The sequence below is a fragment of the Astyanax mexicanus genome, chromosome 20, assembly GCF_023375975.1.
Source record: "Astyanax mexicanus isolate ESR-SI-001 chromosome 20, AstMex3_surface, whole genome shotgun sequence".
NCBI classification, from domain to species: domain Eukaryota; kingdom Metazoa; phylum Chordata; class Actinopteri; order Characiformes; family Acestrorhamphidae; genus Astyanax; species Astyanax mexicanus.
Window position 1 is genome coordinate 21,596,029 of NC_064427.1, and position 72,089 is coordinate 21,668,117.

The window sequence follows — 72,089 nt, forward strand, 5'->3', positions numbered from 1 at the left end:
TACACACATACTACAAAAAAAATCTGATCAGCTAAACTGAGTAAATTAAACTCTTTAAGAAACAATATCTCTTTAAATTTCATCCTAAAGCTGTTTATTTTGGAAAACTATTGTAAACAATTTAAACCTTGTAAATGCGCTGCTGCTCCTGGACATTTAATCAATTTAACAAATGCTTTTTTTTTTTTTACTGTTTTTCAATATTTAAAATGTTTTGCTTTAAAGATTTAATACTCATCCAAACTAAAAAGAAAAACATATGGAATTACTTAGTAAACAAAAGAAGTGTTAAAACACTAAAATATGTTTTAGATTTTACATTATTCAAAGTAGCACCTCTTGCTTAGATGAATCTCTGCTGGATTTTCTCAGTCGACTTTATGAGGTAGAGTCACCTGGAATTTAGGCTTTCAGTTAACAGCTGTGCTGAACTTCTCAAGAGTTAATTACTTGAATTACTTGTCTCTTAATAAAGTGTTTGAGAGCATCAGTTGAAAAGTAGTGAAGAGGTAGCGTTACAGGTATACAGTGATTAGCTCTATTAGTAACATTATAATCCATATTATGGCAAGAACAACTCAATTAAGTAAGGGAAAAAAAGTTCAACTTTAAAAGTATCCTCAAATGTAGTCATCACAAAGACCATGAAAAATGTTATAATGATGAAACTGGCACTCATCAGGACCACTCCAGGAAAGGATGTGCAAGAGTTCACCTTGTTTTCCAGTCAAAAGAGCTGATAATATATTAGGAAAATGGTTGTATAAACAAGGAGGTGGTCATAAAATGATTTGACTGATCATTGTTCTGATCCATGAAGTAAAACACAAACACTAGGATGGGGTTTGAATATTGATTATTTCTTACAAATACAAAAGAAAAAAACTCTGACCCTGAACAAATAAATCAAAATAGGATTCCCTATTGAATCTGACACTCTTGTAATTACAATTTAAATACATGTACTGAGGCATTACTGTCCACACCATGCCTCATACTCTTACCACAAATAGTATGTAGTATAATATTTTTTTTCTGTTTTTGTTCATAGCTACTGTCGCACGGTTCAACAAACTTCATAGAACACTGCTAAAAAAAAAAAAAAAACCTGATTTAACACTAACAAAACACCAAGCTCCGCCTCTCATTAGGGTGTAGGGATTGTCATATACACAGAGGGGGTGGACCTAGATTTTCTTATTAATAGTAATATATTCACCCTAATATGAATATAATAATAACGCTAAAAATGTATGTATTATGATATATGCTGAGGAGGTGGAGCTACAGTCTCATTAATTAGGGTGAATATGTTAATATTAATGAGACTGTAGCTCCACCTCCTCAGCATATATCATAATACATACATTTTTAGCGTTATTATTATATTCATAATAATAATATTATATTCATATGCAGCTCTGCCCACTTCAGTGTATATCACAATACATTATTAATATATAGTCACCCTAATTAAAAATGCAATCTAAACTGAGGTGGGCATTATTTTTAATTAGATTAGATTAGATTATTATTATTATTATTATTAGATTATTAATTAATTAGTATTTTTAATTAGAGTGAAAATGTTAATATTTATAACCCTTTAAATGTAAGTATTGATATACACTAAAGTGGGTGGGGCTACAGTCTTGTTAATTAGGGTGAATTCATATTAACTTTGTAAATGTAGGTACTGTGATGAAAAAACACTGAAGTAGGCGGAGCTACAGTATCTCGTTATTTAGGGTGAATATAACACTAAATGTAGGTATTGTGATATACACTAAAATAAGCAGAGCTACAGTATCTTTAATTAGGGTAAATATATTAGTATTAATAACACGTAGGTATTGTACACTAAGCATACACTGAAGTGGGTGAAGCTAAAGTCTCTTATTAAAAGTTAAAGCAGATTTTTACCAGCATAATTTGAAGCTTGCCGAACAGAGTAATAGTATTTGTTGTACAGGAATACATTAGTGGGTGGAGTCTGAAGATGATAAGTCTAAAGCACCAACAGGAACAAGGCCACGGCAGCGTCACGGTTGGTGGTCGGGGCTAACATTTGTCTTTCTTCTGCTGTTTGGCCTTCACTCCGGCGCTGTGAACCACGTTGTTGTATCCTTCTCTGTTTCTGGCGATCTCTACAGCGAAAAACTGGATTCTGGTGGCTGAAACAGAAATTACGTTTAATTTGCTCAAAGTTCAGACCAGCAGAGATTTCCACAATTAAGCAAAGTATACTGATCAATCATTATATTAATTATATTATTACATTAAAACCACATTTTTACTGTTTGCTACACTTAATGATAGAGAAAGACAATATAACGTCAAGAACTTGGTGATGATACTTTGAATGAAGGCTCTATCTATCTAGGAGGTTCTACAGGTTCTTTATGGACCCTTCAGAACATTCTCTCTACAGATGTTGCTACAGCTGGGCCTGTAGATCCTGTAGCTCTACACTCGTAGGTTGAAGCTGAAACTGAAGCTGCATGTGGGTGAACATTATCCTGCTGAAAGAAAATGCTATCAGTTGGAAGTTCTGCCATGAGAAGCAGCAACACATGTATCTGCAGGATAATCACTGAGCTGTTAGTGTTCCTTGTATCACTACTAGGAGTAACCAACTGTCACTGTATGAGATGCTCCTTAGATCACTAATCAATCACACCAGCAGTTTGTTGTGTGTCGTTTCAAAGCAAAGGTAGGATTGAAGTTCTCACCACGATACTCTATACTCAACCCTGACCATCATCTTAAATCTTAAATCTTAGAACAGAACCAGGATTCGTTGCTTAAGACGATGCAGTTCCAGTCAGTAGCAGATCAGGTTTCTTAGCATTGTGCACTGTGGAGGCATGTCTAGCAGTCAATAATCTCCCACCCAGTTGTGGTCTTAATGTTATGGAAGATGTTCTGTATAATATTCACCATAAAAAATTTTGTCAACATTTATATAAAATATACAGTTGTGTAAATGTTACAATATCATACCAAATATCGTGTTCTCCTCAGTGTAGTCCTTCTCGCAGTCCAGTCGTAATAACGTCCCGTAGTTAAAATCTTCAACGAGGTGTTCAAAATGGTTGCAGAAAGGCCTCCACTTCTGTAAAAGATGAATCATAAATTTCTAATCCTGTTCCTCAAAATGATATCCATCTAATGCCTCGTTCACACTACACTTTTTGGGCCAGTTTTTCAGTTGCCGACAGTTTTCCGATTTTCTGCTCTGAGGCAAATCGGGGATCACTCAGCGTTCACTCTGTCACGTATTGTGAACTACTGAAAGACGCTCGCCAATCCGCCACTGACTGCTCGCCAACGAAGTCACAGACGCCCGGCAAATATTCAACATGTTTAATATCTGACTCAGTCGGCAACTGGGAGTCAGGAGCAGCGGCTACATACAGCCAATGGAATCACAGAAAGAGAACCAGAGAGGTCTAAAACACACCTCCTGCTTTACCAGAGTCTGACCACTTTCTGTCCCCCCTGTTATATCAGTAAATGACTGTTAAACACTAGAGGGAGCCCGAGATTGAGTCCTCTATAAATGTGGTAAATGGAGCTAAAAGCTAAAAGGCTATTTTAAAAGGTTTATAACTGGACTTCAAAACGATAAAAAAGGTCTGTGGTGCTGAAACATTTGACATAGCTTTGTGTTGAGGAAATAAGTACATATTTCATATGTTCAATATAAACTCTGATTTTGCTCGGTTGCTTCATATGAACTCATTCATTTCGGACTTAAGTGCGTATTCTCCTGCCAGATTCTCTGGCATGGCATTGCTATTTCTAGTGTGTTTAGTTCAGGTGTGTTCTCGGGATGAAACATTATGGAGAGCAGCCAGGTGAGTCCCACGACAAGAAATCGTGTAATTTGACACTGTGTCACCGATCAGTTGTGTAGTGTGAAAGTCTCAACAACTGAAGGACCCAAAAAATATGTTTAGTGTGAACCTGGCATAACAGTACTTTGAAACAGCACGTAAAAAAATGGCCCAAATCTAATTATCGTCATCTCACAATCTGATGTTTATTTCAGTCTGTTTATGCTTCTAAACTGAAAAATAAAGAGCAGCGCTTCATGAGAAGTTTTGGTTTCATCTTCCAGCATCACCAGAGCTATAGAGCAGTTTGCGTTCACTGATTCAGGCCACTTTTACCTGCTGAGTGAATGCAATCGAAACACATTTCATAAAACAAATCAAAGAGCAGCATTAAAGAAAGGTCTAACGAACCTCTTTAGCTTCTGGGGATTTCAGCAGTTCTGGGTCCAGATTCTTAATGTCCAGGTCGGAAAAGTCTTCTCGGAACTTGGTGTAGATCATATCGTCAGATTTTGTTAGTTTGAGAAATTTCGGGTCCACAGAGGAAATAAGCTGAAACACAAAAAAAATTTAAATAAAACAAAATGTTCTATACTCCCTGGCCATTTTATCAGAAACACCCCTCTAAAAACTCCACATACTATCAACACCACAACTTTTAGTGCAAAGCAGAAATGATGCTAAGAGGGTGAAGACCAGGTAACGCCTTCTCCAATACATTCAGTCAGACGCCGCCTCTTTTCCAGCTCCAACCAATTATGGCAGCTTCCCAGCGCTCTCAGAGAAAAAGCCTGATCCCCAGCTCTAATACATCAGCTAACGGACGCTTGTACCATACAGCATCACAATAGAAGTGATAATGGGCAAGAGCTTCACCTACTGTACTCTCTCTCTCAGACTCCAGCTGCTGATGGAGAAGCAGCATGACCTACTGTATTCTCTCTCTCAGACTCCAGCTGCTGATGGAGAAGCAGCATGACCTACAGACAGTATTCTCTCACTTAGACTCCAGCTGCAGATGGAGAAGCAGCATGACCTACAGACAGTATTCTCTCACTTAGACTCCAGCTGCGGATGGAGAAGCAGCATGACCTACTGTACTCTCTCTCTCTCTCTCTCTCTCGAACTTCGGCTGCTGATGGAAAAGCAGCAAGAGCCTAGATTAAACCCGCAACCCGCAGATTATAGCGACAGCACTTTATTCAGCTGGATCATTTATACCAACCCTATAGTAGGTGTTTCTAGTAAATGTATGTACATGATCTCCTTACGTTGAAGTAAACCTCTGCGTGGTTATAAGCCTTCATAGCCCACATCACCTCCAGCTGAGCCTGAATAAACACAAATATAGAAATATCATACAGTCAGTCTTACATTGTTATTTAAGAGAGAAAAAAGTATAAAGCAAAATTAACTGATAATAGTCTGAACTTATTATGTAATTTGATCAGAGACAGACTCACATCATTGCCGTAAGCCTCTGCTGGCAGCGAGAGAGCATGTGCTGCGGCCGCAGCTCCCTCCACACCCTGAAAATCACAATATACATCATTTATTATTATTATTTTAAATATAAGCACAATAATAGATAAACACATCATTGTCTATATTATTGTGTCGTATATATTTATTTACTAAAACAAGATTTAAGCCACAATTCTACATAAAATTAGGTAAAAACTTGTTAAATAAGTAACATTTTTGAAATATGTAGCCCAATAAATATATACCACTCTAATGCAGTACATAATCAGTTTTCATAGAGTGATTTTAATTAATAATTTTAAAATAATTATTATTTATAATAGTTTTATTAGTAGTATTATTATCATAAAAATAATTAATATAATAATATATTTTCATCACAATATTTTAAACAAATTTTGAAGGACAAAAATAAGGAGACTTTTTCGTCTTTGTATAAACAATTAAAATGCTCTCTGTACTGTTCTAAACATAAACAAACCAATGCGTTTTATTTCTGAATTACTTACTTCTTTATATAGACAGTCTACAGTGAAAGTTTAATTGTCTAAGTGGACAGTAAGAAATATAACTCGTTACTCTACTCAAAAAGGTGTATTTTTGTTTTTGGTGTGTTTCTGCTTTTTAATGCATTTAAAATTCAAACATCTTAGTTTTTTTTTTACTTTTCTTCTATTATACTCTAGTGTTCATGCTTAATTACAGTTTTAAATTGGAAGAATTCTTTATAATTAGATTCAAAACTGCTGATTTGTTCAGTTTTAATACGTTAAATTAGTAAAATATTCATATTTTGTGTAAACAATCATAAAAAACACCGACTGAACTGCAGTACATAGAATAACAACACACCAGCTAGCGGTAGATGTGGTTTATAAAGTATAAACCTCTAAAACATGGAGTTTATAGAGTTTAAACAGCAGATAATGTAGAGTTTAGTGTTTAAACTGGTTGACTGTGGTTTATTTTCAGCTCTAAAGCCACGTGTTATTCTCTATTTACTGCTCTAACAGTCTAAACCCGCAGCTTTTTACTGAGTTTATTATATAAATCTGATTGTTACTGTATCAGAAACTCCGTCCTTCTGATTAATACACAGATATTTATATTAAAATTAGATAAATCTTAAATTATTTTCATACCAGAGACCGGAGCACATCCCCAGTGTCCATGCTGAAGCCTGCAGTACCCGGATGTGAATCCAGCGTGAGGTCTTAAAGGGCCAGCAGCGCTTTTTTTTAAAGGCCGCGTTCCGATTACTACCTAAGTTCACTAACTAGTGCATTAGAATAGTAGAACACTAGAACTATATAGCGGACTCAGGTTAGACGGCAGGTTATATACTGTAGACCTGACAATATGCAATATGTAATATAGATGAGAGACGTGTTTATATAGTAGCACTTTATCAAGGATACATTTAATAAAGAAAACAGTATTAAGTGAAAATTGAACGAGACCTTTTTAATTTCTTCTTATATTTGTATATTTGTGTCAATACTGATCAGATTTATTCTTTTAAAATAAACTTTACATGAGGAACCCTAATTAAAAGAATAATATCTATACATATATATATTTAAATATATAATATATCCTAAGCTTGCACATATTATTATTTCGACAGCTTTCCCCATTTTCCCTGTAATTTGTAGTAATTTAAATAAAATTGGAAAAAGCAGACTCAGCATTAAAGAAATAGCTGAACCAGAAATCAAATGTATAAAATTTCCGATATACTTCCCCAAAACTATCTTTCTATAGGGGTAGGGCGCAGTGGTAGTGGTCAAGGGGTGAAATGAGCCCCATGAGACCCTCGGCTATAGTTTGGCAATGGTGCCCTCTAGTGGCCAGAAGCGGATCTGATTCTTTAAACGCATTAATTCTGTTTTTATCAGTTAGGTGGAAATAACAGCACTGTTGGAGGATATTTGTAGCCGTGCACAGGGAGTATATTAGCAATATAAAAAACAAATAGAAAAATAGATGTGTAACCTGTAACCATAGAAGATGTCGTTTTTGAAGTATTTTTTTTATTTTAATTAATTGTAGAAGCATGTATTTTTAGTGCATAATAAAAAAAGCGCAGCACGGCAAAGCAGTGCAATGAAAATATAGATATATATGTATTTTTTCACATTGGGAATGAATCGTCTTTTTTAAGGCGTCGTGTGGTTTAGGTGACCCAGTCGTCTCTTCCTCCTCCTGCAGAAGAACCAGCAGAACCTCCTGCAGAAGCAGCAGAACCAGCGGAGCCGAGCACCATAGAACCGCGCAGGTGAGCGCGAGCCCGATATTATGTAATATTTGTTTTGCATGCGTTTATTTATCCAGGTGCAACATCTGCACCATGCACATCTGGGCTGCGCGCGCGCGTGGGCTGGTTGACGTCGTTGACTGGTTGACGCGAGGATGGCTGTTTATCAGTGCTTACCAGTGTTTGAGCAGGTCGCGCGCTCTGATATTGCTAGAAAATTATATTGTAGTTGATTTTCGGTTTGTTTTTGATGTTTTTCTTTAATGTCTCGCACTGGATCGCCTCGTGCTGTTCATATATAATAGCGAGCTGTTGTAATGCAGTGTGCATTATGGGCGCGCGCTGCACAGGCCGGTGTATAACCTTCAGCGCGCGCGTCCCGTGCATCATGCATGCTATATGCTAAAGCTGAATTAGCCTAAACAAGCCTGTTTATTTGGTTCCACGCTCTTTTGTACTGTATATGATCCCGTGACTCCCTATTTTATGTTAATTATACATATATGTATATATAAATAAAATAAAATAGAGTCACGGGGTCATATACATGCTCTTATTTATATATATATATATATATATATATATATATATATATATATATATATATATATATATACATATCTTTTAAATACATATGCTCTGGAAAAAAATAAGAGACCACTTTCAGTTTCTAAATCCTCTGTTTCTCAATTCTGTTTCTCTTCTATAGCTCTCTTTATAGCTATATGTTTGAGAAAAATGAACATTGAAACTACGGACAACATTTCTCCCAAATTCCAGATAAAAATATTGTCATTTAGAGCATTTATTTGCAGAAAATGAGAAATAGCTGAAATAACAAAGACGATGCAGAGCTCAGAAATCAATATTTGGTGGAATAACCCTGGTTTTTAGTCACAGTTTTCATGCATCTTGGTACGTTCTCAGTGGTGGTTAATGGAACCAGGTGTTGGTCACCGTGCCTGAACACAAATATAGCCATTTTATTTTTTTTATCTGCTGTTCAAACCCATCTGTGATCCTACAATCATATAATTCTGAGATTATACTCCATATAAGGTTGATGTTAATAGTAAAACCTACCACCAGGGGATTATGGTATGTGGTCAATACATCTGTCAAGATAACAGTTTTTGGATGATATATATTTCTAATGGATTATTGTGTCTTACAATATTATCTGTATGCATTGTATGTAATGAGACTGTAATATAGTATTATAATAATAATACAATCACACACATTTAACAAACAATAAAGAGCAAATTTTTAGTCGTTAGAATTGGAAAATATTAAATGATTTAAATCCTAAATTAATAGAAAAACAATTGGCATAATTGTTTAATGGTTGTACTGAGGTTACAACTGCAATAAACTGTACAATAAGCTGATAAGTAATAATTATTGCGAGAGGTCTAATTGCATCAGAACTGTTGGATAAAAAAATTGGAATAATTGGTGGAATTCCCCTGTAACATTGTTATGACTGCAGCTCCTCAGTGTAAACTGGTGTTTTGATGGGGAAACACAGCTGTGTTTTCCTGTGTAAAGCGACAGGAAGTTGCTGTAAGCGTGAGGAATGTGATGGTGCTCATGTTATTTCTTTGTTATTTGTTTGTTTATGTTTGTTTTGGATAAAAATGTGGACAAATCATGTTATGATCCGTCTAGACATTACGTCACATGCAGTGCCCACGTTTTCTTCTGCTCAGCTTTAAAAAATGAATCAATTTCATTTATTAGTACACAGCTATTTCTGCATTCCAGACTTACATTTCAGTAACATATTCAAAAACATATGGACCAATTTAGGATAGTGATAGTGAAGATAATCAGAGGATCCAGTTTGTAACAAATGTGTGAGAAAATGACTGAAATGTTTAAAAAACAATGTTCCTCAAAGAAAGACTGTAAGAGATTCGCATATTGAAATATTCCTCCCTCAACATCCTGTAATGTCATTAAACCATTCAAGGAATGGAGAGGAGTTTTAAACGTCTTATTTTTTGTTTGGAATGTTCAGGAGGTCTAAAATGTAGAATAAGATGTTTATTAATTAATGAAATTAAGTTGAGCAGATAAAGCACGGAATACCCTGGTCTCGTACTGTTGGCAATCAATTAAATATTAAAGAAAAAAGAAGGAACCCAACTTTTCTAATTTGGCACTAAGCTTATAAACCCTCTCTTTTGGAAATGAAGTGTAATACGATGGAGTGCTACAGACTAGTAGCTCTCCAGCCCAGAGGGTTGTTGAACACAATTGCAACTGATCTCAAAGCAGGTAAACAAAAAAAAAGGAAAAAGTAAATAAATAAACACAGCGCTCCTCACGCAGGATCGAACCCGTGTTGTCCTTATAAGGAGATAGGGAGCCAGAGAACGAGCAGAAAAATGAGTGCAACAGAGAGAGAGACAGGGAAAGAATATAAACAAAAGCTCGCCCGAGAAGCATTTTATTTATTTATTTTTTTAATTATCGTTCATTATAGTTCAAACAACCTCACGGGCCACATGTTGCATGCTTGGGGGCCACATCTGGCCTGCGGGCCGCCTATTGCCGACCCCTGCCCTACACCTTCTCTTGTCTTGTTGAAACATGCACATGGATGGATGCACCTATATAATATATGGTGTTTAGGGCGCCATCTGATGAATGGTTAGGCCCTTACTCACGTATTGTATGTGTGTGTGTGTGTGTGTGTGTGTGTGTGTGAGAGGCTAAAGGAGCTGCAGTGTGTTAGAGCAGTAATCAATAGGGATCTGATAATCTGGTTGGAGTGTTAGGATGTCTGCAGGCTGGTCAGACTGGGTCTTACTGGTGATCGACAGCATCAGTCTAAAACCCATGGTCAACATCAGCCTAAAGAAGGCTGTGTGTGTGTGTGTTTGTGTGTTTGAGGCTCATGGCTCATGCGTACAGGAAAGAGCAGAGTGTGATAGAAGATAAGGGAGGCGAGCTAAACCATGTGGAACCCGGGAAGGAACAGTGAATTGTGTGTGTGTGTGTGTGTGTGTGTGTGTGCATGGAATCTGATATATTTGCAGATTCAGTACATAAAGCAATTTAATTTACTGTCTAAACCCACCACTTAACATTGTACATTATAACTGAGTAGTGAAGTGATCCACATTATGAAAGAACACATAAGAAAACAATTTAGTAACTTAAAAGTGTTAAAGAGGCACTAAACCCTAAACCATATATTTTCATTAATAGCTGAAATTGTGAAACACACCAGGGCTCCGAGTGGTCCAGTGGGCTAAGCCCTGCCACTATGATCAGGAGATCACCGTTTCGAATCCTGTTTATGTAGCTTGCCAATGGCTATCGTAGCCCCGAGAGAGCACAATTGGTCTTGCTCTCTCTGGGTGGGTATATGGCTCTCTTGTGGGTGATGTCTGTCGGCACAAGGCATCTGTGAGCTGATGTATCAGAACCGAATCTCTGTGCTTTCCTCCGAATATGCTGTGATGCTACTCGGCAAAGCTGCATTAGCAGCTGTTCAAAAAGAGGCGGAGTCTGACTTCATATGTATTAGAGGAGGCATGTGCTAGTCTTCACCCTCCTGGTGTTGAGGTTTCACTAGTGATAGGGGGGGTTCTAATGAGTGGGTTGTGTAATTGGCCTTGCAATTTGGGGAGAAAAAAACAGGCTCGCCAAAACATGGAAACACCCTACAAAGACAGGAATACACACTACTGTGTGTGGGTGTGTGTTTGATGATGTTTGATGTGTGGGTGTCTCTGGCGGGAATCTGCAGTAAAGTCATTGTTCTGATGATAAAAGCCCTGAAACACTTCAAAGCCACAGAGTAGCTGTGTGTGTGTGTGTGTCTACTTTGGGGGCTCTTCCGTGGGCCATGTAGATTTTTATACAGACAAAAATAAAGGTGAACACGCAACTCTAATCAGTGTGATATACTTTATTATTTTAAAAATGTTCTTCATTGTAGATTAAAGCTAAACTCACCCAAACTATGAAGAACAACCTATGGAATTATTAAGTAAACAAAAAAGTGTAAAACAAACCAGAATATGTTTTATGTTTTACATTCTTCAAAGTAGCACCTCTTCTTTAGATAGAGACAGTTTTGCACACCTCTGCTGGATTTTCTCAGTCAGCTTTATGAGGTAGAGTCACCTGGAATTCAGGTTTTCAGTTAACAGCTGTGCTAAACTCATCAAGAGTTAATTACTTGAATTTCTTGCCTCTTAATTAAGTATTTAAGAGCATCAGTTGTGAAGTAGTGTAGAGATAGAGTTACAGGTATACAGAGAATACCTCTGTTTGAGTAATGTTCGAATCCAGATTATGAGAAGCAAGAACTTCTCAAAGAATTTCAAGAAGTTTAAAAAAGGATCCTTAAGTGCAGTCATCGCAAAGACAATCTAAAACGTTATATTATAATGATGGAACTGGCACTCATCAGGACCACCCAAGGAAAGAATAAGGAAAGAGTAAGAGTTTTCTCTGTTGCAAAGGATAAGTTCATCAGCAAAGTAGGGACCTACTGGAGAATAAATTAGTAGCAGTTATATGTTAATTATACAGTGTTATCAGTTCGGCCTTGCTGTTGCGTATTCTTCAGTAAACACACACAGAGTCCCTGGAGTTCACAGGGTGGAGCTCTGTGGTGTTACAGACGCGTACCTGTGGGCTTCACTCCAGGGTGTTTTTCTGCTTTAGCATGTGTGTATATGTGTGTGCTTGTGTGTGTGTGTGTCCTGGAGGAGGAAGGAGGGCATTGCCACAGTGATGCCTGCAGCATCCCGGGGCCTGAAGCGCTCTGAACCAATCAGAGAAGAGTGGAGTGTTTCCCGGGGCAACGCAGCAGCGCGCCTGATTGGGCGTTGGCTGATCTGGCTCTGGCTGTGCTGAGATAAGTGCATTTCAGTTTGGGTGGAGAGAGAGAGGGGGGTGGGGTCAGAGAGAGAGAGAGAGAGAGAGAGAGAGAGAGAGAGAGAGAGAGAGAGAGAGAGAGAGAAGATGGCAGGAGGTGTGGAGCTGGTGGATCTGTAGGATTTCCCTCCAGAACCGCGTGGAACCGTTTGGATCTGAGTGGAACCGGGTCTGACTGGGTTAGTTCTGGTTTATTTTATTTATTTATTCTCTCTCTGGTTTACAAATGATCTCTGTTGCTTCTTCTACAGTCATGTGATTTTATTATTCAGTGTTTAGAGTAGAAGCTGGTGAAGACCATACAGCAGTGGAGCAGTAGAGTGCATGTGTGTGCCTGATACTATAATCATGATATAATAATAATAATTATTATTATTATGAATTAGGTACTATTTGATGAGTATTTATATATTGTTTATGTTAAGAGGTTACTGATCTTTAGTCTTTTACTGTCCAGTTTTAGTTCAGTTAATAATATCATAGTTTATTATTTACTCCCTATAACTTTAATTAATTTTTATATGTGTCTACTATGAGTTATTCAGTGTGTAATAGGAAAAATTTTGAGCCCACTATGAATTGTTCAGAATCTACTTTTAGCTATCTAGTAGCTAGCATGAATTATTTAGTACCTACTACGAATTACTAAGCATACAGTATTTTTTTCAGTATCTAATATTAAATATTTGGTACCTAACAAAATGTATTCAGTATCTTCTATGAGCTATTCAGTATTCACTACTTAATATGGACTATTCAGTACCCACTATGAATTATTCAATATTCAGTATCTTGTATAAACTATTAACTCTATACTATGTATTGGTTAGTAGCCACTGTAAATTATTCAGTATCAAGTGTGAAACATTCATTATCTTATATGAATGATTCAGTATTCAGTATCTATAATGAATGATTCAGAATCCACTATGAGTTATTAAGTATTCAGTATCTAATATGAGTGGTTCAGGATTTAGTATCTAAAATGAAAGATTCAGTATCCACTATAAGCTGTCTAGTGGTCAGTAGTTAATATGTATGTTTCAGTATCTAATATGAGTTGTTCATTATTCACTATCTACTATGAGTTAATCAGTATTTAATATCTAATATGAGTTATTTTGATTCAGTATCTTATATGAGTTGTTTAGTATTCAATATCTAAGATGAGTTATTCAGTATTTAGTATCTAATATTAGTTATTCAGTATTCAGTATCTTATGAGTAATTTAGTATTCAGTATGTAATATGAATATATCTATATCTACAATGAGTTATTCAGTATCTTATATTCATTCATATGAGTTATTTAGTATATAGTATCTAATCTGAAGGATTCAGTATTCAGTATCTAATGTGAACAATTCAGTATCCACTATGTTGTTCGGTACTCTGTATCTAATATGAGTTGTTTGGTATTCAGTATGTAATATGAATGTTGCAGTATTCACTATGAGTTTTAAGTATTCAGTATCTAAAATAATAGATTCAGTTATCGAGTGGTCTATGTATGTAATATGAATGTTTCAGTATCTACTATGAGTTATCTGGTGTGAGTTTTTAGTATTCAGTACCCACAATGAGTTATTTAGTATTTATTATGTAATGAATATTTCAGTACCTACTATGAACTATTCAGTATTCAGTATAAGTTATTTAGTCTTCAGCATCTAATATGAATGTTTCAGTATCCACTATGAGTTATTCAGTATTAAGTATCTAATATGAATGAATTAGTATCCACTATGAGTTATTTAGTGTTCAGTATCTAATATGAATGAATTAGTATCCACTATGAGTTATTTAGTGTTCATTATCTAATATGAATGAATTAGTATCCACTATGAGTTATTTAGTATTCAGTATCTAATATGAATGAATTAGTATCCACTATGAGTTATTTAGTATTCAGTATCTAATATGAATGAATTAGTATCCACTATGAGTTATTTAGTATTCAGTATCTAATATGAATGAATTAGTATCCACTATGAGTTATTTAGTGTTCAGTATCTAATATGAATGAATTAGTATCCACTATGAGTTATTTAGTGTTTAGTATCTAATATGAATGAATTAGTATCCACTATGAGTTATTTAGTATTCAGTATCTAATATTAATGAATTAATATCCACTATGAGTTATTTAGTGTTCAGTATCTAATATGAATGAATTAGTATCCACTATGAGTTATTTAGTGTTTAGTATCTAATATGAATGAATTAGTATCCACTATGAGTTATTTAGTATTCAGTATCTAATATGAATGAATTAGTATCCACTATGAGTTATTTAGTGTTCAGTATCTAATATGAATGAATTAGTATCCACTATGAGTTATTTAGTGTTTAGTATCTAATATGAATGAATTAATATCCACTATAAGTTATTTAGTATTCAGTATCTAATATTAATGAATTAATATCCACTATGAGTTATTTAGTATTCAGTATCTAATATTAATGAATTAATATCCACTATGAGTTATTTAGTATTCAATATTATAGCGTGTATTTAGTATTATAGCGTGTTATTTTTTATTGTGGGCAGGGTCGTGTGCTTCTGGTTCAGTTTCTGTTCCCCAGAAAATGAGTTTGTATGTGTGTGTGTGACATCACTAAGTGGCAGGAAGCCTGCGTGTGTGTGTGTGTGTGTGCGTGTGTGTGTGTGTGTGTGCGTGTAATGATGCTTTTACTTGTGCACTCAGTGGGAATCAGACGGAAACGGCGGTTCAATGTTACTCCGACACAAACACTCATCATAAAACTATAAAACACAAAACTAAAACTGATTATTTACAGACAATAGAAACTAAAATAAAAGAGTTTAGCTTGTTTTACACAGTGTAACAAAACAATAAACTCTGTTGTTGTTTGGCAACACTTAAGGCTGTATAAGGCATATATAGGTCAATATATCATAAATATCTACAAATATCTATATATCAAATTTAGAAGAACCATGAATGCTTATAAATTTAGGCTCATATGGCTAATATTTGTTGATCTATGCATACAGAGGTAATGGTAATGCATGTGTGAGACGAGTAGAAGAGAGTTGTAGAGGTTCCTAATGTTTCTCCTGTGATAATCCATCCCATAATAGCTCCAATATTCTCACACAGGTCCTGCAGATTGTGTGGTAGGGGTATATAAGTGTTTATAGAGCGTCTATTAGAATAACATCCCACACATTTTCTATAATTCTATAATCAGAGGTAGATCTGGAGATACAGCAGCTGGACATGATATAGTATCTGCAGTGTTTTCAAGACAAGCATCTTCAGTGATGAGTCCTGCTTTTGTCTATTAAATCTGTGTGTGGAGGCACCGTGGTCAAGATCAATGCTCTAGAAGGTCTGGTATCATGGTGTCTAATTCTAATTATAGAATTCTAGAATGTGTGGGATGCTATTCTATTGGACACTCGATCAACACTTATATACCCCTACCACACAATCTGCAGGAACTGTGTGAAAATATTGAAGCTGTTATGAGATGGATTATTACAGGAGGAACATTAGGAACCTCTACAACTCTCTTCTAATATGAGTTGTTCATTATTCACTATCTCCTATGAGTTATTCAGTATTTAATATCTAATATGAGTTATTCAGTATTTAGTATCTAATATTAGTTATTCAGTATTTAATATTAGTTATTCAGTATTCAGTATCTTATGAGTAATTTAGTATTCAGTATGTAATATGAATATATCTATATCTACTATGAGTTATTCAGTATCTTATATTCATTCATATGAGTTATTTGGTATATAGTATCTAATCTGAAGGATTCAGTATTCAGTATGTAATATTAACAATTCAGTATCCACTATGAGTTGTTCAGTACTCTTAGATACTAAACCATGTCCAGCTGCTGTATCTCCAGATCTATCACACATTATAGAATTCTAGAATGTGCGGGATGCTATTCTATTGGACGCTCGATCAACACCCCTATACCCCTACCACACAATCTGCAGGAACTGTGTGAAAATATTGAAGCTGTTATGAGATGGATTATCACAGGAGGAACATTAGGAACCTCTACAACTCTCTTCTACTCGTCTCACACATGCATTACCATTACCTCTGTATGTGTAGATCAACAAATATTAGCCATATGAGCCTATGTATATCAATGCTGAGACATCTGTTGAACTAAGCATGCATTACACACTACTTCTATATGTGTAGCTCAATATGTTTATAATAATGTACTGTTCCTTCTGAATAGCAATACAATCCCACACTTCCTTCTGGGTGCAGCTAATATTTTAATGTTAAATTTATATTTAAATAAATTAAGTCATCCCAAACCTTGTATATATGAAAAATATATAAATATAAGATATCAGGACCTGCGTGGACGTGGTCTGATCAGCGCTCTGCTGACCGGCTGGGCTTTTAGTCTGGCTATTACTGAGCGGATCCATTAGCACTGACATGAAATACGAGCTCATCCACTTTAACCAGAGCAGATCCAGGCCTGAGTACACAGGACCTTCTACTGCTGCATAATATCACCTACCACAAACTCTAGTGAATGCATTTAGTGACATAGAAACATTGCCAATAGAATAGGACTCTCTGGAGCAGATAACTAAACATTAAAATATATGTGACTCCATGCCTAATGCCAGGTGTGGGCTATAGAATGGTATAAAGCCCACAGTATTGAGCTGTGGAGATCTGCGCAGGCGCAGCAGCCATAACAAGCCAAACAATCCGATTTTTCTGTGCATTATTGAGTCGAAAACTATAAACTGTTCATAAGATTTTCCATCAGATTTAATCAGTGATTTAAAATACGTTTCTTAAATGGTAATCCGATGTTTGTTTTCCAGTATTTATGATCTCTTCCTATTCAAACAGATTTAAGGCCTATATGTGGTCTTGCATGATTGGAAACAAAGGTGTGAAAAAAGTATCTCCATTCATTTCTCTGTAGGTAGAAGTATATTATTTAAAATATAAAAGCAAAAGTAATGTTAGGGGTAAAAAAAAGCCATTAAGAACAAAAGCTTCCCAAAACACACTTTTCTAAAAGCCATAATGACTATAATGTTAAAATATTAAAATGTAATGGTTGAAAATATAATTTAGGATGCACTAGGCCCCCTGTCTGTTTCAGCTGCATATGTTTCCATATATGAAAATGAATGTATATTAGTAGAATGTAAATATATTAAAGAGGCTTAGTTGGACTGGAGTTTGTCTGCCGTTCTCTTGATTCTCTGCACGGATCATCTTCATAATAGGCTACATACGTCTGCTATGTTCTAGCTGTAGTGTGTGTGTGTGTGTGTGTGTGGGGGGGGGGGGGGATGTGTGCAGGTGTGATGGATAAACCAATAGGGTGTCACAATGGTATATGTTTATACTTCTCTACATCCAATCACAATCAGATTCACTCTATCTGGATGGAGAGATTTATCTGGATAGGGGTTTTATTGAATGATGAGAAGCCGGAATGAAAACGAGCTGAAATTAAATAGGGCTTTTTTATAAAATGTAAGGAGTAGAAAATTCAGATAATTGTGTGAAAATGTGAAAATAATTACTGTAATAAACTATAGATAACCAATATTTTTATTTAAGATAACAAAGTATTTGTTCTTCATTACTTGACACCACTTATGGACCTAGAGTATAGACTTCCACAACTCTATCTAGCTACAATATTGTTGTAGTTCTGTTGCTAACTGTTTGAATATAAGCTTAAATTAGTTGTTTTAGCTAAAATAGTCTAATAGAGTTACGGGCATAGTATAGTTTTTCATTACTTGTTACTGAAGCTATTATCCTAACTAATGGGATTTAATCTAATGCTGCTTGTTGTTTAGCGTTTAGCGTTGTTTAACCTGTTAGCTACATTAGCCATGTCTATACTGATTGAATATATTCAGAAGATTAATGTATTTTACTCCTTTAACAGAAATATAAATAGAAATACCGGAAATAACAGAAACCCGAGCAGCAGTAATTCAGGACCCAGAGGAAGAGCATCCCCTTAACGAAGTTTAATTAAGATTAAGAGCTGCGGCGGCTACGCTAACTCCCACCGGTCCCTCAGAGCCGATCTGAGGGAAGGGTCAGTAAATTGAAGTGGAATTGGGACGAGGCCGGTGCAGATGGGTCCTCAGTGCTTTGTTGCTGGTAATAAATCATGTGAGCATAGCCACGCCAAGGTTAGTGAGTACGTTAGCGTTAACGCCACGTCCTTCACGCCTCAGTGAACGTGACCCGAGTCTCACGTCCACCCAGTTAACCAGCTGGGACACACCCCACTGACTCAGGATGGGATTAAAGACGTGACAGTGGGAGGAATCTGTGAAGAAAGCAGCACAGGCCGTGTTTATACTCAATACAATCAGATTTAATACCATTTTACTTTGTAAAATATTTTTTCAATTGCGTATTTTAGCATATGTTTTAGATATGCAATAATGGGATGATGATGAAATTAATCTGTTTATATTTATACATATAGTTCACATGATACACTACCAGTCAAAAGTTTGGAGTTTGGACACCCCCCTCTGTTTTATTCAATGTGTTTCTATCTTTTTATGTTTCTTTACATTGTAAATTTAATATTGAAGACTAATATTAAAGCTATACAGGAACACATGCAGAAATATTATGTAAACATAAAGTGTTAAACAAAGCAAAATATGTTTTATTCTACTGAATAAGTATCACATTTATCTTTAAAGAGACAGATCTGCACACTCTTGGTGAGATTTTAATCTCAGAGCTTCATGAGGGAGAGTCACCTGGAATAGTTTTCTCAGCGTCTTGAAGAAAGGAGTTCCTGGAGGTGCTGAACAATAGTTGCTGCTTTTTTTCACGCTGTGAAGCTCTAGCTTACCCCAATTAAATCACCTCAAATCACCATCTCAGTTCATCAGGTTTAGATCAGGCAGTGGTGTGCAGTGAGGCCCTTCTAACCCTTTAGAAAAAGGGGTGACAATAAATGCATGTAAATAATTACATAATTTTTAATCAGGAAATATATATATCATAGCTATTGTAAGTGTCAGAATTTATTTTATAAATTAACTAAAATAAAAAACAGCAACTAATTCAAAGCATTAGTCTTTTTAGTTGCTACAGGACTCTTATCTGACTGACAGCTGTTTTAACCAATGAAAGCTTTTTAACCAATGAAAGCTTTTAATGGCTTCTGCCCCCACGTGACTGCATGCCCCTTTTTCTGATTTTGAGAAGGGTGTAGTAATGAATCTATTTGAATCTATCTAAAGTCAAAGCAGGTCTAACCAATCAGATTCATGGTTTTCACAGCGGGGGCGGGGCCATGGCTGTGTAACCCCTTCTCAGCGCTGTGCTGAAGGTGTTAAGCGTTGCTTAGTCATAAACGGAGCTCATGCTGGATTAATTCAATAGTTAGCTAACTATCATGGAATTGCGGCGGCAAATGAGAGATATTGTGTCATAAAAAGGCCTTTTTAAAGGCTGTCCTTCAATGTGCAACTAAATCACAATAAAAGGCCGCCTGACTGGTGAGTTTTTGTGTGTATCTAATGTTCTGGCTGCTGTGGCGAACTGTAGAAATACAAATGAGTGATCTTTGTTGAACAGTTGTACTTGTAGGCAAATTAAGCATTTATTAATGGGTCTATTGTATACTTTTGTTTGAAGCTGTATTTGTGGGCTGTTGATTTGTATTAAGTTAATTTAAATAAGTCAGAGAATATGTAGTTTTTGTAATATTTATCTATGTGTCGGTCGGCCGGTGGCGGGGTGGGGGTGGGGGGGGGTTGGTATGGGGGGTGGTTACAGAAGGGGTACCCACTATATTCACTGCACGCCACTGAGATCAGGGGATTAATGTGGAGGACTTACACTTTTTTACTGTTTACTACATAATTCCATATGTGTTCCTTAAATGTTTTCATGTCTTTAACATTAATCTACAAGAAAATCTATTAAATAAAGATATAATAAAGAGAAAAACAACTAAATGAGAAGAGAGTGTGTCCAAACTTAACTTTTAACTTTTACTGTATGACTGTTACTGTAGATGCCAATTGTTATTGTTCTAGGTTAGCACTGTTAGCATTCTTTGCATTGCTTGAAATAACTGTTGATAACGTTGATGCGTTATATAGTATTTTAAGCATCCAGACAGCATGTAAACAGACAGTCCACAGACAGAAGTTGGACAGTACTGTGTGTAGAGCTGATTTAATAAGACACTAATAGATAAAAGTGCTTTATAATAAACTGTATAATATTACTACTGTTGATGTGCAGGGCGGCCATCTTGGATTCTGAACTCTTTGTTGGTGAGTCTCTTAGGACTTTCTAAGTAGGAAATCTGACCTGTGGTGGCATTCCAGATACAATTTCTTACTTGGACCAAAAAATAATGCGTAGGGTCATGTCCTGATTCGCCGCAGCTTGTTTTTGAGAGCATCACTACGCTGTGTGAACTTTGATTGGAGGGTGAATGACCTTCATTCTGCTCCACAGTTAGAAATCTGTAGAGAAATCCGTAGATAATTCTGAGTGTCACATGGTTTAGAAACAGAAACCACTGGATTAGCCTTTAGCGCAGCCCCCTGACACCTCCTCCGCTAAAACCGCTAGGCCCGGGTTTAGCCTGACGGCTAATTTTCTGCAGATAAAGCGTCTTTGTTTTTTTTTTCTGGTAGGAAATGAGTGCAGAAGCCTTTAGGCTTGAGTTGGTGTGCTACAGTGGTGAATGAGCTTCAGTCATGAAATATTCAGGCCGGCGGTTTCTACATCCTGACACAAAGCTGAAATAACGAGCTAAAGCTAATTAGCGCTCTAATTGTAAAAGCAGTAAAGCGCTAGACGAGTTACTGTGGGCGATCTGCTGCTCCGCCCCTCACTTATCGCCCAGCCTCTGGATACTGTCTGGGTCTCTACCATCAATTATGGAGTAGGTTTCTTGGTTGAATGGTTAGAAGATACCTTTATGTACACGAGCACAGTCTAAATCAGGACGGCTTTATTGGATGAGCACACTTACTGTACATAGACAGTACATACAGAACTGAACAGAACTGGAAAATCTAGAAAAAATAATTTTAAATGTGTCTGTAAAGGAGATTTTTCTAAAAGGATTAAATAATCTAACCAATCACGCTTATGAATAAATGCATGAAGTATGAAAATCAGGACAAACCGCCTTAAAAAGTTTTCATCCCCAAGCCACCGTGGCCTTAAAGTCACAATAATCACTGCTGAAATCATCATGTGTAATTTAGGTTATTTTTCATTGGTTAAATGTTTATCTATCTGCATAATTTGGCACATTACTGTTACATATTATACAGAAATAGGTGCAATTATTTAATTATTATTATTATTTTTTGCAATTCTGTATATATAGATATACCTTTCTTTTTTTCTTGCACATCTTTTGAGTGGAAGACACTGTAATTTCGTTCTTGTAAAAGTGACAATGAAAATATCTATCTATCTTTTATCACTTTTATAGCACCTTTCTAGACAACCAAGGATGCTTTACAATCATAATTTACACACACAAACTCCACCCACATAGGGCCTTAAACCCAAGACCCCAGTGCTCAGAGGCAAACATGCTAACCCCTAAGCCACCATGATGCCTCATGTGTGGCAGTATCAGAAGCACAATAGGGGTGGGGTGAAATATCGATACAGTGATATATCACATAGTTTTTGTTTGCAATAATTTATCGATACAAGGCGTCAAATATTGACATTTTTGTTGATATAGTTATGAATTTATGTTAGAGTAGCGTATTTCTTGCTTGTTCTAATAGTTTATTGAATTGTATAAACTATATACACTAGAATAATAAATAATAGCCTCACTTGTGTTAAAGTGCCACAAGCAAGCCAAGCTATGCAGATTGTTTTTTCATATTGCGGTTGTGTTATGGTGAATGTGTGGGAATGTGTGTGTGTGTGTATGTGTGAGTGTGTGTTTGGTTGGTGAAGGTGAATGTGAGTGAAGTAGACGGGCTGTCGGCCCGCCCCTCCCCCGCTCCTGTCTGCTGATCAGACAGGACGTCCCGCTGTAAGATGAGTCTGCATCTCATTCACCCAGCAGATAATCACAACATCAGCCCTGTCACTGCGTTACATTATATTATTTTATTTTCCCTTTTATTATATTTATCTCATTTTGTTTCATATCTACATGTATTTAAGTGTAAATACCAGCTATATACTAATTACATTCAAATTATATTTGGCATCCCAAAATATATGCAAAAATGTTTGGCAAATGAAAATATTTGGCAACCTAAAATTATTGGGAACCAAACATATTTGGCAACAGGAAATATGTGGTAACCGAAAATTAATGGAAATCAAAAAATATTTGGTGCTGGAAATTTTTGGCAACTGAAAATATTTGGCAGAAAAATCTTTGGTAGCGAAAATATTTGGCAACCGAAGATATTTGAAAGCCGAAAATATTTGGCAACTGAAAATATTTGGCAGTAAAAAACCTTTGGGAGCAAAAATATTTGCCAACTAAAATATTTGGCAACCAGAAATAGTTGCAAGCTGAAAATATTTGACAACTGAAAATATTTGGCAGAAAAGCCTTTGGTAGCGAAATATTTGCCAACTAAAATATTTGGCAACCGGAAATATTTGCAGGCCGAAAATTGGTCTTGCACTTAAAATCTCAATAAAATAGATTTAGGTTTGTGGTTATTGGTAACAAAATGGGAAAAAAGTTCAAGGGGTATGAATACATTTGCCAAAAAAATTAATTATCAAATATAAATTTGTGTTAATGAGTTTTTCTGCTAATTACGGGTTATTTTTTTAGGGTTGCACCTCAGGCCAGACTGTATTATAAGTGTGTGCTGAGTTGAAAAAGGAAGAGATGGAGCCGGGGGGGGGTTGTTGTACACTGGTGGGGGGGAGTAATTAAGGGGATTATCTCTGGGGGTGTGTCCTTGTGTTATTGATACACTCTGATATCGCTGATAACGCTTGCTGTGCTCTGCTTCGCTTGAATGGTTTGGAATATAATAATTAAATTAAGGATAATGTAATGTAATTATTTAAAAATGTGTTTTATTTTGTAACTCAGTGAGTGTTTGTGTTTTATCACAGAGCTGTACGGCCTCCAGCAGCAGAGAGGGTATTATAGAGGACAGCGGTCATGCAGAAGGTTCATTTTTCTTCTTTACAGTGTTTTGTTTTTCTATTGTTGGTAATTCTGGTCATTAAGATTAACTGCAATTGCAATAAATTGGAGATGATCATCATTATCATCATGTAGAAAGAGTCTTATATCAGTTTCTCATATCAGGAAATTTAATGTAAAGGTATTTTGTCACTAATGATTATATTCATAATTCAAAATTGAAAATGAATTAATCTGACAGTAATTGTCATGTCATATATACAGCTCCGAAAAATATAAGTATAAGTGAGTTTAGGAGTTCAGAAATAATTATTTGGTGGAATAACCCTGATTTTGGATCACAGCTTTCATGCATCTTGGTGTGCTCTCCTCCGCCAGTCTTACACACTGCTTTTGTGTGATTTGACACACTGAAAGACTGGAGGAGAGCATGTCGAGCTGCCAATCAACTAATGAACTGAATATGAATGATTATAAAGGTGTTTATGTGTTAATAAACACATTTTAACCATTTATAAATTCTTTGGTCTTACAGGTCTTCATTTAGTCATTTAGAAAGACTCAGATCTAATAATAATGTCCATTGATCTTTCTCTTTGCTCTATGGTAGGCAGGGACGGCTCCGTCCTCACGGGGTCCCAGCGCTCCCGGATCTCCAGCTACTTCTATTGTGGTAGGTTTTCTTCTGTTTCAGTAGTTTTCAATAGTACTTGCATGACTGCATTGTGTTGAGGGAAAAGTTTGGTAGAGGGGGGATTATGGTGTTCGGTTGTTTTTCAAGAGTTGGGCTCGGCCCCTTAGTTAAAAGAAAGGAACTCCTAATGCTTCAGCAAAAGATTTTAGACAATTTTGGGACGGTCCCTTACTGTTCCAACATGACTGCACTAGGACCAGTGCACAAAGCAAACTCCACAATGACATGAATGAGCAAATTTGATGTGGAAGAACTTGATTGAGAGTTCTGACCTCATCCTGGTAGAACACCTTTAAGATGGTCTTCTTGTCTTCTTGTCCAACATCAGTGTCTGACCTCACAAATTATCTTCTAGAAGAATCAGTGGTCAAAATTCCCATAAACACATTCCTAAACCTTGTGGAAAGCCTTCTCAGAAGAGATAAAGCTGTTATAGATGTATAGGGTGGGCTGAAATCATATTAAACCCTATAGATTAGGAATGGGATGTCTCATATCTCCATAACTGCAGACTTATAGTTTGGACGGTCAATGTTAAAATGCTTTTACTGGTTCAATTATGATGATGTTTTTCTCTGTCTTACAGGCCAGGATGGATAATCAGGTGATTGGTTATAAAGATTTGGCAGCTATTCCTAGAGATAAAGCCATTCTGGAGGTGGAGCGTCCTGACCTGATGGTGTACGAACCTCACTTCAACATCTCCGCTCTGGACCGAACCGGCCTTTCCCGCAGCAGAGAGGTCTGAGTCCAAGCTGTGTATAAATCCATAGCCATTATCAGATTATCCGACTGTGGTTTACATCCATCTTTCTCTCTCTCTTTTTCACAGAGGTCCATGTCTCCTCACTCCATCTCACCCCCTCCGTCCCCTGAGGTGAGTTCTTCAAACTTACATCTCATTTCACTAAGAGACCCTTAAAAAATGGAAAAATAAGAATTTAGATTTATTAACAATTTGATTTATTTTCACTTTAACCCCTTTAACAGGCCTTGACCCATATATGGGCTATAAGTGTAGATGATCCTCAAACCCCTGTCTCTGCAGTAAAATAGGTTATTTACATTCTGAAAACTTTAAGGGGTTTGGAAAGTTCTACAGGACACTTGGAGAAGCTGCCTGTTCATTCTCTACTCCACTTAATAATTGCAGATCAGTAACAGGAATCAACCCAAATCCTGCATGTTTAAAAACAGACGTAAAAACTAGACCTTCAAATCAAAGTTCAGGAAAGCACTAATTTTCTGATTTTTATTCATTATATTTTGGTTTAAAACATACAGTATTTTGAGGAGTTTGATATAAATACGCCCCCATAGTTCTCCTGATCGCCCAGGTTTTAATATCGACTACAGCTCAGTCCACAGTTCTCACTTCAAAAGAGCTTTTTACCCTTGGCTGCCAGCTGGAACAATCTCACACTGACCCATAAATCCACATAATGATACAGCCCTCCTGAGCCCTGCTGAGTAACCATTGCCTGAGACATGCTATAGTATCTGCAGTGTCTTTAAGGCAAGAAGCTCTTGAGACGCAAGCAACAGTGTGAGGACAAGCATCGTCCTGTTGGAGGAATAGAGCACCGGACCTTCTTCCATTAATCCAGTTCATAGAGTCGAATCTTTAAGCTCTATAGGAAACTGATAAGTGCTTTTTCTAAGGCTACACAGCTGCTTAGTCCTAATCCCTTTCGCTCCCTTTACTGCATTTTGCGTGTGGGAAAGCTCTTACTTTCACTATTAAACATATCTCTTTTGAGTTGAGATGTTCCCTCACTGTCCTTCCTTGGTTAAATAATGCGTTGGACAGGGCTCCGTGCAGTGGGTTAAGCTGATCAGGAGATCGCCGGTTCGAATCCTGTTCATGCAGCTTGCCACCAGCAGCCAGAGCCCTGAGAGAGCACAATTGGCCTTGCTCTCTCTGGGTGGGTACAATAGATGGCACTCAGGTTTCCCCTCATCACTCTGAATGGTGATGTGGATTAGCACACGGCATCTGTGCTACTGCTTCTTAGTAGCAGTTTTAAAAAAGGCGGTGACTGACTTCACATGTGTCTGATAGTAGTAGTTTTAACTAAAATCTAAGGTAAAAGATGTTTTCTCTGCATTATTGATGCATGATCCAATAATTTGACCCTTCTGAAATAGATGAACATCTTTTCCACGACCACAGTATGAGTCTTTCCACATGGCTGATTAAAAATAAGAAGCTACTCCCTCCATTAGTTAGGGTTAATTAACATGTTTCAGATAAAACTTAATAATCACCCATACAGTAATTATTATTCAATGGGATGCTCATATGTATTAACTTAGTTAAATCCAGGTCATGACCTTTTTTTGGCCTAGCAGTGCATGTTTTTTAAAATATACTAAATATAAAATATATTAATGTACTCTCCTTGCATATGGAAACTATTAATGGGCAGCATTGCACTCCACCAATAAGTGCCCTTGTACAAAACAACTTACTTTTAATGTCCTCGAAGAACTTAAGATACAAGTATCTAATCTCTTATAGACTTTATTTGTTATTGAGTAATGCATGTCAGAAATCACATCATCAAATGAATTAGACCTGTGGAATATTCTGCAAATGTGATTACAATGGTGATTACAGTAATGCTTTAATGCATAATGTTATGTGGTTTGCGCATGTTTAGTAGATGTGCTCATCCTTTATCTCTTCTGTTGATCAGATTTTTGCCTCCAGAGAGCAGAAGGTGTGGTCTGAACAGGGTTCACCCGGCGGATCCACCATGGGCTCTACAGTTCAGCTCCGCAAAATCAGCGCCACCAAAGGACCCCTGCAGCACTTCCACAGGCCAGGTTAGACCAACATGCAGAGTATTATGCTAGTTCTCCATCAGCAGCTGGAGTCTGAGCGAGACTTCAGTAGATCATGCTGTTTCTCCATCAGCAGCCGAAGTCTGAGAGAGAGAGTGCAGTAGATTATCCTGCTTCTCCACCAGCAACAGAAGTCCGAGAAAGTACAGTAGGTTATCCTGTTTCTCCATTAGCAGCTGAAGTCCAAGAGAGTACAGTAAGTCATGCGGCTTCTCCATCAGCAGCCAAAGTCCAAGAAAGAGAGAGAAAAGTAGGTCATGCTGTTTCTCCATCAGCAGCCGGAGTCAGAGAGAGAGAGTACAGTAGGTCATGCTGCTTCTACATCAGCAGCCAGAGTCAGAGAGAGAGAGTACAGTAGGTCATGCTGCTTCTCCATCAGAAGCCGGAGTCAGAGAGAGAGAGAGTACAGTAGGTCATGCTGCTTCTCCATCAGCAGCCAGAGTCAGAGAGAGAGAGTACAGTAGGTCATGCTGCTTCTCCATCAGCAGCCGGAGTCAGAGAGAGAGAATACAGTATGTTATGCTGTTTCTCCATCAGCAGCCAGAGTCCAAGAGAGAGAGAGTACAGTAGGTTATGCTGCTTCTCCACCAGCAACAGAAGTCCGAGAAAGTACAGTAGGTTATCCTGTTTCTCCATTAGCAGCTGAAGTCCAAGAGAGTACAGTAAGTCATGCGGCTTCTCCATCAGCAGCCAAAGTCCAAGAAAGAGAGAGAAAAGTAGGTCATGCTGTTTCTCCATCAGCAGCCGGAGTCAGAGAGAGAGAGTACAGTAGGTCATGCTGCTTCTACATCAGCAGCCAGAGTCAGAGAGAGAGAGTACAGTAGGTCATGCTGCTTCTCCATCAGCAGCCAGAGTCAGAGAGAGAGAGAGTACAGTAGGTCATGCTGCTTCTCCATCAGCAGCCGGAGTCAGAGAGAGAGAGTACAGTAGGCCATGCTGTTTCTCCATCAGCAGCCGGAGTCCGAGAGCGAGTACAGGAGAGAGTGCACCTCTACCTGTCTAATATAAACGTGAAATATAAACATCGTAAAGGTCTAGTGTTCTCACCTTGTTGTTTTTTTTGTAGATAATGGAAGCAACATCTACAACAAGCCTCCCATCTATAAGCACGGTAAGAGCTCTTATCTCCACTATCTCTGAGACACCGCAGATAACGTGGAGTTGAGATGTTCTGCTGATCCGTTCATCATTTATCTCCTTTCAGCTCCCCAGGAGGCACCTGCACCATCCCATAATAAACACAAAGAGGAGGTCATCATCATATCCTCCAAATTCCCAGCTGCCCAACCCCCTGACCCCACCCAGCCATCGAAGATCGAGACCGAATACTGGCCCTGCCCACCTTCTCTGGCTAGCGTGGGTAAGCCCAGATGTTTCCGTGTGGGTGTGTCTATAGCACAAGCACTGCCCACTTTACTCTGATAGGCTGTGTGGTGTTGTCCCATGGTCATGCGATGATACCAGTGGTGGGAGGATGAAGGCTAGCATGATCTTCCTCTGAGAAACCTGAGGAAGCTCTACCACATCTTCTTAAAGTGATGCTAATACACCAGCACTGAAGCTCAACACGCTTGCAGGAGAACATTAACAGCTAGTTCTGCTGGACAGCATCACCCACACTGAGTAATAAGGTGGAGGGAAGACCATCCTACCTACCCAGAGACTGACAAGAGAGGACAAATATACTCTCCCGGGTTTTTTTTAACAGATTACAGATGGCTGTGGCATCACAGATAATTGTACCAGCACTTAAATAGTTGCACCACTTTTGCACGAGCTAGAATTCTCACATCACTTTTTTGTGATCTGTTGTGGTACAAATAAATGGTAGGTATATGGTGGGCAAGAACATATGTATGAGCAGATACCTTACATATCATGATACAGGTGTTAAGATTCAATATTTTGCAATATATAAGCAAGATATATTCCATTTGTTTAAATCAGATTTTTTATAAAGCTGTCAATTCCCTTCTGACACCAATCTTTACATCTAAAGTAATAATTAATAAATTATACAGGGCTTTAAAACAAAATAACAAAATATCATGAAACTTAATATCGATATTTTGTTACACTCCTACTGTGTGTGTGTGTGTGTGTGTGTGTGTGTGTGTGTGTGTGTGTGTGTGTGTAGAGATTGAATGGAGGAGGAAGGCGGAGGAGGAGGGCAGGGCTGTGGAGGATGATGAGTTTGAGGACCTGACTGAAGACGCCAAGAGACTGCAGGAACAGGAGCTAAATAAGGTAAGAGGATACGCACACACACACTTACACATACACACACACACACACACACACTGTCCAGTACCATCACTGTGCGACAGGCTTTAATCTGAGGACAGTGTGTTCTTCCTCAAGCATCAGGATGATGAACACGATTTGTTATTTGTCTGGATGTTTTGCTCTGTGTGTGTGTGTGAGAGAGAATGGGTGTGTGTGTGTGTGTGTGTGGGTGAGGAGTATCTTAATGTTCTGCTCTGATCAGACCTGGTCTGTTTCCTCTGGGAATAGATAGCATGTTGTCAGACAGCAGATAAATAACGGTGGTTTAACTATTCTAATACATGCTGTTAATATTTTCATGTTCTGTTTTTTATTTAACAACACTAAGCTGAAGAATGTCTGTATGAAATAAAACATATAACCAGTAGAATAGAACAAGTATTATTATTATTATTTTTTTTTTTTAAATATCATTTTTTTTTCTGCATAATCCATTTTCTGGTGTTGTTATATATGCCTACCTGTCTTCACTATACCTGTATCATTGCTGTGAATAGCAAAACAGTAAATTCTTTAATTTAGCTGCAGTTCCTAATACAGTGGGTCATCTATTATAAAATAACTGAATTAAACTGAACTGAATTTATTGGAATTCATTTAAATTGCGTGGAATTGAATCGAATCAAATTGGATTAAATTGAACAGAGTTCATTTGAACTGAATTAAGTTGAGCATAGCTGAGCTTAGCTGAGCTGAACTGAGTTGAATTGAATTAAGTTAAATTGAATTGAGTTGAATTCACTTTATTTAACCCTAAGGGGCAATTTAAGGACAACACAACAGTACAACAGACAACAGTAGACAACAGACAAAAACAACCAAACATTAAACAGACGGATCACCACTCCTACTGTATAATCAGAAAAAATACTTAGATTGGAACATGTAAGACTGTCTGCAAATACAAGTTAAAGTAAATATAAGAAACACTGTGTTTTTAATAAATTCAGTACTATCATTATTCAGTATACAGCTCTGGAAAAACAAGCCACTTTAGTTTCTGAATCAGTTCTTCTGATTTTGCTATTTATAGGTATATATTTGAGTGAAATGAAAGAGGCTTTTAGACCTCAAATAATGCAAAGAAAACAAGTTCATATTCATAAAGTTTTAAGAGTTCAGAAATCAATATTTGGTGGAATAACCCTGTTTTTTAATCACAGTTTTTATGCATCTTGGCATGTTCTCCTCCACCAGTCTTACACACTACTTTTTGATACCTTTATGCCTTTACTCCTGGTGCAAAATTCAAGCAGTTCAGCTTGGTTTGATGGCTTTGTAGGGGAGGAGTCAACAGGCCTATGCCTTGTCCTCCTAATGCGTATTCCGTCTATCCGGTACTTTAGATGAGACTTAGGTGAGATACTAAAATAAACTAATCTGACTCCATTTTATAAATACCAACTAGGTGAAAATAAATAGTTAACAATTATCAGTAGCACACTTACTAAGAATTAGAATCTGTCTAAGCAAAACCAGGTCTGGTTAAATAGTTTAGTGATGGAAGATATAGGCATTAAAAGTACACAACACTCAAAATACTACATAACATGTGAAAACAGCCCAGCGCTGGGTTGAGATGTTCAGCGGTCCAGAACATAGTCTACGCTAGCGGTTACAGAACATAACACTCAATCTTATCTGTTTCCCTCAGTAGTTAAGTGTGTGACAAAGCGCCCAGTGAAAACTCACTATATAACTATGGAAGTCTAGAAACTTAAAGAAACTCAAAACACAGACCAATTAGGCCCTAAGGCCTACTAAAAAAAGATTCAACAAACAATTGCTACAGATTAACAGTTAACAGTTTATTGTGACCTAAATTGACAAATGAAACAATATTCTTAAACAATCCACAAGACCAAGTCAAACAAGATAGCAGTTAAGAATATTGCATAGTATAGTTGAAATAGAATATTGTGTAATATATTTAAAATAGTGGTTGCATACAGAGTAGATATGTCTCCTGGTTACAGACAAATGTTGGCTACATGCAGAGCATGGGAGGTCTCATACTACCAGACAAACTCAGAGAGTAGGTCTTTGTGCTTTCCTTAAATATCCAACCAGAACAATACACTTCATATTCACATGGGAATTAGAATTTGGCACTATTTACTGACTATCACCACCATTTGTTCATCATGGCCTTTGATCATCACGGGGCAATCCTAAACCCATCAGGAGCAGGAAGGGGAGTGTCTCTTCAGAATGGAGACATTTCTCCCAAAGTTCAGAGATGTTCTATTAAGGTTATCTTTAACATTTCTTCACTGAGACCATTGTACTTCTCACACTATTAAAACCACTATTAAGACCATTAAAATGATACCAAACATGAAGACATTCACATTTTATATTAACAAGATACATTTCAGATCCAGCATTTAAAAAGTTCTTCAACTCAGTAGACATCCTCAAGCAAGATGGTCAGTTGCCCTTTGGCCCCATCTTCAAGCAAGAGGTGTCAACTGCCATTTTGGCCAGTCTTCATGATTTGATTTGATTACTTTCAACACAATGCCCGAGGTGAGGAGCAGAGGTGTGCAAAGACAATTAGGGTACCCCATGGAATAGCCTTACAGCTTGTAATCTTTTGTCTTTCTCATGATTATATTCCAGAGTTTTTTAATTTGGTAAAATCAAAGAACCTCATCATTTTTAAGTGGTTTAAGATTTTTCCAGAGCTGTACTCAGTATATTCAGTATATTAAGTGTATTCAGTATAATCAGTATATTAAGTGTATTTAGTATATATTCCATATATTCAGTATGCTGTGTTTGTACGGTTTGTCTCTCAGATCCAGTCGAACTTGGGTAAACTGATCCTAAAGGAGGAAATAGAGAAATCTGTTCACATCCGGAGGAAAACTCGCTCCCTACCCGACAGGACACACATGCACTTAGGTGAGTGATGGCCTAATGGTGTTGTTGTTTTCTGGCAGTGTGTGTGTGTGTGTGTATGTGTGTGTGTTCCTCACTGCACTGATAAGAAGCACTGTATGTCCTCTACCAGCACATAACAGCTCTCTGAGGACCCCTCGTGGTTAAAATAGTGAGTTACAGCTGTGTTATTCTTGTTGTTGTCATCAACACATATGTGGGCGGAGTTTCCTTATACTTCACACTGATTGGTTTGTAGAGTGTTGTCAGTTCGGGGAGTAGCCTTTCCTGTCAGGTGCTGAATTCTGCCTACCTGCCAAAATGTGTCTCAATCCTTCGAATGCAGGTTTGTCCTTAAGCAGAATGAGTGTAACAGATTCCCCTCAGATTTCTTTCATTAGTGTTTATAAATAAGAGTTAATCTACAGTTACAGTAGATACAGAATCACCAGCACCGTAATCTGTTGTACCCATACTGCTGAAGCGTGACGCTCCTGCACATCACCAAGGGATTGAGACGAATTTCAGCACAACACCTCTTCTTTTTCTTCTTCTATTGTTTAATGATTGATGATAGTCTGACTCTATAAACTTCATGTAATTGACCTGAATAAAGTCCATTTCACAGAAAAGCAACTGGATCACCTGGGCAGGCATGAGGATTATTGGTAATGTAGTTCTTTCTGTCTGCAGGTTCCAGTGGAGCATCTAAATCTGCCTCGTTACCTCCCTGCAGTCGCTCAGGACTCACCCGGGTACCACAGCTTCACCACCCTCTCATCATCACAGATTATCACTGTTAACACTATAGTACTGTCTCACAGTTACTAATGAGGCTCTTTAACAAGGCTCTTCTCTTCTTTCCTGTCTGTAGCTGCAGTCAGCTGACTTCACCTCCACAGACGGCGACAAACCCAGAACAGGTACAGCCGACACAACATACAGCAGATCTGATCATTCTGCAGTTATTTACAATCTTATACCTATACCAGCTGGCCATTTTATCAGAAACACTTATGAAGCTATAACGTTTGGACACACCTCTTCCCATTTAATGTGATTTCTCTCTGTTCATGATTTTTTTTACATTGTAAATTTAATAATGAAGTCTATATTAACGCTCTGCTGATTAGAACCCTGACAACAGTCAACAGTCAGACGCTCATTGCTATCTTGGTAACAAAGGCACGCTACCTGTACACCCCCACTTATTACATACATACACACAGCAGCATAAACCCAACTTTTACATCAACAATAAACAGAATATTAAATAAAATAACATTGCTTTTGCCGTAAATGAGCTGCTGGAGCTCCTTCACAGTGTGAACGAGCAGCTCAGTTTTCTCTGTTGAGAAGCGTTGCACACATCCAGGTAGCTGCACTGTTAAAATAGCAATCCACCAAAGTTAGAGCGCACCTGACTTTTGAAGGGAATGATCAGCAAGTGACACGCTGACCGTTTAATTTTTTAATTTTGCCCAAAACACACCCATGATTAATTAGTAGAATTAGTACGTCTTTTGCATATTTCTAGTTGCACAAGTTGCTCTTTTCCTGTCGTTACGATAGCAAAGACACACAGACACACCCTAAATCAGGCTGCATGGTGCATGGCACACAGCTCACCTATAGATCACTAAAATAGGGCCCACAGAATGAGAAGGTGCGTGCAAACTTTTGCTACTTTTTTGCTACTTTAATTAATGGAATAGATGAAAGTTTAAGAATGTACTGTATATGGTGCCGTCAAATATAGTTTATCCTATTATGAGGGCATCTATAGAGCATTTTATAATGTTTTTACACCTGTAGGAGGACCATATTCAGCACTGCTTCCCACATTATCATCTTCAATTTCTATAAGAAGACGTATCCTAGAGGGCATTTTAGGCCATGGAGTCACTAGCACTGGGGCAGTCCCCCAGCCCTTCTTTAAATCCGCCAGTACATTAAATACACTCTCTGACCCCACTGTTCATTAATCACTCTGTTTATATTGTGTTTGTTTGTGTGTGTGTGTTCTCCAGGCCTGCAGGTAAGCATATTTCTGTATTAAATTCCGCATGACTGCTGTCTGTTAGCATTAGTTTGCTAATATTCAAAAAACAAATCATGTTTCCATGCTTTTTTTTATTTATTTATCTCTGCCTTGCTACTAATGTACATTTGACTTGCCCTGCCCCGGGGTTAGCCACGCCCCCTTTATTCATTCTGCTTAACTCTCATTCAGTATTGAATCCTTGCAATTAGAGGGTGACATTCGGACATCATGCACAGGAGACAAAATATTACTTATTATATAAATTACAATACAATATAATATATATATATATATATATGACGTAAATACAATACCTCCCTTAGCATCATGTTAAAAGCTACTGTGTTCATATATAACGAAAAAAGTTTAGTACAAACCTTATCATGATGTATTTTACCATGATTTCAAAATATTTCATATTGTCATATTGTGTATCAGTGCATTAGAGTATACTACAGTCAAGTACATTACACTATAGTAATGAGTACAACACAATAGTACTCAGCAGTACACTACACAACATTTTATAACATTACACAAGTTCTATAGAATGCACAATAGTACAGTACACTGCATTATAGTACACTGCATTTCAGCACAGTACAATACAGTATACAACAGTACAGTACAGTTTACTACAATACAATACACTACACTATAGGACAGTATGTAACAGTGCAGTATAGTATACAGGACACTACCCTATATTACAGTACACAGTAGAACAATGCAGCACATTAAACTACAATACAGTGCACAATAGGACAGTATACTACCCTATAGTACAATAAATACAGTGCACAACAGTACTATACAGTGCACTATGAGTACAAGTCACACAATGTACCCTATAGAGCACAATGCAGTACAGCACACTGTATGTCAGTGCACTACTATACACTACAGCCAAGCATATTAGAGTATAATACAGCACAATACACTACAATACAGTACAGAACACTAGTCTATAGGACAGTACAGTAGTTTCTCTCTCCTCGTCATGCTCTTCTTGCAAAGTGTACCGATGTGATAATGAGGCTGAGCAGTTTCATTATTGTGCTCTGCGAGATCCTTCCTCACCATGAAGGCTTTAACGCTGAAGCCTGACCGTGTGTGTGTGTGTTATTGTGTGTGTGTGATATTGTGTGTGTGTGCTCATGCTGCTCTCCTGGGTGTTGGGCTCCGTTCTGGGCTGCTGGTAGAACGGAGAACCTCAGCGAGGCCGAATGGACCGGGGGAATTCACTGCCCAGCATTCTGGAGCAGAAGGTGAGGCTGTCCGTGATTGGATGTGTCAGGTGTGCTGGGTGTGTTGGGAGTGTTTGGATGTGTGAAGTATGTTTGTATGTTTTGGGTATGGTTGGATGTGTTTGGTGGCCATTTTTGGTGTGCATTGGGTATGTTTGGCGTTTTGTGTGTTTGTTTGGGTATTTTTAAGGTTTAAAGTGTTTGGCTGTGTTTGAATAGGTTTGGTGTTTTGTGTGTCTGGGTATTTCTGGTTAGGTTTGGTGTGAGTTGGATGTTTTTAAATATGTTTGGTTGTGTTGTGGGTGTTTGGCTGTGTTTGGATATGTTTGTTGTTTTGTGTGTTTTGGTATGTTTGGTGTGTTTGGTGTTTAGTGTGTTTGGATATTTCTGAGTGTGTTTGGATGTTTTTGTTGTTTTTAGTGTTTGGTTGAGTTCTGGGTGTTTGCCTGTGTTTGTATATGTTTGTTTTTTGTGTGTTTGGATATGTTTTTTTTGTGTGTGTTTGGGTATGCTTGGTGTGTTGTGTTTTTGCATATTTTTGAATGAGTTTGGTATGTGTGGTGTGTGTTGGGTTTATCACCTCCAAAGTTTGCCTGTTTCTTCTCGCCCTTTACACTCCTGCCTCATCCTCACCCCCATCCCATAATGCTTTTATTTATGGAATGCCGTAGTGAGTAAGGCATGATGTAATGTGAGTGTCTGAAGTTGTCTGATTAAATCTAACTTATCAATCATAAACAATAATACAATGTAAAACATTATTTGTGGTAAGATAATACTGATGAGATGCTGCTTTGGTTAGACCTGTGCTTAGCTTGAAACTAGCTTAGCATTTAGAAAACTAAACTAACAACTAATCTAACATATATTACCTGCTAGCTTTGCTGCTGATGCCCCTGCTGTAATCACCAATCACTGTGACTGTAATGGATCCCTACTGTGTCTTTATTACTGTACTATTATTTTATGAATAATTATTTTATTTACTAAGTACCCCTAAAAGACAATGGATTTGGACACTTACCATCAACATGCATCAGCATTGATCACATAAACACACATTCCACCAGTTTAGAGCAAAATCTAAGTTATTTTAGGCTTTTTCTGATTTATCTGTATTGGTAAACTCCTCTTCTCCAGATGGGAAACCTACATTTACCAGATTTCTCTTTGCGAATTCCAGTAGGTATTTACCCTGATTCAACATTCTAAATTTATAGAATCTCTGATCATTAAAAATTATATTATCTGATATACAAAAAAAATACTTTGAAGACTTTTGAAAGACTTTTCATGTAAATGGTGCTGATATGATTCTTTACCTCATCTCTAAAGGGGATATATACTTATAAAAGTCAAAAGTGGTAGAAACTGCAGTAAATTCAGTAGTTGTTTAAAATAGCAAATAAATTGTGTACGCATGCTGCTTTTGTTTTTAGATTTATCCTTATGAAATGCTGATCGTGAACCACAGAGGGCGCTGTAAGCTTCCTCCCGGAGTGGACAGGACCAGACTGGAGGTAATATTAACTTTTTGTTACAGCTCAGTGGCTGAGAGATATAAATTTAAATGATATAAATGTTGTTATTAATAACACCATAAACATCAAACATAGCATGCTCTATTTTAAAGGAGTTTAACATTCTAGACCACTTTTAATACAATAATCATGTTGTATAATCAAAGATGATTGTACAGTAAAGCACCATTGTAAAGCTTGAATAGTGGGTTTATTTAGAGAAAAGAACATGGTCAAAAATGAACTTTCAGTGTTTGGCTGAAATAATTATATTAATTATTTCTTATTCAGAAATAAGGAAGTTACACTAAAATATACAAGTATATACACTTATATATATATATATATATATATATATATATACTTATATATATATATATACTACACGTATATGTTTTTCTTTAGACACCCACGTTTTACACACAAACAATAATACTCATCCACACACACCAGTGTGAAGTGGCAGCCAATTGCGCACAGCATACCCTCAACCGGAAACCCCCGTCCTCCTGGAGTTGACCCAGAACTGAGTGCCAATCCATATCATACACACATACTTACTTACACACATCAGGACACTTTACAGTGTCTAATTCGCCTGATATCCATGTTGTTGGACTGTGGGATTAAACCCACAGAAACAAAAGGAGAACATGAAAGTGCACCCAGATAAAGACTTGAACCCAAGACCCCAGCCGTGGGGGGAAACATGCCAACCGCTTATCCACTGTGTTGGCAAAAAAAAAGCAAAAATAGCCAGATTATTATTTAGTTTGTCTTATCTGTCCACTAATATAATGATGTTTTCTGTTTATAACACAGAGGCATCTCTCTCCTGAAGATTTCGAGACTCTATTCGGAATGCCGATCTCAGAGTTTGATCGTCTGTCGCTGTGGAAAAGAAACGAACTGAAGAAGAAAGTCTCGCTTTTCTAACACCTGCATCATCTTCAGCATGGACTCTCATTATTACCTGCCCGGGAGACACAGCAGACCCAACTCGGACCGATTCGGGATGATCAGACATCACCATTATCTCCAATAATCAGCTTTGATCTCTGACTTGTATCAGACAGCTTGCGTACGTCTCTGTGTACTGTTTAGGATAAAATAGCCAAATCACTGTCCTTCTGTGGTCCATATCCTCCTGTTACCCACTGCAAAAAAACGCCTAGCGGTCGAGACCGGCCTTCCTGTAGAGTTCACTTCAGATCCTCAGTCTAATCCAGTCTTGTAGACCTACGTTTCCTGTAGACCTTCAGTCTTGTAGACCTACCTCTCCTCTAGACCTTTAGTTCTGAAGATCAACAGTTCTGGATGTAGATCACCTCACATGTACACCACATGTCCAGTAAACTGACCTGCCTTGTAGACATATAAATCCTGTATATTACCAGTGCAGATCCTCAGTCTAATCCAGTCCTGTAGACCTTTAGCCCTGTAGATCATTAGTTCTGGATGCAGATCACCTCTCATTTAGATCACCTGTCCTGTAGACTGATCTGCCTTGTAGACCTACCTGTTCTGTTCAACCATATGTCATGTAGATTGTTTAGTCCTCTAGACCACTGCTTTGCTGACGACACTCAGCTACACCTGTCGTTCTCACCAGATGATCACTCAATCTCTGCACGAATATCACAGTGTCTCTCAGACATATCCGCATGAATGAAGGAACATCACCTCCAACTAAACCTCTCAAAGACTGAACTTCTGGTCATACCAGCAAAACCTTCTATTCAACACAACTTTGCCATAACCATCGACTCTCTCTCTCTCTCACCGACAAAGGTTGCTAGGAACCTGGGTGTCATGGTTGATGACCAGCTTCTCTTCACGCACCATGTGGTCTCAGTTGCTCGATCCTGCCGCTTTGCGCTTTACAACATCGGAAAAATTCGACCGTTTCTGACGCAACAGGCCACCCAACTCCTGGTACAAGCTGTGGTAATCTCACGCCTCGACTACTGCAATGCCGTACTAACTGGCCTCCCGGCCTGTGTAGTAAAACCACTACAGATGATTCAGAATGCAGCAGCACGTTTGGTCTTCAACCAACCAAAACGGGCACATGTCACTCCGCTGCTCATTGAGCTCCACTGGCTACCGGTTGCTGCTCGCATCAAATTCAAAGCGCTTACAATCGCCTACAAGGTGATGACAGTACAGGCTCCTTCCTACCTGCACTCACTCCTGAAGGCTTACGCTACCTCCCGGCTGCTGCGCTCCTCCAATGAACGTCGCCTCGCTTTGCCAAACAAACATTCACACAAAGCAATCCAGACTGTTCTCATACAGAGTTCCCCAATGGTGGAACAAACTACCTTCCACTACCAGATCAGGAGAATCTCTCGCTATCTTTAAGAAACTCCTGAAGACAGAGCTCTTCAAAGAGCACTTACTCTCCTAACACCTCTAACAAACTAACTAATTCTAACCTCATCTCCTTCTTCCTCTTCTCTACTCCTCTATCCCATTATTTCCCTCTGACCTCCTTAAGGCCCTATCTATAGATGCTTTATTTTTTAACTTCTATTATTTTTGTACTTAACCTCTTCTATTATCTGCACAAGTCCTAGTGATAATCAGTTCTGTAGACCTACCCATCCTGTAGACCCTTCTGTCCTGTAGACCACCTGTTTTTTAGACTCCCCTGTCCTGTAGACCCACCTGCCCTGTCAATCACTTGTCCTGTAGACCTATCTCTCCTGTAATTCACTGGTCCTGTAGACCCACCGGTCTTTTAAACTCACCTATCATGTGATCCCAACTGTTCTGTAGACCCTTTTGTCCTATAGACGGTCCAGACTGAGATATATATCTGTACATATTTAATTCTAATCGCACCTCTAGCCATAACAATGAGTTTAAGTTTTTTTTGTCTAAACATCAAAAAATCGATATGGATACAGAATAGATTTTTATTTTTATTTAATTTATTGTTTTTATTTGTTTTTTTTTCTGTTGATGGTGTATTTAGGATAAACCTGAACTCTGCAGGAAGGTAAACCTTTACTAACAGGTCTGCAGACCACCGCTGTGGAGATTATGTACAGTACTGACGCTTATATTTCCTCTAAAGCAGCTCTAAATATCAAGCTCACATCCAATACAAATACGTCAATATGCTACAAATAAAATATATACGCAATCCAGTTTTACAAACAGTCTAAACGTCTAAAAAGCTGAGTATCGCCTTATTCCTTTTCTATTCGTCTGATTCTCAAAGTGCCCAGTTCAATTTGTAACATAGGCGTGTATTTATATATATATAAATATATTTACACTAATGTTAAATGTGTCACCCTCCTGTGTGTGTGCTTTGATCACGGATGATTTCGGCATAATTCCTGTGTATTGTCTCTGAATCAGAAGCTGTGTCACTGTATGAATATATTGTTTATTTATTGAAGTCATAGCCATTGGGGTTGCAACCTCGAATTCAGACAACGCTAGTCATAAAAGGAGCCATAAAAGAAGCAGATATTTATGTTTTTATGAGTAATTTCTGAGCACTGCATGGATGTTATCTAGCACATTAGATAATAAAAGCAGATTTTTCACACAGAGGAAAAATACACGGTCCGTCCCGCTGTTGCTGTGTGGAGTTTATGTAGCGGGATGCATCATATAACAATTATTATTGTATTATTGTAACAGTTTGTTCACATATTTCAGGTTCTAGTTTGGGTGTTTAGGCCGTAATCCTGAGAGCTGCGTTCATGCCTGTGTTATATCGTATATCTCACATTTAATCCGTTTAGTTTCGGTTTCACGGTGCAGTTTTGTGAGTGAGTAACTGAACAACTTTACTACATCCTGACATCATCATCTATGTAGGTGGAGTCTCCCTATACACAACACTGATTGGTTTATAGAAGGTCATGTGTCAGTAAGTTGGCCTCCCAGCCAGGTGCTGAATTTTGCTCCCTACCAGAATGAGTCTCTATCCTCTGAGTGCAGGTTTGTCATGAAGTAGAATGAGTGTAACAGATTCCCCTTACATTACTTTTATTAAAGTTTATAAATAAGGGTTAATCTACAGTTACAGTAGATACAAAATCACCAGCACTGTAATCTGTTGTACCCATACTGCTGCGTGACTCTCCTGCACATCAGCAAGAAAAGACGATTTTCGGCACAACATATCTTCTTTTTCTTCTTCTATTGTCTAATGGGTGATGGTAGCCTGACTCAACTTCCTGAAATTGATCTGAATAAAATCAGAACCGTCCAAAAAGTGTTTTACAGTGTAAACCAACCAGATCGACTGTCCTGTAGACCCACCAGTCCTGAAGATCACTTGTCTTGTAGACCAAACTGTCCTGTAGATACCTGGATTTGGACTGTCACCAATTTCTTTTCTTTCTCCAGTTTGATGATGTTTTTATACATCAGTGTAAAAATGTGGCATAAAGCTCTCAGGATGATGTGTCTCATTTAACCCATTCATTTCTCAGTCATTTTCAGGTACACACACACATTTACACACATACACACAATGTTTCAATTCTGCTCTACACACTTCCCACAGGGAGTTCTGTGTCCACACTGATCACGATTTTCTTTCAGACTGTCCCATGGATGCGTTTCTGTTAATATCGTGTGTAACTGAACAATAAAGCCATGGTGTCTGTTCTCATGTTTTTGCTTCATTGGAATGGAATTCCTAATCAAACCAAAGTAGCTCCACTTGCTTAGATGACAGCTATGCACATCACTGCTGGATTTTCTCAGTCAGCTTTATGAAGTAGAGTCACCTGGAATTCAGGCTTTCAGTTAACAGCTGTGCTGAACTCATCAAAAGTTAATTACTTGAATTTCTTTCCTCTTAATAAAAGTTACAACTGAGAGCATCAGTTGTAAAGTTGTGAAAAGGTAGAGTTACAGGTATACAGTGAATAGCTCTATTTGATTAATGTTCTAATCCATATAATGAAAAGCAACAATTACTTAACTAAGTAAAGAAAGAAATTACTTTAAGATAAAATGAAGGTCAGTCAATCCAAAAAGAAGAAGAGTTTCAAGAACTTTGAAAGTATGCTCAAGTGCAATCACCGCACAGTGCATTAAAATGTGATAATGATGAAACTGGCACTCATAAGGACCGCCCCAGGAAAGGAAGAGCAAGACTTTCCTCTGTTGCACGAGATAAGTTGATCAGTTCCCCATATAAGAGCATCTAAATGCTTCACAGAGTATTTTGGTTTGCTTCAGTATTCATTTTAATGTAAATAAATGCTGTAAATTATATTTTATTTGTAATTTGGGAAAAAATTCAGTAGTTTATAGAATAAAACAAAAATGTTACTTTACCCAACTATATAAAATTTTAAAGTGGTTTGTTAATTAAGATTTTTTTTCTGGAGCTGTATCATATACTAGGATACACTTAATTCATTTTCCAGTTTGTCCAGCAGGTGGAGACATATTCTTACAATATTACACACAGTCAGGGCTGATAATAAAACCTATAATAACTGTTGTCCCACCTCTCAGACTGAACTTTCTCTGTTTGGTTTAGTCCAGTTTAAAGCAGGACTGTGTTTATAAATATAACACAGTATTAACACAGTAAATAAGTCTATAAACAAAGTTAACAAGTCCTAAATTCAAATTATCACTCAGGTCTGAGTTCACCTGAGGATGAGCTCTTCTGATTGGCTATCAGCGTGTTTATATAGACTTTAGTCATGCCTGAGCTTTCTGTGATTAGCAGGTAAACCTAATAAATGTTCAGTTTAGTAATTCTTAGAATTGTTTAGTAGCTGTTTCCATTATTTTAGCGTATTTGTTGTTTTCATCCTTGAGATTATTTGCTGTATTTTCAAAATAACTACAATATAGAGTGAATGATTTGCGCACATACCTCAACATAATATTTATTCATCATTACATGAGCATACTGCATACTGGCTTGTGATCATCAATCTTCCTCTTGTGGTTTTCATTTTAGTAAAATTAAAGAAAATCATCATTTTCAAGTGGTCTCTTTTTTTCCAGAGCTTTTTTTTTTTTTTTTGTCATATCATCAGTTCTACTATTACGACTCCGGAAGAAATGTTGTCAGTTGCACGATTTAATGTTTTAACATATTTAGCAAAACAAAGATACATATATGAAGAGGTTATAATGAAACAGTCTTCTAGTAGAGTCTTTGGCGTAGGCCCCGTCATCGGCCCAGGACTTGATACATCTGGGCTCTGCAGATCCTGTCGTACATTGGAGACAGGGGCGGAGTCAACCCCAAAGTGAAAGAATTTATATATATATATATATATATATATATATATACCCACCGGTAGATCTTTACTTTATCCTACATCCTGTAATAAATGAAACGTTTGATTAATAATCAGCATAATAATAAACGATACCGTACTTTTGAACGATAGCTCTTTAGCACCGGTGACTGTGGACAGTGAAGCATTTCCTTTTATACCTTGGATATCCCCATGCATGAGTGAGTTTATTAGCATTTAACTCGTGGATTGTGTTAAGTGAGCACATGCTTGATGTAACTAAATGTGGGTGACCTGTGCAGTAACAAGCAGAGTTAACGTGAGTGTAGTGTCCAGTGATGCGCTTGCAGTGCGCCAACTTTCCATGCTGTTAGTATGGGCCGATGCCCTTCACTCATACATACGCTTGCTACGAGCCTAAGCGGGGTGCGCCCCCGAAGCGTACGGGCACGAGCCCTTCACTCATACATTCGCTTGCTACGAGCCCAAGCGGGGTGCGCCCCCGAAGCGTACGGGTGGCGAGCCCTTCATTTCATACGTACGCTTGCTACGAGCCCAAGCGGGGTGCACCCCCGAAGCGTTCGGGCGGCGAGCCCTTCACTCATTTATTCATTAGATCATTACATATTCATTCAGTTATCTATTCATCAGAGCATGCGCGGGGAATGCCCCCAAACATACAGGCCATGTGCCTACATTCAAACATTCATTTCTTTCATTCTTTAATTAATTCTGCATCCATCCGATCAATACATAACATTTTGCAGACGCTTTTGTCTAAAGCGACTTAAATAGTAAAGTTCAGAAATAATAGAAGGTAGAAAAACTTAATACAGGGCCTAAAGGAGATCAAAGGGAAGTTGTGTGACAGAGGAGTGAAGAAGGGGAAGAAGGAAGAGACGTTAGCAAGAAGAAAATGGTGTTAGGCGAGGGGTGCGCCCTCAAACATACGGGCCGCGGGCCCTACATTCATACACGAGGGCGTCGAGCCCAATCAAAGCATGCGTTGCTGTTAGTGAGGGCCATGCCAAAACATGCATCTAGGTCGAGCCCATCATGCGCGGGGACCGCCCCCAAAGCATGCGTTGCAGTTAGTAACGGGCTGCGCGCCCTGTAAAACGCTGAGCGCGGGGTTCGACCCCTGAAAAAACATGCTGTTAGTAACATGCAATAATCCTCATGTCATGTCGTCTGGGCTGTGAGCCCAAGATAAAGAGGAGATTGTCTCCTGGCATGTGTTGATGTAAATGACCACGGGCCATAATGCATTAAGCTATAGGTATAGACATGTGATAATCAGCAGTGTTGGGAGAGTATCACAGATCGTTTTAATACTGGTTAATACTGTTAGTGAAGCATTGAAACAAAAGCAAATGTTGATGTATAATAGATCATTTAAATCGCCGGATTGATGCATAAATTAACATACTCTAAAGTATGTAGTACTTCCACCGCCTCCAGTGTTTGCTTATAAATAATACTTACTTAGACAGTGTTGAATGAGCTTGCTGTTCAGCAGTAGGTCCAGTTCTGGTCTAAGTGTGTGACAGGTGTGCTGAAATTACCCGTCTTCTTCAAGTAGCAAAATGGTGACGTCAGCTTCGCTGAGGATGTGGCTGCGTCGTTCCTGAAGAGAGCGACCAGCGTAGCAGGATGGAGATGGTCAGCGTTTCCTAATTGACATTTGACAGGTGAAATCTGACCACTGTTTCGCCATAGGGTAGCTATTAGGTGAAACCAAACAGAGGCGCATAAAGTTTAGAAGAGCGTGAAAGCAGATAGCTGCCCCAGAAATGTAAAGACAGAAATAGGAGTGCACTTTTAGCATTTTAATTGTAAAACAGGGCCCTGTTATCTGCAACAGAATGTTTCGCGCAAACAGTAATGAAGGAAGGAGTAGAGCTTAAATCAGACAGCGTGAGGCATTGAACTGATCAAATAAATATTGTCGGCGCGCGCTCGTGAAATGCCTGTGCGCTTAAATCCATAAAAGCTGCCGTATGCAGTTGAAACATAGGGAGAATATATATAACTTGTAAATTAGATTTATTTCTGTAAATGGCAAGCTATATTAAATTGAGGAAGAGGATTTTTGCAATGCCTTTGAGGAGTAAGCATATAGCTGGATTAGAAAACGAACTCGGATAATCTGACTATTACGACGTTCCTTATTAATTGGCATCAATAATTTTGTAGATAGAAAGTTTGTTACCAATTATGAAATTAATTTATAATTACTGAGTCCCAGGTAATTAAATTGAGCAATGACATAATCGGAGTGCAGAAAGAACAACTTAAATGAGGATCGTGATCAAAGCTTCGCGGTCACAACGTATTTTATTAATGATTTCAGAGAAAATAAAAAGTAATGAAACGCACGCGATCATCACCGATCATTTCGTACAGAACTGAGAGGCAGATCCAGGGGCGAGGGTCAAAATTAATAGCCAACAGTCGGCAAACTATCGCCCTTGGAAATAAATACCCAAAACCGACAAACAGAGCGGCGCTCGCACCGAGCGCAGCCGAAGAAACGGCGCCGAGGAGAACAATGAGAAATACCGGACCACAACCAAGAAAGCGAGACTAGAAAAGCCACGAACGACACAGCAAACAGAGAAGACACAAAAGCACCCAAGCGAAATCGCGAACCCAGAGACAGATAATGATACAGATACATAGATATTAAATAGCCCTAAGGAAATGTAGACATCCAGCAGCAACAGCACGATTCATAAGAAATAAAGAACAGTAAGAATAAAGAAACACACTATATACGGATCAAAACACAGAAGAACAGAAAAGATATAAGAAGATTAAATAGAAAAGAAAAGGTAATAAGAAGATAAGCCGGGAAGCAGGTCAGCAGCAAACAGTTTTAAAACGCAGAGTAAGACATATTCCTTTAAACCAAGCTTTAACAACTAATGCATTTCACAGGTACAATAATTCGTAAGAGTATCAGCAGTACCATTATTATTATTATTATTATCATTATGTATGTTTTATATAAATAAATATACTTATAAATAATATACTACAGTTGGACAATTTATTGTACATCAGTTCGTATTCTAGCATTATTTCTAATTAGTACTAGCACCACTAGCATTATTATTAACCATTACAAATTTATTTTTCGTGCTTATTCAATGTACAGCACACGATGAGCTGCATTGTAATGTATGAAGGTGCTACAAAATAAAGAGTAACATCGGCATCATTATCATCATTATCACTATTATTAGTACTAATATTACTACCATTATCACTATTAGTACTATTAATACTATTCCATTATGATTACCGTAAACTAGGCAGAGCAGTAGATGTTGCCAACTGCCATCAAATAATTTACGGAGCAAAGTGCAAGGAGCAATGACATGGAACGCAAGAGACTGAAAGCACTGAGAAACACAAACATGCATATGATACAAAATATGTCGAAGAAGCGAATACGTGAAAACCCAATCATGAGTAACTGTACGTGACAGCAAGGGAGGCGAGGTCGGGGAAGAGACGGCGGAAGAATGAAGCAGTGAGCGGTAGAATGTTAGAATGTAGTCAAAAGTCCGGAAAAATCAACAGAACAGCGAACAGAAGACAGAACAAAAAAAAAAGAAAAAAGAAAAGAGGTAGAAGAGCGGCCAGCCATAAGGTCAAAAGACCGCGAAGAGGACCATCCACGCGCCGGGGGCAAACGGGCTTCGGAAGGAAGGCAAAAGAAGAACCTTACCTTGAAGGATGACAGCACGCAAGCGCGGGGAAAACCATAGCAGCATCAGCAGAAACAAACGGCCTACCAAAAGCCGGGCCAGGCACGGCAGTAGCTAAACAGGAGGAGGAAGAGGCCATGCAGCAGAGGACCCAGGCAGAAACACACGTGGCAGCGCAGCAGCAGATCCAGCAGAAGCGCCAGGTAGGGCAGCAGCAGCAGCAGAGCTGGCAGAAGCGCCAGGTAGGGCAGTAGCAGCAGCAGCAGATCCGGCAGAAACGCCAGGTAGGGCAGTAGCAGCAGCAGCAGCAGATCCGGCAGAAACGCCAGGTAGGGCAGTAGCAGCAGCAGCAGCAGATCCGGCAGAAGCGCCAGGTAGGGCAGTAGCAGCAGCAGCAGCGGCAGATCCGACAGAAGCGCCAGGCAGGGCAGCAGCAGCAGCAGAACCGGCAGAAGGGCACCAGCAGCGCAGGAGCAGCAGCAGCAGCAGATCCGATAGAAGCGCAGTAGCAGCAGCAGCAGATCCGACAGAAGCGCACCAGCAGCGCAGTAGCGGCGAACGAACCAGGAGCGCGCTAGGCAGCACAGCAACATTAGAAGATCCAGGCAGGAGCGCGCCAGTCAGCTCAGCAAAAGTCAAAGTTCCAGGGAGAGCGCGCCAGAAGGAGAAAGATACGGGCAGGTCCGCGCCAGCCGCAGCAGAGGCCAGGGGAGGCGGAGCGAAGGCAGAGGGGCCGGGTGAACCGGTGCTCAGTTACAACTTGCCACCCTCTCGAACCGTGCTACTCTAGCACACAAATAAAGTAAAAACGCTAGAAAAAGCCCCATATTCAAACATGCTTCAGCAGGAATACAATAAAGCCGAAACAAAATATCGGAGGACAGTTAAGAGTAAGGAGGGGAGACCACAACGTAACAGAAAACCACGAAATAAGAAAACAAACAAAGGCCCCGCGCATGGGCACTGGCGTCGAGAAGCACAACACGACGGGTTGCACAATACGACAGAACCCTGCGTTACAGGAAGAGGCAACCCGGAAGCAGATCCACAGCGCCCTTCGACAGCGACCAAACCAGAGTCCGAACTCCACGCCGAGACAGCGACCGCCTGAAGGACCGGGACAGCTGGGGCTTATCGCCGACAGTGGGCTGGGGCGGCGGCGGGACAGAGCAGGAGGGGGTAGAGTAGCGGGCCGCCAGCCAACGGCGCGGCGCGTGGCAAGCAGATTGCGTCGTCCGTGCACAGCCGACCGGACGTGGGGAGCAGCAGCCGTCAGTAGGAGCGGGAGGCGTCCGACGACAAAGCGGCCAGCAGTAGGAGGTTAGCAACAGGAGGCCAACACGAGACGCCGGTCGGACACACTAGAAGCGAGAACGGGACATAAGCGAGAGAACTGCGGACAACGTCAGTAAGAACGACCATCAGCGTCTGAAAGGCAGCAAAGGTACTGAATGAGTGATCTTATTTAAAGGCAGAGGGAACAGCTGATTGGATAGGTAATTAGGTGACGTAGCATTGGAGTCTTTAGTAGAACTTTCGCTGCGCTTTCATTCTGACAATAATTTACTATATTGTGTCTCTATTTAAGGATGAATTAACCAATAGAAATGCTCCAAAGTGATATGCTACACAGCTACACCAAATGCTGTGCATCATTAAACAAGAACTAGTAAGTATCGTGTCCCATGACTTTTGGCATTTCCCATGAAAGCTAAATAATTCTGTACTGACCTGTGGGAAATGTAGACAAAGTCTCCCTTAATAAATGTGAATGTGCTTTTTATCAGCCAGACGCCGCGGGTCACCCTTGTTAGCCCTCACTGCACTGTCCACTGTGGGTGGTTATCACAGAAATAATTTGCGTCTTTGAGCCATTTGGCTCCTCCCTTATGGTGACATCACAATAAGGAAACCTGCACAGAACCACCCTGACTCCACCCCTCACCTGTTAACCCCATCCAGAGCCCCACCCACTAGATCAGTTGAAGAAACGCTGTTCGTTCTGCTGGTTGAGAACCTCAGACAGTACACAGCAGGATTAGCCAGCAGACTTCGTCTGAGGGAAGGATCTGTACCTACTTTATGTAGCGAATCAGCAGATGAGGCAGAATATATATAGAAAATATATTTCAAAGGAGATCTGAAAGTCTACAGTTTATTTAGATTTTATCTGAATGTCCCTTTAGCTAGTGTTAGTTTATAGTTTGTCTTTAGTGCGTCCTAGTCTGTTCATGATTTAATTCATATGTATGGGGTTAGAGTCAATTTTACCTCTTGTGATATGTGCCTTAACTCCCATACTTCACGTGGCTTTGCTATGAGCATTCTAACCAGCATTTAATCAATGTCACTCACAAGTAAACACCTTACAACTTATACTGTACACATATCAGTTTGAGACTATTGTAAATATGTTGTAGACAGAACAGAAGTCCAGATATAGATTTACAGAAATAGCTTTTCTCTGGAAACAAACCACTGCTATTAAACATCCCACTCTGCTGAGTCCGTGTTTTATATTTAGCACAGTACTAAAATACTCAGTGTTTTATATTTAGTTCAGTACTGAGTATTCAGTGTATTATTTAGTACTCAGTGTTTTATATTCAGTTGAGTACTGAGTACTCAGTGTTCCACTCTGTACTGAAGGAACACCTAGCGCGGTATCAGGAGCCCACACTCCCCCTGGCGCTGACAGCACGGTTTGCTCCTTGGGTCGACCCGGATCAGGGATGTTCCCACTGAGATATTAAAACTATCTCTGCTCTTTGATCTTTAGAGAGAGGGGTGCTATGTGCTGATGGCGCTTATCTTTGCCCAGCAGCACAGAGACAGTAAACAGACCCCAACCCCACCGACCCGGCCGAGAATTTATTTTTGTTTAAGTTGGTTGCTTGTGGATGTTTGTGATGCAGTGATTGTGGATGTGGTTGTTTGTAGTTGTTGTTTGTGGTTATTTTTGCTGGAGGTGGTTATTTGTGGATGTTTGTAGTTGTGGTTGTTTCTGGGTGTTTGTAGTTTGTAGTTTTTGTATAAGTTGGTTGCTTGTGGATGTTTTTGGTGCAGTGATTGTGGATGTTTGTTGTTGCTATGGTAAAGTGTGGTTGTTTGTGGTTTTGGCTTTGGCTTTGGTTTGGAGGTGGTTGATTGTGGATGCAGTGGTTGTGAATGATTAAGGATGTTTGTTGTTGTGTATGGTTGTTTTTGCTTAAGGTAGGTGTTGGTGGATGTTTGTGGTTGCGATAGTTGTTTGTGGTTGTTTTTGTTTGAGGTTGTTTGTGATTGTGTTAAAATGAGTAAAAAAAAGAATTTTAAAATACTTATACCACATTCAGGGAGGAGCGAAACTGATAAGGCTGAATATGCAAATATAAAAAAGTGCCCCCTTTTTTGACAACAGAAATACATTTTTGATGCTCAGTTGTCAGATATTGGTAACAAGATGTTTGGATACTTTAATGGGAATCTCAGACAATGACAGGAAAAAAAGAATATTTAAAACCATAATAACTATAATACAGAAACGATGCAGAGAGAACGTGACGTCCACCAAACTCATGTACACTGTAATGGGTTCAAAATAATTTTCCAAATAAAAACCAGCAACATCTGGAATAAAGAATAAGATTGTCTCTTACGCAAACATTCCAGAGAGAGGACACACTCATACACACACATACTCTTCAAGAGAAGGATGGTCTCTGTTGGGTTGGGCTCAGCGTGAGAACCAGAGTAATACTGTGGGAATGATGGGATTAAAATACTATAAAATACAAAAAAACGTAGGAGTTTTAGTCCTTTACTTTATTATTGTGTATCACCTGATTAGGATTAGGTTAAAGAAGTTACACATTAGTTTACAATAACAATGAAATATTCCAAAACAATAAAAGATGAAAATATCTGTTTTTAAACAAATAAAAAATATTCAAATCTCTCAATGTGTTCAAAAACTAGGTGTTTTTGTCACAGTACTGTAATAATGATCACAGCAATATGCTACTGTATTTTTTAATCAAAATAAATATAATAAAATAATTATATACTGTAACCTGAAGACAGGTTTTGTATCAAATTTCGTTTACTATATATTATGTTCTACATTTAAAAACATTTATTAAGTACACAGGTACTAAAGCTTTTATTTAGTGGTTTCACCAAATGTTGTTAGCTTTTTAGTGCACCATTATACATAGCAACATAGCGTTAGTTAGTGATATACCAAACTGATTATTTCATCAACTAAATGTCTCTGGATAATAACATCTATTAATATTTATTGTATTAATAGTTTATTTAGGTAGAGATTAGTTTACTAGGTAATGAAGTTTCTCCTCAGATTGACTGTTTCTCACCTGAAAAAGTCTAGCTTAGCGTTAGCAATCTGAGGTAATTCACCACTAGCATACGACTGCTAAGCTGAAAGCCTAGCTTAGCGTTAGCATGCTGAGGTAACCACCACTAGCATACGACCTCAAAGCTAACCTAAAAGCCTAGTTTAGCGTTAGCATGCTGAGGTAACCAGCACTAGCATATGGACGCTAAGCTAACATAAAAGCCTAGCTCAGCTTTAGCAATCGGAGGCAACCACCACTAGCACAAGACCGCTAAGCTAAAAGCCTAGCTTAGCGTTAGCGCGCTGCGGTAACTCAACACCGTAGACATCTTATACGACCGCTAAGCTAACCTAAAAGCCCAGTTTAGCATAAGCACGCTGAGGTAACCACCACTAGCACATGACCTAAGGTAAGAGTTTAAAGTTATGAAAAATAATGTTAGCAAAGAAAGATTCTTTTTTAAACTGCTAAAAAAGAAATATGTTCTAAATGATTATAAAATTACTGTAGAATTAATTTTCTATTAAATTCCAAACATTATGTTTTGTAGAACTACAGTAATATGCTGTATACAGGTAACGTTAACACATACTATAATGGATTTTAACGAACATCAGAAATACAGTATATGTACAATATTGACTCATGGTTCATGAGTCTCACGGGTCTTCCTTCCTCTTCCACGCCACAATATGTTTTATATAACTTACTATGCATGTGTCCAATGTATTATATTTAGTACTGTATTATATATATGTATTCTATAGATATAATTTGAAATATATGTCTAATACTTTTTTAAATTATATAATTTGAATAATTTGAAATTATATGACCATACACACATAACGTTACAGTGTCATATGATCAGATTTATGTATTTATAAGTATATTGAAGTAACGTATGTAAATCATACACTTTACATTGTACAGTAGGAATTTGTTTATATAGTAGTTATGCTGTAAAAACATTGAAATTTTGTTAATTTTCTGTCCAATATCATTCATTTTATTACTTCTAAAATTCTTGGAATTGATATAGTTAAAGAAGATCAGTGTCCAATACATTAATTTCTTCTCCACTTCTTGGTTAGCCTGCTCCGGTAAAAAAAAAAAAAAAAAAAAAATATATATATATATATATATATATATATATAGAAACAGGACTGCAGTAAGGAAGACTGGGTTCCAGTTTAATCCAGAGTTTAATGAGAATTCAAAGGAAGAGTCCAGTTTCAGGGAAGAATGTGTCGGTTCAGGGTCAGAAGTGTTTTATCTCTGATTCAGAGATCTGATCAGTTCTTTATTCATTATATATATATATTCATTTATAATGAATAAAGAACTGATCAGATCTCTGAATCAGAGATAAAACACTTCTGACCCTGAACCGACACATTCTTCCCTGAAACTGGACTCTTCCTTTGAATTCTCATTAAACTCTGGATTAAACTGGAACCCAGTCTTCCTTACTGCAGTCCTGTTTCTACAACAGCTTCAGGTCATTGCAGGACATCCTTAGAAATCTGATTTCCAGTTAAATCTGCAAAATTATAAAGTATTGATAAATCTAATCTCAGGTGTACAGATTATTTATGTACACATACACTACACTATATATTCACTATTGCAGTGTATAAGAAATACATATGTTACATGTTACACATTACTGTACCGGTCAAAGTTAACACATTAACACATGAATAATAGAAAAATAGAAACTTTTAATTAATTACATTTTATATAGAATTGTTTTTTTTAAGAATGATTAAAACAAAGAATATCATTGTGATTGTGACCATTATTAAAGTCTTAGTCTTAAGGAGACAAAAATGTGTGATCAACAAAATTCTGTTTAGATTAATTTGATTATTTATTTAAATGATTGACAGCATTAAGTTTAATATAACCATATATTATACACAAATAAAAACTTTTTACACTCAGTAGTTAATATACTTGCAATATACTTCACATTGTGTTACAACAACATAATGAAGTATATATAATCTTTAATGAGATTTTATGTGATAGACCAACACAAAGCAGCTCATTAGTGTGAAGTGGAAAGAAAATGATACATGGTTTTTACAATATTAATTTGACTCTTTTGGGGTAGCCAGGTTAGATGGAGAGCGTCTGTGAACAGCAATTTTCATGTCTCTCCACAGATGCTTAATGGTATTTAGGTCTTTAGAACTTTGACTGGGCCATTTTAACACATGAATATGTTTTGTTTTATACCATTTCACTGTAGCTCTGGCTGTATGTTTAGGTATCTCCTTCCCAGTCTTAAGTCTTCCGCAGCCTCCAACAAGTTTTCTTTTTCCAGGATCACCCTGTATTTATCTCCGTCCATCTTCCCATCAACTCTGACCGGTGTTGCTCTATCACTTAAAATCTCAGAAAAGTTTGTGGTTGTAAGGTGACAAAATTCAAGCCACTGTCTAAAGTTGAGTTGAGTAGATTGCAGTGATTGGATGTGATGTGCTGATGTGTTTACGAGAAGAACCGTGTATAAAAGTGTATCCTCTGTTATCAGACTCTGATCTCCTGAGGAGAACACCTCACACTGCGCTGAGAGAAGATCAGACTGGATCCAGCCAGTTCAGACTGGACCACGCTGTGACTGAGGGTGTAAGAGGGTGAGAGGGTGAGGCTAAAAACACACTCATCAACAAACACACATCTACACTCCAACACACTCTTATCTTCGCTCGGCCGGGAACCACCGCTGGCACACTGACAACCCCCCGCTGAGGCGGCCCACCCGGCTCACTGCCCAATAATATTTACCCTGAGGAGCTCAGTCACAAAACGTCCAGAATCCAGAACACTGAACATCTAATCTGAACTCACTGAGAGCACTGGAATACACTATAGCGTATTATATACACACATTATATATCTATGAGCATGCTAACCAATGTTCATTCAACTCCACTCACAAGATAGCACTTCACATCTTATACAGGTGTGGATAGGTTTTCCAAATTCATCCACTAATGTAATATATCATGATTTACAGAATGTTACATACTGCTGTCCCATGACTTTTGGCATATCAGTGTATTGATTTATTTCACACTGCAGGATATAATATAATATATTAAGATTTTATATTGGTATATTCTACATATAACAGTTTTATTTTAGAGAGGTGTATAGCCATACATATTGATTTACTCCTATACTGCTTTAAGTTATGTATAAAGGTATTAGAGCTCTGAAAATAAGAGACTACTTAAAAATAATGAGTTTCTTTGATTTGACCAAATTGAAAACCTCCTGGAATATAATCAAGAGGATGGATGGATGATCACAAGCCATCAAACCGAACTGAACTGTTTGAATCTTTGCACCAGAAGTGGCATAAAGTTATCCAAAAGCAGTGTGTAAGACTGGTGGAGGAGAACATGACAAGATGCATGTTTAAAACTGTGGTTAAAAAACAGGGTTATTCCACCAAATATTGATTTCTGAACTCTTAATACTTTATGAATATGAAGTTTCATTGCATTATTTGAGGTCTGAAAGACCTGCATCTTTTTTAGATATTTTAGCAATTTCTCTTTTTTTTTTTTTGGAATTTGGGAGAAATGTTGTCCGTAGTTTATAGAAAAGAACAACAATGTTAATTTTACTTAAATATATACCTATAAATAGCAAAATCAGAGAAACTGATTCAGGAATTGAAGTGGTCTCTTATTTTTTCCAGAGCTGTATATTCCATATTCCATAGTTATTATGGTTAAAAAACAAGTTTGGTTTTTGATATCTCTGTGAACTCCAGACCTGGGGATTTTGCCATGTTGTGCCATGATCACAGTGTAACTCAGTTGTGTAATCATTCATCTGAACAAAGATCTGAACTATGACCAGGAACTCCAGGCTGGCACACGGCCTGAGATCATTGAGTTTACCAAACAAATCATCAGGAACATCTCATTTACACAGATTCGTATCTGTGATTAAAATGTACACAGAAAAAAACAAACAAATGCTGAGTCTATTCTAGGTGAGACAATGTTACTGTCCTAGTCCTGTACAGCTCGTATCTTTCACAGCTGGTAAACAGGGAGCAGGTTGACTAATACAAAGTGTGAGTGTGGGGAAAACCTGGGCCATTTGAAAGACAGGACTCATACAAAATAAAATTCATACAAAATATTTTATTTACATATAAAAGTGGCAAAAGTATTTGTACATATAACAAGCCTGGACAACACCAGTGACCGTTCCAGTGTTAGCAGACATTAACGTCAAAGCATCAGTTCCTGAGATCTCAGAAATGTTCAGACATCTACTGTTCTGATACCTTATTTAAAACTTCTAGATCATCTTCGTTCTCATCTTCACTCCACAGCTCACTCAGAGTTCACTTTATCATAGGCATTCTGAACGTCAGAAATTGTGAACGAGTTTCAAACATCTACATCTGCATTAAACTGCGTCTAGAACCAGAGTGTAGATGGAGAACTCTCATACTCCATTCAACTTTCCATTCTACATCAACCTTTGCAGCTAGAGATGCATCAAATATTCAGCTAAATTAATTACTGACCCAAAAATGGGAAAAAAATTGGCTAAATAATTAGTACTGAACAAATACTTTTTCTGTAAAAAAGTGGCAAATTTTAAAAACCTACAAAAATGTTTCATTTTGTTAATTTTACGGTTTTGGTTTAAGTCAAAGCATTCCTACTTTTAGTATAAGCCTATTCCATCAACACTCAACTTTTACTTATTTTACAGTCCATCAATGCTCATCTATTTAATTTCCCAGCTTTCAATTCGCAGATGTCCTAAACATTTTTCATTGTCTGTCAACTTTTAAGAGCTCAATTTTCTTTAGCTTTTAACTTTTCAGTTGTTCAAACTCCTACAATGTCCATCTTTTTCACTAATTTTCACAATTCCTTTACCAACTTTCAACATTCTACTTTTTCATTCAGTTCTTCATTGTCCATCAATGCTAATGTTTTCAATTTCCCAGCTTTCTCCCAACTTTTTTAACAGTGTGTAACACTCACATTTTTCATTGTTGCTTTCCACAGCATTTCTATGTCCCAGCTTTCTTTAGCTTTTCGCGTTTCTAGTTCTCATAATTTCCAACACTCTTTGGATTTACAGCGTCTTTAAATCAGCACACTCTTTTCCAACACACTCACCAAAACAACTGGACAGTTAGTCTAGACTTTGTGGGGTTGGACCTCCCAGAAGTTCTCAGACCAGTTCTTCTTCATCGTCAATTTTAACGGAATTATCTTCTTCATCATGATCTCGACCCCAGGCTGTAGCAGGTGCTGGAGCTCAGCTGAGTCCAGCTGTGTAGACCCGAGTCCAGCTATGGTAGGACACCTTGTCCCCGTCTTTGTTGATGGTCCCGCTTGTCTCTCTGTGTCCCGTTGTGTCCTGTCGTGTCCTGTAGTTCAGTGCAGTCTGATTGAGGACCTCTTCAGCCCGTTTATGAGCGTGAACCTGTCCTTCTTGTCCTGCTGCTGCAGGGCCTTCAGTGCCCGGCTGATGCGCTCCGGGTCGTTGGCGTAGGTGACGATGCTGTTGGCACGTTCGACTGCTCGCATGTCCCCCGCCCTCCGGAACAGCTTCAGCAGGACGTCCTGCTTCACGTCGGCGAAGATGTTGGCGCTGGCCTTCTTGCGGCGCGCCGTGTCGAACACCTGCCCGGCCATGGCGGGACACACCTGCCGTGGGAGCGTGTTCTGCCTTGTGGGCAGAGTAGAGGAGTTGCAGGAGGACATGGCGACTGGTATAGTGGCTGGTAGATTAGCTGGTAGAGCAACTGGTAGATCACCTGGTAGAGTGGCTGATAGAGCTTCTAGTAGAGCAGCTGGTAAAGCTTCTAGTAGAGCAGTTGGTAAAGCAGCTGATGGAGCAGCTGGTAGAGTGACTGGTACAGCAGCTGGTAGACCGGCTGGGACAGTGGCTGGTAGACCGGCTGGTACAGCAGCTGGTAGAGCAGCTGGTAGAGTGTGTGTGAGTGGAAGAGTGTGTGAGATCAGTCTGCTGCAGATCTGCAGTGGGCAGGCCTTTATAAAGGGGCCGGCCTGGAACACACCAATCTCCCGGCACCATGACTTCATGCAGGTCAGTGATGTCACTGAGGTCACTTCCAAGCAAGAGAACACAGTCAGCCAGCAGATCCACCACCATCCGGGAACATCTCTATTAATATATAATGCAGAATAACTCTTTTCTATTATTAATATTTCAGCAGATTTTGTTGCAGAACAAACTAGAACTAGAACAACAAGTACATGCAGTTCTCACAGCCTGAACAACAGAGGCTGAAGTTCTACTTTAATAACATTAATATCAAGACAAGATTCATATTATTCATTTCTATTATAACAATCCAGTATGAGGTACCAGAATAGCATATATATATCCAGAATTAAGGTGTTTCTACCATAATAACATTAGTATGCAGTGTGAAGGTCTACTGTAATAACAATAATTTTAAGTGTGGATTTCTACTATAGTAACAATAATATCTAAAATAAAGTTCTAGTAGCATTAATATCCAGTATGATATTTGAATATAATAACCTAAATATCCAGTTTGAAGTTTTTATTATAACTTTAATTTCCAGTGTTAATGTGCTATTAAAACAATTCTATTCAAATAATATACTAAAATTAAATTTTTGTAGCATTAATATCCAGTATGAAGTTCTACTAAAATAAAATTAATATTGGCTATGAATTTTTACTATAATAACATTAAAATCCAGTATGAAGTTTTACTATAATAACATTAATATACAGTATTTAGTTCTACTATAATAACATTATATCCAGTATAAAGTTTTACTATAATAACAATAATATCCAGTATGAAGTTCTGTTATATAGCATTAGTATCCAGTGTGAATTTATACTATAATAGCATTAATATCCTGAATAATGTTCTATCAACATTATTGTCCAGTATGAAGTTCTACTAAATAATATTTATACCTCTTGTAAAAAATACCAGAACTCCTTATGTTTCAGTTATATAAATGACACTTATAAACACTTATAAAAATCAGATTTTATAATATAGTGTTTTTAATTATATTAAATATGATAGTAAAATGATTTATTGTAGTGTAGTTGTGGACTGAGGGGTTCAGTGAGGAAATCTTGAGTTTAATAATAAATGTATAAGATTCTGCAGTGAGGTCACAGCCCCCACGACACCAAACTATCAGAACAACAGATTTATTAATAAATAATGCTGAAAAACATAAAAAATTAACAGCTCTGAAACTCTCAGAACTCCTTCACAGTTCAGTCACCGTGAATTACCTCATATTCTTATTAATAATTTCTGACTCCAGCAGAAACTCTGGAAATAACAGATTTTGAAGTTTTGAGGAAAGAAAAAAAGATAAAATCATATTTTAGATAGTAAAATAAAAGGAAAAATGTGCAGGCTTACTAGTGAATAAAAATTACAGTAAATTAATTACAAAAATAACTATTTAATTATAAAATTATATGATTATATATAATTGAAATTATTATTTAATATTTGACTTTTTATATAGACTTGACTATAGACTTGATTTCAACAATAAATTAACAATATGAACGAATATGAACGATAAATGAATAAATATTAAATGAATACTTTTGCCTATTACTTAAGTGATGGTGTTTGAGGTAATAAATTGTGTTTAGATGTCAGACACTGTTTCCTCTAGGTTTTTAGTAAATATAAAAAGCAGGCAATACGACAAAAAATGGCAGGTTTAAGTTCATTTTTACTAATCTAAACTAAATAAAGCATTCAGCATCACTTATCACACTTACTATCGGTTTACAGTTTAACACCTCTTCACAAACTGGCTTTTTTCCAGCAGAATGATATGAGCTGTACAGGGCTAGGATAATAACGTTCGCTGAGCTAACTTAGCCTTAACATTAGATTGTTGTCCAAAAGTAAATTCAACTTACTGACACTCAATACTGAAACATATCATCTGTATATAATAAAACATATTGTACTGCCAAATATGTATATCTTGTTTGCATTCTATTCTAATAGCCTGTACTGTGTTTTTACATCATTGTGATGTAATGCTGGTCTGTCGTAAGTCGTGTGCAGCGTGTCAGTTTAAAACAGTGTGAAACACATGCAGTAACACAGTTAATACAGTGGGAGGAACCGGAGTGAGGAAAGTTCTCAGTTTTAAAAGAAATGACCTCATCTGGAAAAGTTTAGCTTTTTAATATTTAAAAAACGACGGAGAGATAAACGTCCTCATCGTCCAGAGATGCCGCCACAGCAGCGTTAATTTTTCAGGGATGTTATGAAGTTATGAATATTTAAAGTTCCCGTCCGTGCGGGAGGTAGGAGGTGAGGTAGGAGGTAGTAATGTAGCTCTGCTGATTTGTGTTTGGAGGCGTGTTCTCCAGGAATGATGTAATTGTGGACCTGATATAATATTGTATTTTTTCAGCAGGAACTGATCAGGTACTGAACCCTCAGCTGTGAAGAATGTTTTATTATCTCTTCCAAAGGCTGAGATCAGACTGCAGGCAAGTCACATTTGTTATACAGTGCAGGGGTACGTTTCCCCAAGGCTTCATAATGCTAAAAACTTTGTTAACTCGAACTTTATTGATTGATTGGAAACACTTGCAGAACACCTGAAGAACTGTTTCGATCTTTTCTCATGTCACGTGTAAGTTTGTTCTTTATTTAAGTTGATAAGATTGATCACTTTTGGGAAACGTTCCTCAGAACTGTTGAAAAGACTTTTCACACTGTTATTTGCAAGTGATCAGATTGGATTTGTGTGTAAAATTTAATCCAGCTTGAGCGTCCACAGCATCCAGACTGAAAATTTGATTTTAAATTTTATTTTCAAAACCACTCCAAATGTAGTTTGGACCGGATTTGCAAGATTCTCGCTGTTCAGACTACAAAAACTGAATCTGGAAACAATCCAGACCCATTTATAACAGATACAAATCCCATCAATCAAACCACTGCAGGAGATGGTCTGAGACACATTACATTTGTTTGGAGGAACTGTCTCTATGGTCTCAGGAACACTTTCTACATTCTATTTCATTTAATAATATAATATTAACTATAAGCTGTAAAACTGCCTAGAACCCACTGCTTCCATCTGCTGGAGAATCTTTTTCAGGCTGTGGATAATATAGTCATCCCTGTGGCACCATCTAGTGGCATACTAAAGCATGTGTCTGTTTATTTGATTAGTAATGTTTTTTAATATATTTTGTAATTCTTTTTGACAGTTTTGATTAAGATTACATTCTAGTCCTAATATCTGAAATCTGTGTTTGGGCCTCAGTTCATTAAGTCCATATTTTCTTTCCACATTGCAGAATTTATAGGATCTTATATATTAAAAAAGGCGGCAGCATGCAGACATGGCTGTCCAGAAACCTTTGGCTAAATGGTACAATGCAAATATGTTGCCAATACAGCTGTGTCCACAAACATTTATACTTTAAAGTACTTTAATACTAATACTAGGCTTCTATTTTTATTATTTCACCCAATTAGATGTTTGTATCTAAAGAAATGTGACCTGCAGAGATTTTTTTAATAATTTTTGCTAAAAGTTAACAAACAAACACAAATTAGAGACCACCTCATTGTCTGAATCAGTTTCTCTGGTTTTGCTATTTATAGGTATATGTCTGAGTAAAATAAACATTGTTGTTTTATTCTATAAACTATGGACAACATTTCTCCCAAATTCCAAATAGAAATGTATGTCATTAAAAGATTTTTTTTTTTTTTTTCAAAAAATGAAAAAAGGCTGAAATACAAAAAGATGCAGAGCTATCAGACCTCAAATAATGCAAAGAAAACAAGTTCATATTCATAAGGTTTTCAAAGTTCAAAAATCAATATTTGGTGGAATAACCCTGGTTTTTAATCACAGTTTTCATGCATCTTGGCATGTTCTCTTCCACCAGTCTTACACACTGCTTTTGGATAGCTAAATTCAAGCAGTTCAGCTTCTATTGATTATATTGATTATATTCCAAAATCAACGAATCATTTTTAGGTGCTCTCTTACACGCTGTATTACACTTATGCAATCACGTTATCCAGATAAGGACGAAAGTTTTGGAGTCGGATTATTGTCAATATCTCAAAATTAGGTATAATAATAATCATTATTGGGTTTTGGTGACCTAAAACACTACTGCATAGTGAAACTTAATAGTAAAAGTAATTACAATTCCAAATAATAGGTGGAATAGTAATAATAAAGATAAAAATAATGTAATTACCTACCGCACCCAAACTAATAAACCAAAATAAAGAACCACACCTTAAACGTGACTTAATAAGAATTGCTTATCATTTACTAATGAAAAACAATGTTAATGTTCATGTTAAATTTTTTTTCAGTCTGAGTTTTATAATAAAATACACTGTTAATCTATTAAAACAGAAGCTCTGATTAAGTATAAACACTTCACTTTACTGTATATGATTATTAATAGCTGAGCCACTTATCGTTTATCACCGCTGAGTAAACGAACCTGAACACTGCTGTAATCTGTGGCGCGGGAACACTCAGCTGCTTGTTTGCTGAGTAAATGAGTGGCTGGACTTTTCTCAGGACCTGTTTACTCGACCCGGAGCTCCTCAGAACTGCGGCGAGATACTGACCGACATTCTTTCTCTCCTCTGTACTAACCTACAATCAGTCAATCAATTAATCAATCAATCAACCCAAATTTACAACTTAGTCGAGCCAATACATAGAGAAGGGACTGTCAAAGAAAAACAATGAATAAATAAATAAATAAAAAGACATAATTTTAATAAGATATATTAAATATTATAAAATAAGATAAAAAAATAAGAGTTCATAAAATCATAGGTAGGAAAATCTAATTTAATTTAAAATTTAAAAACAAAAGGCAACTACAGATAAATACATAAAGTTAACTTAAGATATAAAAGAGTAAAATATAAATAAGCAATAAATAAAAACAAAACAAAAAAATAAAAGATAAAAGAAAGGTAGCCAGACAGCTAAACATAATACATTAAAACATTTCGCTAAAATAAATAAGACAAAAAACAACTCAAAACATACCAAAATCATAAAAGAAAAATCAAATCAAATCATTATTGTCTGCCTGTAGTAACTGTAGAATGATTTTAGTCCGGTATGAATCGTCAGTTTGTAGGTTCTACAGTCTGACTGTAATAAAAGTGGTGCGCTATTAATCCGTTACTAACTTTTATGAAATCATTTTTACAGTCTGGCTAAGTACTGTGTAGTGCTCTTTATCCAGTATGAATTATATTAATTACTGTGAAATGATAATGACTAAAGGATGACCTCAATGAAGAATGAATCATCTTCAGTGTGTAGTTTTACAGTCTGTAAATTAGTCTTAATCCAGTATGAATTATAATTTGTACTGTAAGATAATCAGGACGCTAGAGTTCGATATGAATCCAATATTAATTTTAAGTCTGTAATTGTTATAGTCTGTCTGTAATAACTGTAAAATGTTTTTAATCCAGTATGAAACTTTAGTTTGTAGGTTGACTGTGTAATGATTTTAATGCAGTATGAATTTTCAGTATGTAGTTTCAACAGTCAGCTAATAAAATCCCACACATCACACAGCTTCATACAAGAAGTGGTTAAATGTAATTTGTGAGCTCTGAGAGTGTGGTTGTGAGCTTCGGGTTGTGTAGACTCATAGCAGCACAAACACTGCAGTCATTCATTTAATTTAGTCAATAGAAATGAATAAAATGATTAAATAGAGTGTCAGCAAAAGTCAGCAGGTCTGTGTTTACTGTATAAACAGGGATGATATAAAGTTCCTCAGCAACATCAAAGACTCGAGGACACTTCGTCTTCTTTTCATCTTTATGAGGAATGTTTGTTCTGTGCATTTATTACTGATAAGGCTGCTGTGGTTTTATTCTTTTGGGTGTATTTTTCTTTAATGCTGACTTTGATGTTGATCAGAGTATTTTCCTTAGTGTGAAGAATAGCTGTGGTCTAAATTATGATCTGACAGTGATCCCTTTTTAATTCCTATTCTTTCTTCTCTACTTTTAATTTGATAAAATAAGTAGTTCAGCAGGCTAAGCACTGCCACTATGATCGGGAGATTGCTGATTTGAATCCCAGTCATGCAGCTTGCCATCACCTGCCAGAACCCAGAAAGAGCAAAGAGCCTTGCTCTCTCTGGGGGGGGGTAGATGGCGCTGTCTACCCTCATCACTCCTAGGGTGATGTCGATCAGCACAAGGCATCTGTGAGCTGATGTATCAGAACCAAGTCGCTGCACTTTCCTCTGAGTGCGCTAGATATATCTGTATGGGGTGGACAATCAGCTAAACCTAGCTAAAATACATAAAAAATAGGAGAAAATTTAAAATAAATGTATAAAAAATACAGAAAAAACAGTCTGTATAAGAGGAATATAATAAGTATATTTTAGAAGTATTAAATAAACAGTATTATTACAAATTGTAATTAAGGTAAAATGTTAATTGTAATATTATGATATTAATTTGAGATTGTATCACGCAGCATTTTTCATTCTACATTGCTTATTAAACATCAAACAACCACTTATAGTAAATTATCACTAAATTAATTCTATATTAGGTTTATATAGTAGGTTTATATTCAGTTCCGAAAAAAATTAAGAGACCACTTCAGTTTCTGAATCAGTTTCTCTGATTTTGCTATTTATAGGTATATGTTTGAGTAAAATTAACATTCATGTTTTATTCATTTAGAGCATTTATTTGCAGAAAATGAAAAATGGCTGAAATAACAGTTTTCATGCATCTTGCCATGTTTTCTGCTCCACCAGTCTGACACACTGATTTTGGATGACTTTATGCCTTTACTCCTGGTGCAAAAATCTAAGCAGGTCAGCTTGGTGTGATGGCTTGTGAACATCCATCTTCCTCTTGATTATATTCCAGAGTTTTTTTCTGTTTGATAAAATCAAACAAACTCATAATTTTTAAGTGGTGTAGTATACGTGATGCATGTATTCATCTTCTCTGTAAATCCCAGCCGTTTATAGCCTGCATGCCACAGCACTGGCCTGATTTTTGATTAATGATATTATAATTTCTGAATAAACATTGTGTCACCTGTACTGACTGTGATTAGAACATTTCCATCTACTTCCTCCTGTTTTACAGGAATCAGATTCAGGGAAACACAAAAGCCTTCACCTGTAATTTACAAGAAGCTAGTAAGTAAATCACAACCAGCCATAACATTAAAATCACCTGCCTGTTATTGTGTAGACAGCCCTTGTTCATCTAGCCAAATACAGCTTCAACATCCGGAAGATCTCTGCAGGTGGTTTACAGCAGACTCTTTATGTTCTGTTTGTTGTGAGGTGGAAAAAGCCTTCATTTGTTTCATTGGCTGTTTTTTCACTGCAGAGACGAACATCTGAGTAACACAGTTTGACATGGAGAGATCGTTAACTGCGAGACATGTCTATACAAACCTACATTTAATAGGGGGCACATCATTAGACTAGGAGTAATAGAATGGCCTCTTTGTCAAATTGCCCACTATCTAGGAAGTTGACTCTGTCTGCATAAATATAAAAACTTGAGTTGGAAATAATGGAAAATGTTTAAACTGCTAAAAAAAGAAACCTGAGAAACATGCTGTATACAGATTTCACAGTAACAATGTGTTATTTATAAAGTAAAAAAACTGCAGATAATTGTTACAGTATATATACATTTAAGTATTTTACTAAATATAGTAATCATTAAAAGTGATAGAAACCTGTGTACTGCAGGTAAGTTACCTGAGCGCAGGTGAGGGCGGAGGAGTTTGAGGGCAGGTGTGTATGATGGTATAAATGGTGTAGACCGAGGCGAGGCTTTCAGTCTGGATCTACAGCGTCAGGATGAAGGTGAAGGTGTTTGTATGGGTGATTCTAGCTGCTCTCAGCTCCGCACACCAATCAGGTACGAGACCTGCGTTCCTACACCTGTACACTAACTTTTACAGAACCACTGACTATGTGAAAAATATTAATCTCTTTTTTAATTACTTAATCTGATGGTTACTTACTTTTGACTGTGAAGAATTTTAAAAAGTGTACAGAACCTCCATACCAATTTATGGTTTTATACCAATGTATTGGTTCTTACATATACCATTCCATTACATTCTGCAGCAGTGTAAGGGTTCTTGGTGGTGATTTGCTTTTCATCACTTAGGTCTTTATGTTTTTGTGGTTTTGGGTTTATGTGTCTGTCATCTTGTTGTGTCCATCAGTGGTTTTGAAGGTTCTGGTGTAAGTGGTCTTGGAAGTTCTGGTGCCAGTGGTCTGGTTTTTAAGGGTTTAACACTGTATTGGGTTCAAACATTAGTCGTCTTGGGTTTGAGTGTTCAGTGCTGGGGTCTTGGGTTCTATCGTCAGTGGTCTTGGAGGTTCAAGCGTCAGTGGTCCTGGAGGTTTAAGCATAAGTGGTCTTGGAGGTTCTGGTATTAATGGTCTTGGAAGTTCAAGCATCAGGGGTCTTGGATGTTCAGGTGTCAGTGGCCTTGTGTTCAAGGGTTTAGCCCTGTGGTCTTGGATTCAAGCATTAGTCATCTTGGATTTGAGGGTTCAGTGCTGGGATCTTGGGTTCAAGTATCATTTATCTTGGAGGTTTAGGTGTCAGTGGTCTTGGGGTTAAGTGTCAGTGGTCTTGTTTTCAAGGGTTCAACACTGTGGTCTTGGGTTAAAGCGTTGGTTAACTTGGGTTTGAGGGGTCAGTGCAGGGGTCTTGGGTTCAAGCACCAGTGGTCTTGGAGGTTCTGGTGTCAGTGGTCTTGGAAGTTCAAGTATCAGTTATTTTGGAGGTTTAAGCATCAGTGGTCTTGGAGATTCAAGCTTCAGGGATCTTGGGCTCAAGCATTAGTGGTCCGTGGTTCAAGCGTCAGTGGTTTGGGTTTCAAGTGCAAGTGGTTTTGGCTTTCAAGTGTCAGTGATCTTGGAGTTTCAGGTGTCAGTGGTCTTGGGTTCAAGGGTTTAAGTATCAGTGGCCTTGGATTTGAGGGTTCATTGCTGGGGTATTGGGTTCAAGCGTCAGTAGTTTTGGGTTTGCGGGTTGAGCAGTGCAGTCTTGGGTTCATGCATCATTGGCCTGTGTTAATGGTCTATTTTTCAAATGTCCAGCACTGCAGTCTTGGGTTTCAAGTGTCAGTGGTCTTGTGTTTTAAAAGTCAGTGATCTTGGTTTCAAGTATTAGTGGTTTTAGAGGTTTAGGTGTCAATGGTCTTGGTTTTAAGGGTTTGTTGCTGGGGTGTTGAGATCAAGCAGTGGTCTTTTGTTTTAAAAGTCTGTGGCCTGTGCTCAGGTATTATTCCTGGGGGTTCAGATGTCCATGGCCTTGAGGTTAAGGGTTTAGTACTGGGGTCTTGAGTTCATGCATCAGTGGTATGGAGTTCAAGAGTTCAGGGTCTTGGGTTTGGGCTTTAGATGTCTGGGTTTCAAGTGTCAGTGGCTTGGGTTCAGATGACGGTCAGTTGTTTTTGAGGTTGATCTGTCATGGTCTTGGGTTCTGGCATCAGTGGACTGGGGTTCAGTTTTACAGTAAACACTCTGAGAGTTACTGCTGAGAGAAATCAATTATTATACTGGAATATTTAAATAAAACCTATGTATGTATGTATAGTATAATTATAAACGTGAGCTGATCACACCCTGTTATAATAATAGACACTTTGGATCAGCGTAACGTGACTGAGCTTTGATTCAGATTACATATTTACTTTTAGATAGCATGAGTGCTTGATAACGGTGTGCATTGTAGGGTTTATCTTACTGTGAAATATGTTATAAATGCAAAATTGACTGTTTTTGCTCTTAGTTTTCAAACAGATATGAGAACAAAATTCAATTAAATTAAACATTTACATTATCTCTCCTCACGTGTCCCTCAGCCTCCTGACCCACGTTTACCCAACTGTGACCCACTAACACGCACAGGTTAGGGCTGGACACTCACGTGTGTGTGTGTGTTTGTGTGTGTTTCAGGAAAAAGAAAAACATGTTTGCTTTTATCATGTTTAATAAATCAGCACTGAAAGAATAACAAACACCCACAGTACGGTACTATGAGCTATTCAGTATCCGCTATGAGTTATTTAGTATCTGTGTTTATTTGTGTGTGTGTGTGTGTGTGTAGGAGAGCTGCGTCTTGAGCTGCTAAGTGAATATGAGTTGGTTCGTCCTGTAAGACTGAACACACACCAGCAGAAACACACACAGGTAACTTACTGAACACACACAAACACACACTAACATGAAAATGAGTACCAAAGCATCCACCTAGCAGTATCATAGCAACTCTCTGGAATACCACAGCAACCATATATTGACACAGTTTCAACCGCCCAGCAACCACATGGAAACACCATAGCAACCACCTCATAACACCATATAATCAACCATATATGGGATACTTGGGAGTCACAAAGCAGCACCATAGCAACCCTCTGGAATACCACAGTAACCATATTGAAACACTAAAGCAAATATTTAAAGCATAGCAACCCTCTGGAATACTATAGCAACCACATTGAAACATTTAAAAAAGAAACACCTGAAAAACCTGCAGTTTTTCACCTGCAGTTTTGTATCACCCACATCTGTGTCTTTTCACAGTTTTCCCACACAGATACAGTGTCCTACAGGCTGGAGCTGCAGAGCAATATCATCACCATTAATTTAAGAAGAAACAGGTGAGACTATGCACTGTAAAGTAACAGTGTATCTATATTATAGGAATTACAACACTTCATAATATCGCTCTACACTGTGTTATGATGGTGTATTTTTGCACAATACCAGTATAACAGTAAATAGCAACAGTGTAACACCTTTTTTTTCTATAATAATTATATAACAGTGTATAATATCAATGTTACACAGTATAACAAACATATTACAGTGTACAATAATAGTGTGACATTGTACAATAACATCATAACATTATATAATAATGGTACACTACAGTTCAGTCTAACAACAATATATCAGCATAACAACGTCAGCACCACAGTGATGTAACACTGTAGCTGTAACTCAAATCTCTGGATTGTAGAGATCTGATCAGCTCCAGCTACACTGAGACTCACTACACCCCCAACGGCACCAGAGTAACCACCCTCCTGCAGGATCAGGTCAGTGTTTACCTGTCTGGCTACCTGTACTTTACCTGTCTGTTTATCTGTCCATTTATATGTACTTCACCTATCTATTAACCTGTAGTTTACCTGTCTGTTATCTGTCCATTTATCTGTACTTCACCTTTCTATTAACCTGTATTTTACCTGTTGTTAACCTGTATTTTACCTGACTGATAATCTGTACTTCACCTCTCTGTTTACCTGTACATTACCTGTCTGTTAACCTGTAATTTACGTGTCTGTTTACCTGTACACTAGCTGTTAGTACTCTGTATGGGATGTGTGTGGTAATAGCTGTGGTTTTGTTACTCAGGGTGAGGATCAGTGTTATTATCTGGGGTCAGTGGGAGATGAGCAGCAGTCTGTGGTCAGCATGAGCACCTGTGATGGACTCAGGTAACTGTGAAAAATCTTTATATATGAGATTATAATTTACTGTATAAATCTGTATTCTGTATAATATTGCCTCGTGTTGTGTTCAGGGGGTTCTTCAGGACAGGAGGTCAGGACTACGTGATCGAGCCACTGACGGACGGTGAGGCTGGAGATCACGCTGTGTTTAAAGCTGAATTCCTCAAAAACAAGAACCTCCTTTGTGGCGTTACAGAGAAAACAGTGGAGTCTGTACTACCAGCTTTCAACACTAAGGGGAGCCGTCGGGCTGTGCAGTTTGATAAAGGGAATTCTGATAGAGATGCTCTAATGGATGAGCAGAAGTACATCGAGATGTATCTGGTTGTCGACAACAGTGAGGTAAGAAGCAGTAAAAACAGTCAATATTTCAATATTTTCATTATTATTATAATTATGAAATACCACAGCAACCACCTAGAATAAATTAAAGCAACCATTTAGAAAATCCATGAAAAACACCTAGCAGTCAGTTTGCAACGCCATATCAACCACCCTAGGTACCAAAATATCAGTATCAAAACAGTATCAGAGCAACCTCTGGAATACCACAGCCACCGTTTATACTGTATCGACACAGTTTCAACCACCCAGTGACCACATGGAAAACACCATATCAACCATGCATTGTGCCACAACGACTAACTAGTCACACTTGAGCAATCACCCAGCAGCACCATAGCAACTCTCTGGAATACCACAGCCACCGTAAATCGATACAGTATTAACCACCCAGCAACCTCTTGAAAAAAAACACCATATCAACCACCTGTGGCACCACAGCAGCCAACTAGTAACACTTAAGCAGTCACCCAGCAGCACCATAACAACCCTCGGAAATAAAATATTAACCACATAGAAACACTATAGCAAACACTGAAAGACACCATTGGAATCACCTAACAACTACTTATTACTGCAGCTTTATATCAACCACCTGGGATACCATAGCAGCTTGTGAATAACACTATCACAACCATTTTGGAATAGTATATCAGCCACATAGCTACACTTCAACAAACATCTAAACATCTAGAAAACACCAAAGGCTCAACAAAGATACCCTAGGAACCACTCAACACAACAGCAACCATCTAGCAACCACTCTACACCTAGCAACACCACATCAACACCTGGGGAACGATAGCATCCGCCTACAGTAGGAACACTGTAGCAGTGACCTAACAATGACTTCTGAGAAACCTAGAATACCATAGTAACCATATAGGTGTCATGTGTCATTATTTTTATCACATTATTATGTTGTATACATCACGTAGAAGAGTGAACAGACTGTTACAGTGTGTGTGTTTGTGTGTGTGTGTTTCAGTTTCAGAATTTGGGCAGTGACATTAATAAAGTGAGGAAGAGGATGTTCCAGATTATTAACTTTGTTGATATGGTGGGTAACCGTGGAAACATGCTTTAATATACAACTACTACAATGATAATAATGATATTTATTATAATTAACAATAATAATAATAGTATTTTATATTTATTGTCACTTTTAAAAAAGCATATTTGACATTCTGGAATTACTTACATGCAACATGAAAACACCTTATAAAAAAATCAGCCATAACATTAAAACCCCATAAATACCTTGTAATAGATGTTTTTTTTATAAAAATGTCTGATTCTTACGTTTGGCTTCCAACACCATCAACTTCATGAACAGACTGTTCATTCGCTGCCTAATACACACTATGTACATCCACCCCAGTACAGGAGCCACAGGAACCTGATCATCAGTGCTAACTCTTGAAGAACTTTTGTCTAATCTCTGATGTTCCCTCAGGTGTATCTTCCCCTGCACACCTTCATCGCTCTAGTGGGGTTGGAGGTGTGGTCAGACAGAGACAAGATAAACGTCTCTTCCTCTGCTTCCAACACCCTGACTGCCTTCACCCAGTGGAGGATAAATCAGGCCAAGACCTTCAAACAAAACGACAACTCTCAGCTCATCACGTGAGTCTGATAATGAAGATACATCATAATAAACGTTGTAACCAACATCTGAGTGCTGTTGTCATTGGTTCAATTTCATAGTTAAAACATAAACTTCTCATAGTTCTCGTAGTCATAGTTACAACATAAACTTCTCATAGTTCTCGTAGTCATAGTTACAACATAAACTTCTCATAGTTCTCGTAGTCATAGTTACAACATAAACTTCTCATAGTTCTCGTAGTCATAGTTACAACATAAACTTCTCATAGATCTCGTAGTCATAGTTACAACATAAACTTCTAGTAGTTGCCGTAGTCATAGTTACAACATAAACTTCTAGTAGTTGCCGTAGTCATAGTTACAACATAAACTTCTAGTAGTTGCCGTAGTCGTAGTTACAAAATAAACTTTTCATAGTGCTAGTACTCATAGTTACAACATAACCTTCTCGTAGTTCTCGTAGTCATAGTTACAACATACAAAATTCTCATAGTTCTTGTAGTCATAGCTACAACATACCCTTCTTGTAGGGTATAAATTCTCTAGTATATACTAGTAGTCATAGTTACAGCATAAACTTAGTTCTCGTATTCATGGTTACAGCATACATACGTATCATGTTAATTTCATAACTATGACATATTTCATAATAAAAGCATAATTTCTGATAACAGGAAGCAGTTTGTTTAATAATTACAAAATAAAACCTTGTAAAACGTGTTTTTTAATTTGGCTTGGTAGCAGTATTATTCCTCTGTAAATGAACTCATACATCCCAGTGTGTTTCAGGTCGATGAACTTCGGTGACGTGGTGGGCTTGGCTAACGTGGGAACCCTGTGTACCCCTGACTCCTGTTCTGTAATTCGGGTAAGAATTTCTCCAACACCCTCACAATCATCTCCACCCTCCAGAACCATGACCGCTGGGTTCTAGTACAGTCTGAGTGCGGTGCTAAATACTGAGCTGCTGTTTAACTGTTACAGGATTTCTCCTCTAACGCTCTGGCGACCGGCGCGGTGCTGGCACATGAACTCGGGCATAACCTGGGCATGGAGCACGACGAGCCTACC

At 37.8% G+C, this 72,089-nt stretch overlaps 4 protein-coding genes across 5 annotated transcripts in view; 2 read left to right on the forward strand and 2 right to left on the reverse strand.

Annotated features, from left to right (window-relative positions):
- Positions 1-839: 839 nt before the first annotated feature.
- pbdc1 (polysaccharide biosynthesis domain containing 1) lies at positions 840-6,561 on the reverse strand. The gene is made up of 6 exons (XM_049469008.1): positions 6,467-6,561; positions 5,303-5,368; positions 5,111-5,170; positions 4,251-4,391; positions 3,004-3,115; positions 840-2,174 (listed from the first exon to the last, which is right to left on the reverse strand). The coding sequence occupies exons 1-6, from the start codon at positions 6,494-6,496 to the stop codon at positions 2,062-2,064; spliced, it is 522 nt and encodes a 173-aa protein (XP_049324965.1). The 5' UTR covers positions 6,497-6,561; the 3' UTR covers positions 840-2,061.
- Positions 6,562-7,225: 664 nt separating this feature from the next.
- dmtn (dematin actin binding protein) lies at positions 7,226-38,263 on the forward strand. 2 transcript variants are annotated; one of them, XM_007254936.4, is made up of 16 exons: positions 12,534-12,662; positions 23,598-23,655; positions 24,242-24,304; positions 24,912-25,067; positions 25,158-25,202; positions 27,025-27,154; positions 28,239-28,283; positions 28,377-28,532; positions 29,310-29,419; positions 32,260-32,365; positions 33,035-33,096; positions 33,216-33,264; positions 34,372-34,379; positions 35,588-35,653; positions 37,072-37,152; positions 37,975-38,263. In XM_007254936.4, the coding sequence occupies exons 2-16, from the start codon at positions 23,647-23,649 to the stop codon at positions 38,086-38,088; spliced, it is 1,200 nt and encodes a 399-aa protein (XP_007254998.3). In that variant the 5' UTR covers positions 12,534-12,662; positions 23,598-23,646; the 3' UTR covers positions 38,089-38,263. The 2 variants fall into 2 exon arrangements, with proteins under 2 accessions (XP_007254999.3, XP_007254998.3); XM_007254937.4 differs by lacking the exons at positions 12,534-12,662; positions 34,372-34,379; positions 35,588-35,653; positions 37,072-37,152; positions 37,975-38,263 and adding an exon at positions 7,226-7,602 and having other exon boundaries at positions 33,216-34,250.
- A 17,341-nt stretch (positions 38,264-55,604) lies between these two features.
- On the reverse strand, positions 55,605-57,566 carry LOC103045884 (transcriptional regulatory protein AlgP). Its single transcript, XM_015607273.3, has one exon. It carries the CDS (start codon positions 57,549-57,551, stop codon positions 56,880-56,882), a length of 672 nt encoding a protein of 223 aa, XP_015462759.3. The 5' UTR covers positions 57,552-57,566; the 3' UTR covers positions 55,605-56,879.
- Positions 57,567-64,234: 6,668 nt separating this feature from the next.
- LOC103044456 (zinc metalloproteinase-disintegrin-like atrolysin-A) overlaps positions 64,235-72,089 on the forward strand; it is a 16,934-nt gene continuing 9,079 nt past the window's right edge. Inside the window, exons 1-10 of the mRNA XM_049469112.1 lie at positions 64,235-65,440; positions 67,652-67,734; positions 68,131-68,207; positions 68,570-68,648; positions 68,968-69,050; positions 69,137-69,407; positions 70,396-70,467; positions 70,867-71,036; positions 71,808-71,886; positions 72,003-72,089. The exon at positions 72,003-72,089 is cut by the window's right edge and continues 44 nt beyond it. Coding sequence (XP_049325069.1) covers positions 65,380-65,440; positions 67,652-67,734; positions 68,131-68,207; positions 68,570-68,648; positions 68,968-69,050; positions 69,137-69,407; positions 70,396-70,467; positions 70,867-71,036; positions 71,808-71,886; positions 72,003-72,089 — 1,062 coding nt within the window. The 5' untranslated portion in view covers positions 64,235-65,379. The remainder of the gene's footprint in view (positions 65,441-67,651; positions 67,735-68,130; positions 68,208-68,569; positions 68,649-68,967; positions 69,051-69,136; positions 69,408-70,395; positions 70,468-70,866; positions 71,037-71,807; positions 71,887-72,002) is intronic.

What these genes read in the sequence shown, in the direction of transcription:
- dmtn (XM_007254936.4), top strand. An exon ending in CAGGACACACATGCACTTAG is followed by an intron (nt 32,366 to 33,034) that starts GTGAGTGATGGC and finishes TTCTGTCTGCAG; the next exon opens with GTTCCAGTGGAGCATCTAAA. An exon ending in TGGACAGGACCAGACTGGAG is followed by an intron (nt 37,153 to 37,974) that starts GTAATATTAACT and finishes TTTATAACACAG; the next exon opens with AGGCATCTCTCTCCTGAAGA.
- LOC103045884 (XM_015607273.3), bottom strand. Translation starts at nt 57,551, where the DNA reads ATGAAGTCATGGTGCCGGGAGATTGGTGTGTTCCAGGCCGGCCCCTTT.
- pbdc1 (XM_049469008.1), bottom strand. Translation starts at nt 6,496, where the DNA reads ATGGACACTGGGGATGTGCTCCGGTCTCTG. An exon ending in GGGATGTGCTCCGGTCTCTG is followed by an intron (nt 5,369 to 6,466) that starts GTATGAAAATAA and finishes TGTGATTTTCAG; the next exon opens with GGTGTGGAGGGAGCTGCGGC. An exon ending in AATCCCCAGAAGCTAAAGAG is followed by an intron (nt 3,116 to 4,250) that starts GTTCGTTAGACC and finishes CATCTTTTACAG; the next exon opens with AAGTGGAGGCCTTTCTGCAA.